The 72,089-nt window shown below is 37.7% G+C and overlaps 1 protein-coding gene across 4 annotated transcripts; it reads right to left on the bottom strand.

The window, feature by feature from the left end:
• Positions 1 to 33,096: 33,096 nt before the first annotated feature.
• On the bottom strand, positions 33,097 to 53,313 carry DCDC1 (doublecortin domain containing 1). 4 transcript variants are annotated; one of them, XM_068194993.1, is made up of 5 exons: positions 53,167 to 53,313; positions 49,253 to 49,454; positions 48,694 to 48,732; positions 33,444 to 33,607; positions 33,097 to 33,371 (listed from the first exon to the last, which is right to left on the bottom strand). In XM_068194993.1, exons 3-5 carry the CDS (start codon positions 48,710 to 48,712, stop codon positions 33,204 to 33,206), a joined length of 351 nt encoding a protein of 116 aa, XP_068051094.1. In that variant the 5' UTR covers positions 48,713 to 48,732; positions 49,253 to 49,454; positions 53,167 to 53,313; the 3' UTR covers positions 33,097 to 33,203. The 4 variants fall into 4 exon arrangements, 3 of the variants coding, with proteins under 3 accessions (XP_068051094.1, XP_068051095.1, XP_068051096.1); XM_068194994.1 differs by having other exon boundaries at positions 48,694 to 48,729; XM_068194995.1 differs by lacking the exon at positions 53,167 to 53,313 and having other exon boundaries at positions 49,253 to 49,474.
• Between the last annotated feature and the right edge of the window lie 18,776 nt (positions 53,314 to 72,089).

Below are 72,089 nucleotides of genomic sequence, written 5' to 3'. Positions count from 1 at the left end.
AACTGATCCAGTCAATGTCACATTGAAAGCTTTTTGCATCTTCAAATAAAGACTATTGGTGGCACAAGACAGTTCTGAAAACTTTTGTCAGTCCCTGCCTGACACGGTTATAGACACAGAATCTAACTTAGACATATTATAAAGGCTATCCTAATAAAATAATAATAATGAATACAGGGAAAATACTTACCAACTTCTGAATACTAATTTTTGGCATAAAGATTTGCTCAATTTCTGTAGCAAGAAAAGCCACGTAAGCTGCAGATATGATAATTTGCAATGATATAAAAAACTAAATCCTAGTTTTTACTTATAGTGCACATTCTTCTAGGCCATCTCTTTATATCCAGGGTTTCCAGATGTTCTCTTGCTCATGACTGGCTGTACTTCTTAACAATCTGTATTTCTTTCTCATGCAAAAGATCCATACCAGAACTTCAGGTCTCTCAAATCACTCATTGCAAGCATTATCCATCCCCAAGTAACACTGGGAGTGGGTGAGTGGGTTTTTTTTGCTTTATTGTTTTAATATGAACTAATTTCAAGATCTCTTTCACAACCTCATGAGCAGAGCACAGAGACTCAGGACCATTCTCTGCAGATTTAATTGACAACTTTGAAGCTAGAGAGTCCCAAGCAGTGTAAGGTAAGTGCCAGATTTATTGGCCAAACACACGGAATGCTCTACAAACAAGGGAAGGTTCCAGGCACAGATTGTGACATCTGAGTAACAGCTGATATAGCTAGGGAAGGAGTAAGGAAATAAAAGAAATTTGGTAGTAGGAAAAAAGAGAAGAGTGCAAAAGGATTAAGAAAGGTAGAATAAGCAAAGGAAACTGACAGAAACTACATTAGAGACAAAACTGGAATAGACAAGAACAAAAGAAAGAAGAGCAGAAACTGAGTGGCCCTAAACATTTAAGAAACAGGAGAGAGAAAGAAAAATAAGGCTCAGATGGTAACAGTGGCTGAAGAAGGCCAGGGGTTGGACACTTAATCAAACACTGGGATGGAGAAGTCGCAGTCACTTCAGAAAATCCAGAATATCTGAGCTATGGCTAATTAGTATCATGTCATCCTCAACAGAAACCATTCAGCTTCCCAGAAAAGCAGGGGAACTGGGAATCAACGAGTAGGGCTGGAATAAATAAATATTTGTCAGAGGCCCGTGACAGTACAGTCAGTACCTGAAGATTGTCTCATTTCACCTTCATGATTCTGAGAGCATTTAGCAATACATTTAATTACTGTGAAAAACTTAATTAATTAAGGCTCCCAATGATCATCTCTTTCTTATCTCAGCTATTGAATACGCCATTATTTTCTTTAGATTTGGCCACCTCTGCATTTTAGTGTAAAAAGTGGTTTTAGCACTGACTTATGGCTAAAAATAAACTAATATAAGATGTTCTTCACATGTGAAATTCTGCATGCTCTTAGAGCTCATAAAAGTAAAAGCCAGCTGTTCTCTCATGCATTGTGTCTGAACACTTCCCTCTTTAGAGCAGTTTCAGAAGTCAAAGCTCTTCATAACCAAATATTAGAGATCAATGCCTTTAAAGACATTTAAATCTGTTATTAGTACCAAAATTCATTCTCTGGTTCCATTTTTATCGGGGTGCTTCTGAAAAAGTAGAAATCAAACAAGTTTTTATGCCTTGGCTCCCCTCAGCACTCAATTTACATCAGAACTACCTTGAGTATTTGCTTTAAATCCACAAGTCACCTTAGTTACTCCAGGCTCTTTTGAGTCTTATCTGCTTTTAATTTTTATATAGCTCAAAGAGGGGGGGAAAAAAGACATTCTCAGAGAGAAAAAGCCTAATTTTGTCCTGGATGGTGACTACTTATGCTGAGGAAGGACTTTCAGTAGTACATATGCACACAAGTACAAATATGCAAATCAGAAAAGCTGCAATATGGAGCATCTCTAAAGAGGCATAAATCTCTTTAAACCTCTATAAGAAGACATGGAGAGATCTCTTTAAACTTTTAAAAGCCAGCCAAGAAGTTAAGAAAGAATTTAGGTAAAGAACACATTGATTTACCAACAAAATGGGCATCCAAAAAGCTGCTCTGTATTGCTCCTTGGAAGCTCTTTTGTGCTTCCTCATCACTAAATTAAAGGCATTTCTGCTTGTCCATGTTCAGAGCTCTGAGATAGTACAGAACTAACTACAAGTAAGTTAGTTACTCCTGAGATTCTGAAATTATTTTCAGAAGAAACACATTTCTTTTATGTGTTAAAATGAAAACAAAGCAAAGGAAATCTTAGGTTTTAAAACTTCATGGTTTTTCCATTTTTGAATGACACGAAACCAGACTGAAATAAAATGAAAACAAACCTCTGTCTGCACACACACGCACAGTTTGAAGACAATTCCTCTCTCAAAAAGATAAACTACACAGATTTCTACAGCAGTTGCTGTAGAATTTCTCTTACCTGGCAAAAGCAAAGAGTGATTGATCAAACCCTCTTCTTCAAGACGAGGAAATTCAGTGTAATGCACGTAGGTTTGGAAGACCTGGTCATTTATAACGCTTATTTCCAGCTTCTTGCAGACTTTGTTTTCTCTCTCAGACAGTGATTTTATTTTTCTAGTCAAATCACCCAGGAATATTTCTTGTTTGCTGCTTCTATTTCAGTATTAAAAGCTCTCAATGCTGGAACTGGGCATGGCTGTGTAAATACTCCTGAAAAGAGAGGAAACTGCAGATAAGTGAAAGCAGCCAAATGATAACAGCAGGGATAAAAGAAGAAAAAAACCATTAGTGAATTCATTAATTTTTATCTTTGGCATTTAGCGCTTCTGATTAAAGGCTTTCCTGTAGGCTACTATTTTCCTCCCAGATATTAGCATGCAAAATATGTGGCATATTAGAATAAAGTGTTATTACTACTTATGTGTGTCCAACATCCATGAGGTATCAGGGATAAAGCTGAAATGCAGACTAATAAAAATAGGGTTTTTTTGCATACACTGCCTGTTATGAAGAAGGCAGCTCCATAGCACCTCTAAAATTTAAATTTCGAGACGAGTAAAGGTGAGGGAAATTGAATTGGTCACCCCAGAGAAGAGGAGGCTCAGGGGCAGCTATGGAAGGCAGAACAGAAAGGGGTTGAGAGGAGAGTCAGGCCCTTTTCAGGGGTACCCAGGGACAGGAGCAGAGGCAATGGGCACAAAAGGAGACCCAGGAGGTGCCACCTGAACCTCACCAAGCACTTTGTTATTTGGAGGGTTGAGGTTGTGGAGCTCTGTCCTTGAGACATCCAAACATGGATGTTCCAATGGCAGTTTGGATGAAATATCTGAGACTGATGGCTCAGGTTTAGATTTTACATTTCTCATATTCTGTGCTGCTGTAGTGTGTGGGTCTGGGGTTCACACGAGGGGATGGTGAGCTCTCTGCACAGAGCAGGGAGACAAAACAATTCCTGCTCCAGCTGGGCACCAAGGACAAATGACCCAAATCTCAGCCCAGGAGCACCAACAGCGTGGGCTGGAGAGAGAAAAACAAGCAGGATGGGACTGCATGGGCTAAAGCTGGAATGGGACAATGAACTCCAGTGTGCCAGTGGAGCAGAGCTGATCCCAGTGAGAGCCCCCGGGAGCGCTCGTGCATTTTGGGACCATTTGGGTTCATCTTGGGTGCAGCCCTGGCTGGGCTCTGGTGCTGCCCAAGGTGGATCCATGGAGGAGATCCTTTTGATAAATCCCTGCTTTATTCTCTAGCTCTGTCCAGCCCCTGCTCTAGGGCAGCCTTCACCAGGCACCAGGACAAAGGGGAGTTTTTGTTTCTGTGCTGATGGGGTATAAACCATTCCCACAACACATTTGCTCCTCCCTTTTGTAGCTTGGCCAAGTTCTCAGTTCAAAGCTGCTGTTTTCCTTCACAGATAACTTAGGGAACACCAATCCCACTGCTTCTCTTCCAGCCACAACTCCTTGTCAAGCCCTTCCTCATATTTATCTGCTGTGTTTGTGCTCTCTACCTCCCGTTTTTATGGTTTTTTTTTTCCATATCTGATTTTTCTTATTGAAAAATTAAAAGGATATCTTCTTCTCCCATTATTTTGTTCTCCTTTGGCCAGTCACCACCTCCTTCATTTCTGAGGCTGAAATTTCTGAGCAGTTTTTGAACTAATCTCCCCAAACTGGAGTTACAGTTCTGTAACTTACAAGTCTGTCTATTTCCACTTCAACTTCTTTTCCCTGAAAACATTTTAGTTCTCCCATTATAAAGAACCTAAAACTGGCATAACTCATTCTCTCCTGGTATTCCTCACAGGCATGCTCTTTGCAATCATTATCTGAAATGCCAATTTCTTTTCATTTTAGACTCTGTCCTCTCCTTTCATGAGATACGGGGCACTGGAAAACATTGCTCCAGTCCACAATCACTATTGCTTGACTAATTGTCAGTCTTATTACTTAATATTCATTTTCCTCCCTCTGCTGCCTGATTTTAGTCATTAAATTCTTCTTCAAAATCTTGTATTCACACATTTTGAATTCCCCAGCCAAAACTACCAAGTCCTTTCAGACTGTCTGGAGGGTGAAATCTATTCTTACATTTCTAGACCACTGGTGAGGCTCCTTAAGCCACTCTGTTGCTCTCTCAAAGTGCATTTCTCTCTATCTTTTCTCTATTGCAAAAGCAAATATTAGGAGTCTTGGGGTATCTTACTTAATTTATCCATGTCCATTAAGACCAACTTGTTATATTTAGTACATTTTCTATATATTGAGTATATGTAATACATAATATTTTTATATATGATACCTGTGTACTATATTGTCTCAATTATATGAAGTTTTGATATTTATTAACACTTCCAACTGCTCCAAAGATCCTGTTTTCTCATTTTCAGGATTCTTTCCTTCTCCCCTTTCTCTCTTGCTCTTCTCCACTACACCAAAATGAAAAGTGAAGTTAGCATGCCTGACATCTTCTACTGTATCAATGAGCAAATAAAAGGAAGGTCAAGGAAGAAGATAAAGAATTGAGACAAAAATAACTTGTGATGTGTCTATAGCCAAGATGTATTCTTCACAATTCAAGAATTACAAATCCTGGCCCACAAACCTGAAATGGTTGCTTCAATTCAGAATGCCAAAACCATAAAGTGACAAAGGAGCAGAAAGGAGTGTGACCATTTCAGTGTCCTCTGGTCTCTAATGCACTGAAAGAGATAATTTAAAAAAAAAAAAAAAAGATATTATTATTCTGAAAGCAAAATATTCAGAGCTAAGATGGTTAAAAGCAACAACAACCTTATGAACCATGCAAAATGTTAACCACAAGAATACAAGTGGTTTTTTTTCTACCAGGCAAAGAGTGTAGGTAAATCTAGGCACCAGCAGCCTTTCCCTTGAAGATTAGTTAGTCATTAATCATATACATTAAAGGAATAACTTCACCTGATAGAGTCAGAAGAGAATTACAGATTTTTTACAGGAGGAGAATGAATATTAAGTAATAAGACTGACAATTAGTCAAGCAATAGTGATTGTGGACTGGAGCAACGTTTTCCAGTGCCCCGTATCTCATGAAAGGAGAGGACAGAGTCTAAAATGAAAAGAAATTGGCATTTCAGATAATGATTGCAAAAATGATTCCTGGTATTGTGAGGAATACCAGGAGAGAATGAATTATGCCAGTTTTAGGTTCTTTATAATGGGAGAACTAAAATGTTTTCAGGGAAAAGAAGTTGAAGTGGAAATAGACAGACTTGTAAGTTACAGAACTGTAACTCCAGATTGGGGAGATTAGTTCAAAAACTGCTCAGAAATTTCAGCCTCAGAAATGAAGGAGGTGGTGACTGGCCAAAGGAGAACAAAATAATGGGAGAAGAAGATATCCTTTTAATTTTTCAATAAGAAAAATCAGATATGGAAAAAAAAAAAAAAACAGAAAAACGGGAGGTAGAGAGCACAAACACAGCAGATAAATATGAGGAAGGGCTTTACAGGGAGTTGTGGCTGGAAGAGAAGCAGTGAGATTGGTGTTCCCTAAGTTATCTGTGAAGTGTAATCTGTAAAGTGCAAAATTATTTCAAGCTAAAGATAGGTTGATGGAATCCTACTTTTTTTTTCCTTGTTTTACCATTTAGGGTAAGACACCACGGAAAAGTTTGCAAAAAGGGAAGAAACAAGTCTAACAGCCCGCGTGCTTTTGTCTCCAACTTCAGCAAATAGTTTCTCTTTTCAGCATGGAAGTTCACAGAAATCTAGGCAGGGCATAGAGACTGTCACATGGCAGATCCTAATTGTTACGATTAAGGTCTAACAAGCAGGATTCCCTGCTGCTCCGAGAATGTCTCTGACTTTTGATCCTGACATCTGTGTCTTACAAGAATTTCAGTCGGCTCTGACATTCCTTCTGATGTTGATCCAGGAATTAATGGATTGTGAAAAAGCTGGCAGGATATCATTTAAAAAATAGAGTTCTTGGTGTAGGGCTGATGAAAAGGTATCAGAATTCACATACTTTGTGTCTGATACCAACACATCGTGCCCATCTGCATGAGTTTCATATGAAGCAGTGTCTCAAAACAAAGGGCAGAAAACAAGATTTAGGAGGAAGCAGGAGCTTCCTGTTATGCTCATTTACGGAATTGCTGTTCTACATCTTCAGCGTGTTACCAGATGGAAATTGTCAATGGTTTGGACAAATTCTTTGTCTTGGAGATTCCATTGTTTAAAACCCGTACCAGCAAAATTAATCGCAACATTATGATTAATTCTGATATCATTTAAAACTTCAATAAGATGCTTTTCAGCGGACAGCATTAAAGAAATGAGAATTAATTTTGAAATAAAGTTTCAGCTGAGGCAGCCATAAGCACGTTTAGAGAGTGACATGCATTGTGTGGCCACCATTTCACTTATTTCACCCACATTGAAGCTGGTTTGTGCTACAACACTTTCAACTTTAAAAGGCCTATAAGAAAAAAAAAAAAAAAAACAAAAAACAAAACAAAAAAACCCCCAAAAACTTTAAAAGATGTTACCAAAAGTCAAACTGACATTCTTGTCTAGGTGTGTTTAAGACTCAAGAAATACACAGAGAATTGAAATTTTACACGTCAGAGAATACTGCCTTGTGTTTCATGGTTCTGGATAATTACTAGATGCCAGTGGATAACTTAAACATAGCTTAGAGTCACTGACATGAACGTGTGACAGGCAGCTTTGCAGAGTGTATTTAGCAATCTTAAATGAGAAACTTGAATGATATTTTAAAAAACAAAACATAAAAATAAAATTCAGGATTATCAAAACAGGAAAGAAGCCGTGCCCTCCTTAAAGTAAATCAAAAAGTGTTTCTCAGTGTGCAATAAAGACATGAAAGGAGCTAGAAAAGAACTCAACAAGTTAAAAAGGAATTAAATTCGCTTGTCAATTATTGTCAATTATAGCTAGCTAAAATTAACACTTTATGGTTTAACCATCTCCTCAAACAAGTCAACCCAATTTCAAATCCAGCACTGATGTCATTGTTTATTAAGTTAAATTTCTGGCATTTGCATCTGTGTTTCAGTGGTTTGCAGGCTTTAACCAAATTTCTTGACACCCAAAGGCATAGGATGCTTTGACACAAGTCCAGACCAAATGCTATTAATAAACAAAGGTAATTAATACAATTAATAGTACAGACTGCCTAGAGATATTTAGCCACTCATGCCCCATATATAAACATTGGGAGCACTTGTTTCAAGGACCACGAAATGATCCGAAATAAGTAGGGTACAATCAATATTTGAGAAGCCAACTTACCTCAGATATTAGCAATCGATATGTGAAAAAAGTTAATGACTGGCAAATTGCACACCCTTTATCAGTGCTCACTCCAACTCTGCTGTTGTTCAGCTGCACAGAATTGACAAAATCCTAAGGAGAACACCAGAATTCTAACAAGATGCAAATAAACCTTGATGACATTAACCTTACACCTAGAGAATCCATTAAAGTTTTATTTAGACTATGTTATTAAAGACACCATGTGAGAAGTGTTTCAAGTGAAAGATCAGTGCCCTTAAGCACTAATGTTTTTATTATTTACATTTCATGTTATTTAAATTTACTGTTCAGTTTTTTCCTTAGAAATTCTTTAATTCATTTAACAGGTAAAAGAGCAGATAGCACACAGAGGAGGAAATTAAGAAACAAAAAGGCAAGAACCTAAAGTGAACAGTTAAAGAGAAAAGGCTGGATCACATTCATGATGGGGAAAAACAAAAGGCAAAGCTTGTAAAATCTGGAAAAGTAAGGTAGGGGTGTGAAAGTGTGATGTGTGACAGGTGGGGTAAAATGAGACAGTTGGGAGGAAAGAAATAAATTTGAAGAGCACAAATTAGACAAGACATTCATTTTAAGCCCTAACAGGCTGGATCTCATCGTTGTCATCAGACAGGAAATGTCAGAGCTGGCACATTTGGGTTTTTATGCTTTTTACTTGTTTAAAAAAAATAAAACAAACCAAAAAAACCTGTGTCTTATAATACATGAAAAGTCTATTTGCTTTAAAGAAAAACACATCTCTATTTGTTCCTATTTTTTCTCCAACTCAATCTTTAACCAACTTCAGCTCTATTATACTGGAAACTACAGTAATCATAAGGTTTAATAGTTCCACTATATTTTGAGTTATTTTATTTAATAGGAGTGGAATTCTTTAAAAATAACTCAACTTTGCACTGCTAAGTACAGGGGGATTTCTGGAGGAGGTGAACATTGCATTAAATAACATGCAGTGAAGGCTATCTCAGAAATACAAACAAATCCTCACTGAAAAGTTCAGAATTTTTGAATTTTTGAATGCTTTCCAAAATATATGACCAAAATAATTATGTCAAAACCCAGCATTTCAATCTGCCTTCCAGCTGACGGCAAGTTCTTTTAAATACACGTTTTAATAAATTTCTACAAAGGCTATTTGGGACCTGAAAATCATGACTATTTACAGAACAGCGTTGAATATGTTAGCTCTCTTTATGTGACCATTTAATTAGAGCGTGTTGTTCTGTCAAATAAAAATTTAAAAATCCCTGTGCACTGGAATATAATCTCAAGGTTAAATTCAAATGAAGTAGAATACTGCCAGCAGGAAAGTGCATAGAAGAACTCTAATTCTTAATAATTCATTATCTTTAGACTGCACTCCTTGCTTCATTTTTAACTGAAATTATTCTTTGAACTTTTCAGTTTAAAAAGTTTGCCCCAGAATGATATATGAGAACAAATCCCCATATTGAGGGAATGAACCCTACCTCCTGTACAGTGTAGATCTTTCTACTCTATATAAGGAAAATCTAAGCCCTTCTATCAATTTTATTAGTAAATAAAATTTTCATTCATAAATTGAGTTTTAATAAATAATGAATAAAATTAATTATTGACCAAAAGTCAATTTTATTAGTAAATAAAATTGTCCTTTCCTTTTTCTCCCAAAATTGTCCTAAACCAGACATTAACAAGCAAACAACGGGGTGTATTCAGAAAATATAGCAAAACTTTCAGCTGGAAAAAACGTTCATTTCTAACAATTTGTAATTCTCATTATCATATTTATGTGTTTCTGATGAAAGTCAAATGGCAGGAATGTGGAAGCAAAGATTTGGGATTTTACACGTGGAGGTCAGTGATGACAGAAGAGCAAGGCAGGGAAGGATCAGATGAGGGATTTGGAATTAAAAAGTCCAACTAAAAGTCAAACTAAAAGTCCACCCACACCTATTTCCAGCAGTGAAGGGACGTTTAGGGGAAAAAATGCCAAAACAAATCAGATTTCATGTGCAGAGTGATGCAATCCACTCTCTGACAGAGAGGGAATTCCAAATCTGGGGCAGAATTCAGACCATCAATTTGCACAGCCATCAGTTGAGCTGATTTAGCCACCACCAAGATTTTTCATTTCTAATCTCCCCTACCTGCAGCTTAAATAAATGCATTTCCTGGCACAGGTCTTTACTTTGGGCCATGTGCACATTCTGTGAGAAAAATCTAGCAAATGCAAGATCCCTTTATCAAATTTTGGCCTACTTCCATAAAAGAATTGATGCCTTTGTACTGCAAATCATTTTTTTTGTGTTCTTGTCTTGAAAGGTGTTAGGGTTTTGTATGAGACACATTTAGGAAAGTGCTGTAAAGCTTTTAACTATTAAAAAGTTAGACATGCTTCTGTGAAAAACACATGTTAAAGATGAAAGAAACTTTATTTTTATTCTTACTACTTTTTTTTGCTTTTGCTTATTATTAATAAAATTTTCTTCATACCCTTTTAAAATTTTAAGCCAACTTTACCTTCCTCCTAATCCTATCTCACAACAAGAAATAAATACATTAATAATTAACCAACACCAAGACCCACCACACTCTTTAATACATAAATCAAGAAATCTTAAAATTTAAAAAAATCTTCAATTAACAAACCAAAATCTCTACAAAAAGTTTTCAACTTCACCAGGAAGTTCAGTTGTTGAACTTATCTTGGAAACAGCTTGGGTTAATAATTTGTATTCACAAAATAAAGTAACCCAAATAAGCAAATCCATTATGCTTGGTACACAGATGATGAAAAATCCCCATATGTGTGTAAATACATCTCTGTTTTTCACATTGCATCCAAAAAAATTTATAGAATTAAAGGAAAAAATACAGAGCCCTCTGCAATTCTGGACCTTGCAGTTCTTCTACTATCTCATCTTGCTTTTCTCTCAAAACTAATTTAAACAGGCACTGTGCTACATTAGATTTCATATTCTTCAGATATTACACACCTGGTTCATCAAAATGTTCCCAATTTTACCTACCTCTCTTCAGACCAGAGAGGTACTGTTCTCATTTCACAGGAAGAGCACCGTGCTTTGCCCAAGGTCTAAAAGGAAGCTTTTGACATAAGAAACCGACTAATCCCCCTCAAATTTTCCAGATTATGAGGAGAAAGATTAATGTTGAAATGCATTCTGGGCTACCTCTGCTTACAATCATCTCCACAGTGAGATACTTTAACTTTGGAATATTCAGGTATTCCTGACTGAATTTGTTTTAATGGTGGACTAACATAAATTCTCCTGGCATTTTTAAATTAGAAACAAACAAAAGCCCATAAACAAACAGATGAAAGCAAAAAAAAAAAAAAAAAATTGAATTATTAACACTAAAAAAAAACCACCAAAAAAACCACAGGAGAGCAGGGCCTTAGAGCTGCTGAATCCACATAAAAAAATGGACTTTTAAGAGTTTCAACACCTCTACAAATCAGCCTATTTAAAAAATGAGGAGAGCTGACACCAGAAGGTGCTTTTGAGGCATCTGGAAATGCCATAGCCAAAAATACCGAGAGGCTGGAGCTACAAGTTTCTACTGGCAGGGACAACACTCAGGCCATGAGCCTCTCACGAACTGAAAACTGGGAAATTCTTCCAGCTGGGTCAGGCAGCAGAACAGTGGAAGGCTCAGCTCTGGTCGGAGTCATCAAAAGAATGTTTTTTGTTTCACATCCAGCTCTACCAAGCCTTTACACTTTGGTATATTACCTGGAGCTGCTGCATGGGATCCTTTCAGGTGGAAAGGTCAGGAATGGCTGGGGTGCCTGTGATCTGGTCCAAGCCCCTTGGGTAAAACCATGTGATGGAGCATTTTAGCTTCTCTGATGAAGCATTGGTTTCCTTTATCTGCTCTGTGAGAGGCTGCAGGAACCTGGCAACAGCTCCAGCATCAGTGTGTTATCAATGTTACTCCCAGTAAATCCAAGACATTGCACTGTACCTGCTGCTAAGAAACAAAATCCAGGAGAAAAGTGGAGTGGCAATCCAGAAAGCACATGGAGGGTGTGCTCCCAAAATGAGAGACTTGTGATCATCACTGGTGACTGAGCTGTTCACTGAGCATGGCATAGCCAAAAATGGAAACCTTTTCAAATATTTCTTCTTTCTGCTCTGGTATCTCCATTTTTATACCCACACAACCCAAAGAAAGATGATGTTCCTGCAACCCAGTGAGAGGCCCTGTAGGTTGGTCATTCCCTGCCCATTTGTCCTGGTTTAGGGCAAATGTGGGAGAGACACCAGCCTGGAGTGCTTTCAGTGGGGCGGGACAGAGAGCAGGGAGCTCTGCAGCCCAGGCTGCAATGCTCCCCAGGGAAGCACTGCCAGCTGGCAGAGGCTTCAGCAGGGCAGGGGCCTGGGGCTAGGTGGAAAATCAGAGCTGAAACCATCTCCCTGGCAGTGCAAAGCAGGCACACAGGAGAATCCAGGTCTTTGTGTGCAGCAGGGAGGTCAGGATTTGGATGATTTCCTGAGAGATGCTGTCTGTCAATGCATTGAACAAGGGGAAGGTGAAAACAGCACAGTGTATTATCTCTGAGATGATCTGATGGTTGGAAAAAAAATCTGCTTTTTTCTCAGCAAATTTGATGAGTCAGAATCGTGGATTGAAGGATTTCTAGCCAGGCACCCATTACTGATTTACTTTGCCTGGAGACAGAAGGGGGCAGAGCTTTTGAAACCTCAGCACCACTGACTGCATTCACAAAGAGTGCACTCGAAAATTAACACAGATTTGTCTGGGATTAACAAGATGAGGATTTGAACTTGCTGCAGCACCTTCTAAAACCAGTACACATAATAGATCTGAGAACTTGCAGAAGCTATGGAGAGCCTTTCTCTGGGCACTCCGAGTGGAAGCCAAGATAATGATAGTAAAACTCAGGCAGGACAGGAAACAGGACAGGAATTCACTGGGTACGATCACTCAGGGAAGGATCAGATCAGCTGCTGCCGTGCCACGTTCCTGGATAACAGGCTGCTTCCACCTTTCAGTGTTTCTGCTTGTCAGATTTTCCAGTAAAATACCTCATTCTCATCTCCTCACCTATAAAATGATTCCTCTGCCCCTCTCCATCACCCTGGAGCTGTGGGGTGGTGGCCATCCTTTCCTCCTCCATCCCTGCAGGGTCACCACAGCTGCCAAACAGGACACCCTGTCCAGAGCCACCTCTGGTCGCTCGGAATTTCACAAGCAGCACTTAAGTGCAACCAGAAGTTAACTTCTGGGAGCAAAATAGCTTGCATGTTAAGAATCCAAGTCAATATTTAGATTATTTTCAGAACAGGAGAAAAAGACTGAAGGATCTTTCCAAAAATTGCTGCCAACTGTAGTTAGAATTGCCTAAGAACAGGTACATACATGACTAAGACAATACAAACATTATAAAACCCCACTGGCATTCTTGTCAACATCAAAATACCATAATTTAGAATTAAATTTAACGCCGAAAATACTTTCATGAATAACACAATACGTACTAACAAGATTATGAGAGTGACCATGTCATGGAAGAGTTAATGGCTCCAGTTATGGTGGAAATTTAAATATCATGGGGAGGCACCTCCTGACCCAGCCATCACTGAGAATTATGCAGATTCAAATGGGAGCCACACAAGCTTTGATTTCCCCCAAGGATTGATGAACAAGTACAAAATAATAGAAAGTGACAGGAAGCAGATGACTGAGGTCTAATTTAATGTCATTCTAAGAGACAATATACCTTAAATTGGCCTTAGGAAAAATACGGGTTACAAACAAGAGAGGAGAAACAGGCACTTTTTTCATTTTAGTTCACTAATTTAAAAAGTAATCCTTTGAAGAAATGAACAGTGAAACGATAGCCATTTGGAAAGCAGGATTGCCAAAGTTAGTATTTTGTTTGCATAATTTGCAATTTAATGGAAAAGGCTGTAATCTTAAGAGCAAAACTCTATTAAACAAAATAATGAAATTATCTGAAGAATTTTATGCAAATATTAATTTGAGACTGCTATAAGACAAAGGATTAATAGTTCTTAAATAGCAGGATAGAATGCTGTGAGGATGTGCCTAGGAAAGGTTTGCATTTTAGTAAAGAATTAGCTACACCTTCACTTATCTAGAAATACAACACCTATTCTGTAAAGGTTTTGCTAAGACCAAGGCTAGAACATTTTGCTATTTTTAATTAGTAAGGTTCAGAAATGGCCCTCTGCAATCCAAAGCTAAGCATAAGCTATACTTCAACACAAATCTTCCAGATTTCAGTACATGTTGCATGAAATGTGAACTTCCATCACTTCGCATGATAGAAATTATAAATATCAGCATCTGCATAATTTGAAATTATCTATTTCACACCACAGATATTTGAGACATTTGTATAGAAACAGCACTTGATAGTTTTTGGGTTTTTTTTTCAAAAATTATGCTATTTATCCTGCTTTTTTTTCAGCTCTTTAACATCAATGGGTAGAGCTATCCACTTGTTCAGAAATGGCCTTGAAGTCCCCACTGATATTTTCTCAGCTAGTATTTAAATATGGGAAATTACTTTTGATCAACAAGCATTAAAACCAGATTTGTATGGCATCAAATTAAAAAATAAGAGATCTAGGGGGTTGGAAAGGCTCAAATTAAAAACAGATCTAGGGGGTTGGAAAGGCTCAAATTAAAAACAGAGATCTAGGGGGTTGGAAAGGCTCAAATTAAAAACTGAGAGATCTAGGGGGTTGGAAAGACTCAAATTAAAAACTGAGAGATCTAGGGGGTTGGAAAGGCTCAAATTAAAAACTGAGAGATCTAGGGGGTTGGAAAGGCTCAAATTAAAAACTGAGAGATCTAGGGGGTTGGAAAGGCTCAAATTAAAAACTGAGAGATCTAGGGGGTTGGAAAGGCTCAAATTAAAAACTGAGAGATCTAGGGGGTTGGAAAGGCTCAAATTAAAAACAGATCTAGGGGGTTGGAAAGGCTCAAATTAAAAACTGAGAGATCTAGGGGGTTGGAAAGGCTCAAATTAAAAACTAAGAGATCTAGGGGGTTGGAAAGGCTCAAATTAAAAACTGAGAGATCTGGGGGGTTGGAAAGGCTCAAATTAAAAACTGAGAGATCTGGGGGGTTGGAAAGGCTCACTGTAATACATTAGAGTGATGACAGAAAAGGTACAAAATATTTCTCTAAAAATTGGAGGTTTCTTAATTTTTAGTAGGGGGGAAATGGCTTTTTTTAAGCACATACAAATCCCCTCTCTCACAAAGAAGCAGGACATTATGAAAAACAGGAAAAAGGAGAGTGCATTGCTCCATCACATGGGGGACCTGGAGGCATCAGTGCTCACAGAAGTGCCTCAGGAGTCCACAGAGCAGCCAGATGCCAGCCCTGGGAGAGCAGGGAGTGGGGCAGGATATCTGCAATCCATGACTGGCATTCAGAGAGGGGCCACGAGTCCGGCCCGGTGTTCAGGGCTCAACAGAAACCTGATTTAAGGATAAATGAAACAACATTGAGAAAAAGCGTGGACCCCCAAAAGTTCTCCTTCCCCAGGCAGAAAATATATATACTGTAAAATTAAAGTATATTACATTCAGACCAAGCCAAATGTGAATTTGGTTCTTAAAACTGCAAGCTTTTAAGCAAATTTCATCCCTTAGAGGAATACTGCACATAGTGTTCAAACTAAGTACAGCAATGATATAGCTCTGTAAGATCAACAGAAGTAATTCTTTCCCAAAAATCTGTATTTTTATATAAGTTGTGAACATGCTTTTCAAAAGTAAATTAAGGCTGGGAACATCTTTATTTACACCTTTCCTTAAAAGATGGAAAGTTTCCTGCAAATAAAAACTCCCATCATTTAGAAATGATGTAAATGCTATTGCCACTGAAAAATAGTCCCTTGATTGTTATATTTCCTGACACCAGGTTGTTCTCCTGCATGTAATGTCCATTGTTCAGTGACATTTGCAGTAATCTTCAAAGCTAAATTTTCGTTTACATGACATAAGAAAAAATGTAAGCTTAATCTAAAGAAGCGACAGAGAAAGAAGGGGAGAGGAGACAAAACATGATACTAAATATAGTAAAAATGCTGGGCAAATGGTTTAGTAAATGTGAAAGAGTTAAAACTGCAACATTCAGATTTTACAGACCTCCTTCACTGGATGTTTTGAGGGCATGTAAGTTTCAGCAAATTGTCCAAGCCCTTCCCCTGGCTCGGGTGGTCACTGCAGTCCAGGAGAGCCAGCCTGCCCAAGGGAACCAAGCTGCAGAAGGCTCTTGGAGACCTGCATCACACAATAAAATTTCTCACACCAAAGTCAGATGAGAAAAGGGAGTTGGAAACTTTCAAGGAGCATCATCTTAAGCAGAGAATTAGGCCTGAGAATCTCCCTTACCGTTTATAGTGGAACATCATAGCTGGAATCAAGAATCAATACTTTTTACAGTGTTAACAAGTCAGCACCCTTTGAAGAAGGAAAATTGGTTAGTTCTTCCATCTCCATGTGAAAAAGAAAAGGGACAAAGGCTGGGAAAGCAGATATTTGTAACTACCATGATGCCTCAGGTTTTGGCTTTTCTATTTTTCAGATTCTGTGTGCACTTCTGAGCTTCACACGAGGGGGTGGTGAGCTCTCTGCACAGAGCAGGGAGACAAAACAATTCCTGCTCCAGCTGGGCACCAAGGACAAATGACCCAAATCTCAGCCCAGGAGCACCAACAACGTGGGCTGGAGAGAGAAAAACAAGCAGGATGGGACTGCATGGGCTGAAGCTGGAATGGGACAATGAACTCCAGTGTGCCAATGGAGCAGAGCTGATCACAGTGAGAGCCCCCGGGAGCGCTCGTGCATTTTGGGACCATTTGGGTTCATCTTGGGTGCAGCCCTGGCTGGGCTCTGGTGCTGCCCAAGGTGGATCCATGGAGGAGATCCTTTAATAAATCCCTGCTTTATTCTTCAGCTCTGCCCAGCCTCTGCTCCAGGGCAGGCTTCATCAGCATGGAGAGAGAAGCACTTTATGAAAACAACTCTGCCCCCAATAAGAAGCTATAAAAATTACTTTTGAATTTGCACTCTTCCACCTCATTTCCTATCAGCTGGAATTCCAGCAAAACAGAACACTGTCATTCCCTTCAGTATAACTGGAGTACCCTGTTGTACTATGATACATCCACGTTTGGAAGTTAAAGAGGATAAAACGTGCCACAAAGTAAAACAAAGCAATTTCAAATTCAGAAGATAATTTTTGTAAGCAAATTCAGGAGAGAACCTGTTTGGCTAAGTTGACAAGGAATCAAGAAATAAGGAATGAAGAACAATTAAGTACAATTTTATTTTGAGCTTTTGAAGTACCTAGACATTAAAGCTTGACTGTTTTATCAAATATATTTTTGCAAGTACTTCCACAATCATTAACATATTTAAGACATTTCATAAATATAACTTTATGGATAGTAGTTACTGCATTGAAAATAGCTTATCCAGAGCTTCAAAGGAGAGTCACATTATCTTCAGTCTTTCAGAACTCATTCATCCAAAAAATTCATATCCTTTACTATCTGCTCACATTTTAGAAGTTAAATGGCCACTAATAGGGCAATGAGAAAGGAGGTTTTCATTATTTTCACTTTTAATTTTAACAATCCAAGGAATAGATAGAATTATAGAAGATATTAATTGGAAAGGTTTAGTAGTTATTGTAAGAACTACTGAAACCTTCTGTGACTAAAAAAAAATTGGGTGCGATTGGTAAAAATCCCAGAGTGGATGACACCAATGGAAAAAACCTGACAAAAACCCCCTGATGTCTTAAGAAGAATGAAACCCTGTATCACTCAGGCAGCAAACACGCTGGAAGATTATGCCTGGAACACAAGTATTGAGAGGCAAGAATTTTTTTAGAACATACAGAATATCTATAGTAAGGTAACATTGTAAGGTAATGATGAAAAATAGCATGGTATGACCTAGAAAGTAAAACTCACTCACTTAATATACTGAGGGCAATAAAACATTCTTCATTTTCCATTTCGGTATAAAACTAACAAATATTTTTAACACATATTTTAATGGCAGAGAGGTCACTGTATGAATAGAAAATAGTGAATATACACTCTAAATAAAAAGTATTAAAAAATATCCATGGGACTAGAAAGCACCCTATCAAGCCATTAAATAGGTTGAAATAATGTGGACCTTTTTCTTATGTTCTAAAAAGAGCAAAAACAGCTGCACTGAGGAATATTACTGTGGTTAAGCAATGAAGAGCATCTCCAAGAGATGTGGTTTAGTCTGTGAATAAAAAAAGGCTGAAAAGAGATAGGACTTCTCTTTAAAAATATATGGAGAGCAAGTAAATAGTAAAGAGGATGCAGAGCTTTTTCAGGTAAATTCCATTAAAAAAGGAAGGAATTGATATTAAAGGGACATGCAAATTGTTAAAATGAAAATTAGAAGAAAGCTTCTAATCACTGGAGCAGTGAAGTTATCAGACAGCCTTATTGTAGCAAAACAGGGAGTAGAAACCCCAGTTATTTTCTAGGGGAAATTTGACCTAGTAAGTATAATTGTGGTATGATATGGCTCCTGGTTGTTGTACTTTTTTAAAGCCTTAATTCAATCTGGACTTTGCAAGAGGGCCCCTGGCAGATAAGTACAATAGCTACCCCAGCTTTAATTTCCTTGCAGTTTTCTGGAACACTTAAAGGCATTTTGTCAATTAGCAAAAATGACTGTTCTCAGTTATCTCAGCTACCATCAACACTGTCAACCTGTTTCTTTTTTTAGACTTTGGACTTGAATTTTCTGGACCTTGGGGGATAAGTGATTAACCACAAAGCATTCAACAGACACTTGGCTGTCTACACAAAACTTTTTTTCCAGAAAAGTCTGTGCTATTTTCATTCTTGGCAGGAAAAAGCCATTTTACTGCATTTAACGTAGTTTTCCGTGAATTGCCCAGATTCTTTGAGACTTTAGTGAGTTAATTGTCTCCTTTCACAGAACCTGAGAAATTAGTCCTTAGACCAAATTTTGTGCCTTTTAAAGAGCTCTATCAGGTCTTCAAGAGTATTTTTCCTTCCCTGTGTTATTGAGGAATGGGTGCAGCAGCTCATAAAGTACTTTCTTTTCTAACTGGGGAGCACTTTTGCCTCCTTCATGTACCATTTCTGTCTTCTGCATTTTTAAAGGTGTCAAGATCAGTGCTGACCATGGATTGCAGGTAAGCTTTACTGCAAAATCATGCAGCTACACACATTTTAGGACATCTCCCTAAACTATTGTTACCAGGCCAATCTGGGCAGCAGGGTAGGGCATGCCATTTCGCATGGTTTTTATTTTACCCAATACAGCCACATCGTTTCTTCCAGAGCATCTGTATTTTGGGTTACCTGGGCAAACAAGAGCTGACAGAATCCTGGTAAACGACAAAATTCCTCTTTTCTTCTGGCAGGCAACACCTGGGCTCTGCTAAAAGCGATCCTGGGGAGATGTAACAGGGAAAAGGCACACGCTCAACCATTCTGCCCGGAACAAGGCGAACATTTGGGTCTCCAAATTGGCAAAGCAAGCTGGAATTCAGCCCTTCTGAAGTGCTTTGGTGGTCACATCAGGCTGGGCTGACAGCAGAGGGCTTTGCAACCAAGTTTGCAACTTTGATTAACAGGCCAAGTCAGGCTTGCAGTTCATTCCTAAAGTTATGGATATTTAATGGCCATAAATTCTGGTGGTTAGCCCAAAGGAATTTCACTTTCACTTTGGACAGCTGCTGTCTTTAAGGCCACAGAATACAAACTGGGAAAGCATCCCTCTTAACTATAAATTATGAGAAATAGATTTTTGCAGACAAGATGCTGGAGCATGATAGGGTGGAGCTCAAGTGGCTCAGCTGGATGAAGCAGCCGAGATGATTCAGGGGAAAAAAAGCACAATAAATAATATTGACAACTGGTTTCTTTGCTGCAATGGTAGAACAAAAATTTTAAATCAGTGTGTGTGTCTGTAAAGAAGAGAATCTGCAGAGAAAGTTAAGCTAAAAAGAAATACAGGTTGGTGACTACACCCCAATAGTGACAGGACACAGATGTTTATCACTCTGGACAAAAGACTGTAGCTCATAATTCAGATATGAGCACAACTGGGATGGGGCAGCAGAAATCTCTCGTGTTCTGGACCCTTGTTTCTGTCAGCACAGCCTGGCAGTGCAGCACTTCACTATTTGCAGTTGCACTCAGTAAGGGGGCTGCTCTGTTCCTTTGCATAAGGGTAGTGAAAAAAAAATATTCAGCAAGAAAAGAGAAGGATGGATTTAATGTTGTTTGCTAGAGAAGGAAGATTAGAAGTAATTTATTTTAATGTCCTTGAATACTGCAAGACACCATAAACTGAGAAGACAGTTTTGATTTATATCCCTAATATATTCAAAATAAAACTGAATTAGTTTCATTTTTAAACAGCAATATTTATGTTGTTAATACTGAATATAAGTAAATAATCAAGCAAAATAATAAACACAGCAGAATTAAAGAAGAGTTCAAACAAGCTTAAAGGCTTTGGAAAATGGTCAAATTTTAAAACATGTAATAGTAGGCTTTTAAATTTCAATAAAATTACTCTATGAGGTACAGGATACTACCTTTGTGTGACATAAAATAAATCCAGTACATGCAGAACAAGCAGGCCTGGTCTTTTTGGATCTTTTAGGCAATCCTGGAATAAATATTTTAAGAAGTATATGGAAATAAAACCATAGCATGAAAAAAGCATCTCAGAGAAATGCTCAACACCACAATGTTTCATTTTTACAGACTTAAGGTCCTCCTGTTAAACCCCTTGGGTAAAGCTTATGCAATTTCAAGAACCCATGCTGAGTGTTTCAGGACTTGGTTGCTGAAAATAAGACAAACCAGCCTTTGCAAGTCTGAAACAAGTCAAACTAGAAAGAGAATAAAGCAAATAAAACTTTCATTTTCATCTTTTTGGGCATTTTTTTCCCTTACATTCAGCTTTTAAGCCAGTAAATAATTACCTTTGAGAGGGTCTAACAATTAAAGAATAACATTGATTAATTAGGAAAGAATGTGAGGAATACCAATCAATCCTAAAGACAGTTTTTCTTCTCCCACCTCAATCCTTTTGGTCTGCCAGGAACAATGAGTTTTCTATACTGTTTGGGTCCCTTGAAAAAACCCTGACCCTCTCGTCCATTGACACCAAAGCCTCTTGGTGAGCTTTGTTTTGGGAGGAGTGGGTGGCAGGCTGGGGGCAGGATGCTGGGAGAACAGACTGCATGGCAGGTGAAGATGGAATGCTGTGCCCTCTCCAACCAGCTGAAGGCTCTGCATGATTGTTTCCTTACAAATAATACCTGTGGGTGTTGAAACAGCTCAGGGAATCTATCAAACACACCCTTTCACTCTGCTGTTGTAACTCCATCAAATTTATTCTCCTTTCAAAAGAATCTTGGCAGTAATACCTGTAGGTGGTTGAGTAATTTAGAGGAAATCTGTCAAATCTACTTCCACTGACTTTAGCAATAGAATTCCCTAATTACTTTCAAAGTTGCTAAATGCAACAATTTATTTTCAGAATAGTCAGAAAGTTCTATACTGAGTTGTTATTTTAGCAACTTTTTAATAGGCTTAGTGGAAGAACTAAGCTCAAGGAGTAGATCTAATAATTGTGCAGCATTTCATTTACCTCTCAAGAAGGAAAAAAAAATAAAAAAATCAGTGCTGCATGTTGGTGGCAGCCAGGGCTCTACTGCAAGAGCAATCCCACTTCACATGGGTGGACATTTAGCTGTTTTCTTACTGAATTCAAGAGGAGACATCTGAAACTAATCTTGATTCAGTGCTGTGTAGTGCTATGGGGATTATTTACAGATCATTTATGAACAATATAAGTGAAGAGCTCTCTGCTCAACCAATATTTCTCAGTTGAGAATAACAAAATAATATTGAAAGCTCAGAAATTTATTATAAATCCATTTAGACCAGCAGAATCTCTTAGTTCCCCCCAAACACAGGCACACACACTCTATTTACCCTGTTTAACAACTTTGTCAGCTGAAGTGATTGAGGGTACATTTATTCACTCTCAAATCTGATGTAATTTGACCTCATGCAATCCCCAAAGAAGGATAGGTAGCCTGGGATTAATTGAAATAATCTCAGTGTGCCAATATCTATCTCAGAGAGATAAAACACAGGAATATAATCCTCTGACACATTGTTAGAGCCTGGTTCCAGCTGATCAGAATTATTTTTCATGCCATCAAAGACAGTTAGTCTGGACTAAGTGTTAAGAGTTCCCAGAGTGTGAATCCTAAATGCTAAAAAAAAAGTGAAATTCGTACTTCAGTGCAGAGACACATTACTTGCACAGGTGTTTTGTGGCAATCCAATGACAAAACTGACAATAAAATGGAAAGTAGCAAATTCCTTTTCCCTCCCTGTCATCACCCAAGAACCCACGTCCTATTTGGATTCACCTGATTGTCCAAGGGGCACCTTGGCACATAACATATTCAAAAGGTGGACAGGTTTGGGGCCAAAGAACCCACGTCCTATTTGGATTCACCTGATTGTCCAAGGGGCACCTTGGCACATAACATATTCAAAAGGTGGACAGGTTTGGGGCCAAAGAACCCACGTCCTATTTAGATTCACCTGATTGTCCAAGGGGCACCTTGGCACATAACATATTCAAAAGGTGGACAGGTTTGGGGCCAAAGAACCCACGTCCTATTTGGATTCACCTGATTGTCCAAGGGGCACCTTGGCACATAACATATTCAAAAGGTGGACAGGTTTGGGGTCAAAGAACCCACGTCCTATTTAGATTCACCTGATTGTCCAAGGGGCACCTTGGCACATAACATATTCAAAAGGTGGACAGGTTTGTGGCCAGTGAGGCTCAATCAAACCTTAGTGGTAAATACAGTGGACAAAGATGCTGGACCCCGCTATGATTAAAACTTCCTTAGTCCCAAAAGGTCACTTAATTTCTAACTTGCAGAAGAAATCATCGCCCATCTGTGGTCTTTTGACTAATATGGAGTTTTTTAACATGAACCCTATGTCTCTAGCAAACATTCACGTTCAAACAGGGAGAAAGAAAAAACGACGCAAGTTCATGGTGAAAAACAACCCAGAAATTACATTCTCAGAGTATTCATTTAACTGCTAAGCACAATTTCAGACAGATTTCCACCACTTACTGTCCTGTATTAATGATCCGCGCAGAAGAAATTAACAATTCAATGCTGATGGCAAAGCACAGGACAGAGTTGACTGCCTCGTCAGGAAATGACACGAGTGGCCACCATACTTACAAATAAGGCTCTGATACTCAGAAGACAAATTGTTTATAAATTAATTACAGACCAAATAGAAGGAAAACCATAGGCAGCATCATTCTTGCTGCTTATAGAAAGGAAAATATTTATTTTCCTCTTAACACTCCCTTAACAAACGTTTGTTTGCAGCTACTCACATTAGAATTGTCTATACAGAGATGTTTTTAATTACCCAGTCTTCAATAACCTCAACCACTTATTCTTTGTGCTGAAATAAAACACTCAGATTGCTGAACTACATGAGCCCACACTTCATGCTGCTAGATGCAACTGTTGGTTCTACATCTTTTAAAAATACTTTTCAGAAGAATTTAGGGTTCTAAATAATTTCCCTGTGAAGCAAAACCCTCTCTAGAGCTAAATAAAAGTTCTATTTATTCAAAATGCAATATGGCTCTTTATAGGTTCTATCAATCAGGTGCCATCCATATTAAAGGGGTAAAACCCTCTGTATTTAACATATCAAAACTTTCTCACAAGACAAATAGCTTAGAGACAATTCCCCTGCAATGTATGTTTGTGAAAAGTCAGCAGGAGCCATTTATGGTCTCATAATACATAAATCAACTGCAGGAACCCTTGGTCAGAACATGGAACATCACAGCATTAACTCTCTGTGGCTACAAAGCTTCCCTCATCCCCTTTTTCAGGTGTCAAATCACTGCAATGATTTTTGTTAGTAGCTGGCAACACCTTCATTAATTTAAGTGATAATTGTTCCTTAGATGCATCTAAAGCTTAGCTTGGGATGGGGGGGAATCCTGTCCTGACACAATGCTTAATGAAAAAGCATGAAAATAATTTAAATTGTTTTCCTTTCCTGCCCTACACAATTTTTTGGCAAGGCAAATGTACTATTCCAGATAGACACACATGCCACTAAGGGATGGAAACAAACAGGGCTTGGGAACATCAATGTTTATTTTTTCACCGGGGCTTTTGCTTTCAGAATAATTACCTATGCACAAACTCTAGATGGCAACATTGCACTTACTGTATTACTAAAACAAAATGTCACACAGAGTCCCTACATATCCTCTTTATCAACATTTTATGTGCCACAGATCTATAGCCTCTTATTATAAGTGTAATGAAGCAGAAGTTATTGAAGCATTTTATTGATTGCTCAGATCACAAGTTTACTGTCATACTGAATTGGCACCTTACTTGCTGAAGCAAACTGCTGACACCTTTTTAAAAAAGTGACAACTACATCTATTTCATGACCAGAAATCCATTTTCATCTCTATCAAGACAAGAATGCAATTTTCACTTCATTTAACTGATGTTAGGCCTGCTCAAGGCATGACACTTGGAAAAAGACACAAGTTTAAGGTTCTTAAAATACTTCTGGTAACTAGAATGCAGCTCAGCTGGGGGAAAAATTTCAAGCCTCACTCAAATCTATAAACAGCCCAACAGTCTAAGAATCACTTAGCTGAACTATCAAGAGGGCAGTTTTCTATTTCAATTTCAAAATTACAAAACTGCTATTTTGATATTATTTTAATAAGAAGCCAGGGTGAAATATTACAGTTTTCATGTGGAATCTTGCTCTACGCAAAGTTCACTTTAACATGGGTGAACTCATTTCATGAGTGGCCTCCACACAGGTCAAAGAGACCAAAAAATAATCTGTTTTTCTGGGACCTATAAAGAAGGAAATAAAGATACTTAACACCTCTTCAGCAGCGTGAGTCAATGTCGGATAAAATTAGAAAAAAAGAAGCTTCAAGGAAAAGGAAACCAATAATTTAAGTCTACAAAAAAGGAGGGGGGATGTTACTGGACAGAGGCTCTGATACTTGAGTTCTTTTAAGAATATATTCTTTCATAACCCATGAAAACACAAATTCACAACTGCGTTGAATCAGAAGTCATATTAAGAATTTTGATGAAGTTCTTGTTTCTTTCAAATAACATCAAATAATTATGCTGAGTTGACCACAATATAATCTGATTTTCTGAAAACAGCATTATAAACACGGTTCATTTGGTATAAATTTCTGATAACTCTATGAACAAGCACGAGAATAGAAATTATAGGAAAAACAGTTTAAAAATACTTGATACAAGTGTATCATTTTATCAGCTTCTGCCAGGCAAATCCCCTGGAAATTATTATACCTACAAGCTACTTTGTATTTTATTCATATGAGGGAAAAAGAAAACAAAGAAGTCATTGAAATTCTTACTGAACAATGTAATTACTGCAATCTGTGAAAACCAACTGAATAGAACTGATAAATATGTTTTTTATAAAGTACAAAAAAGAAAAGTTATGGAACAAAGCTTTTGTTTGTGCCTCACAGAGGTATTCAACCTCCAGAACTTGAGTCAGCAGTTTCAAAAGAGCAACACAAGAAAATGGAAGAAATATAGACTTTCTTTTTTCCTTTGTTCTGGAGTTGGCGGTACTTCAACATTTTGAAATCTGTAATACTTTTGTGGCTCTGCCTAGCAAAATGAGGAAAGCCTCCTGAATTATGATGCTTATTCACATGGCTTAGGAAAATTGTTGGATATTCAGCTTGAATCAGCCATTTAAGCTTGTTTTCCCGCAGCCAAAATGGCCAATAACAGAATCAGTCAATATTTTTATTCCCTTTTGTTTTCTTGCGGGTATTTTGCATACTAGCTCCGTTACTTGAACGTAATTTGCTGTGGTTCAAATGATTAATTACTGTTACTGCAAGTTCTGCTAGATCAAGCTAATGAACATTCAGCAGAGTTTCCTGTCACTTCTCATCCCGGCTCAGTCTCCTCTTCCCCATACATAACACCCCTCCAGTAAAAAAGAAAAAAGCGCACCGAGTAAAACCTCAGGACCAGCAGTGCTTGTTAACCACCACATCCAAATTTTGCTGAAGCCCTGTAAGTGCTCAAAGACATCCAAATACTGATAGAAACTTGGGATTCTCAAATACTTCTGCACCTACATTTCCCACTGCGGCAAGGAGATGTTCTTTCATTCACCTGCTCACGATTAACATTATTTCGCACGGGCCGGACCGGCAGCGCAGCCCTAAGTGAAGCAAACGTTTAAAAACCATTAACATCATTTTAAAAGCTATTTGAGCCCTCTGTTTGGCTGCGCCAGGCCGCTGAGTGACAGCCTCCCTGCTTGAAGCACAGCCTCCCTCATTCACTGGCAGCTCGGTGGCCTTTTCACACGTTCCCTCCGCAGCGGTGTTTGTCCCCAAACACTGGGAGCCGGCACAATGGCATTCCTGCCCCGCCAGCCCCGCCGACAGCAGCGCTGCAGCGGGGAATGCTGATGAGGGCACGGCCCGCGGCCGCGCCGCTCGCCCGGGCACGCCCGCAAGGGCTCGGGGGCTGCCGGCGTTGTGTCCCCGAAACTGCTCCGGGGAGAAGTTCCTTATGGAGGCTCGACGGCAACCAAAAAAATTTAAAAATAGCGCATGCTTTTCTCCAACTGCATATATCATATAGAAAATTGAATGCGTTATGCAAAAGAATTATATATTATATAGTGTTAACTGCTGTTATGGTAGAAAATTGAATAATTGCGTTATGTGAAATATTTATATAATATAAATACTTAACTGCTTCTATGGTATAAAATGGACTGATTGCATTATGTAAAATATTTATATAATATTAATACTTAACTGCTTCTATGGCATAAAATTGACTGTGTTATGTAAAATAACTATATAATATATATACTTAACTACTTCTATGGTATAAAATGGACTGATTGCATTATGTAAAATAATTATATAATATATATACTTAACTGCTTTTATGGTATAAAATTGACTGATTGCGTTATGTAAAATAACTATATACTATATATACTTAACTGCTTCAATGATAGAAAATGGACTGATTGCATTATGTAAAATAATTATATAATATATACAGTTAACTGCTGTTATGGTAGAAAATTGAATAATTGCGTTATGTAAAATATTTATATAATATAAATACCTAATTGCTTCTATGGTATAAAATAGACTGATTGCATTATGTAAAATAATTATATAATATACATGCCTAACTGCTTCTATGGTAGAAAATGGACTGATTGCGTTATGCAAAATAATTATATAATATATATACCTAACTGCTATTATGGTAGAAAATGGACTGATTGCGTTACGTAAAATACTTGTATAATATAAATACTTAACTGCTTCTATGGTATAAAATGGACTGATTGCATTATGTAAAGTAACTATATAATATATATACTTAACTGCTTCTAAGGCATAAAATTGACTGATTGTGTTATGTAAAATAACTATATAAAATATATACTTAACTACTTCTATGATAGAAAATTGACTGCATTATGTAAAATAATTATATAAAATATATACTTAACTGCTTTTATGGTATAAAATGGACTGATTGTGTTATGTAAAATAACTATATGATATGTATACTTAAATGCTTTTATGATATGAAATTGACTGCGTTATGTAAAATAATTATATAATATATACTTAACTGTTTCTAAGGTATAAAATTGAATGCTTGCATTATGTAAAATAATTATATAATATATATACTTAACTGCTTCTATGGTATAAAATAGACTGATTGTGTTATGTAAAATAATTATATAATATATATATACTTAACTGCTTTTAGGGAATAAAATTGAATAATTGCATTATGTAAAATATTTATATAATATATATACCTAACTGCTTCTATGACAGAAAATGGACTGATTGCATTATGCAAAATAATTATATAATATATATAGTTAACTGCTGTTATGGTAGAAAATTGAATAATTGCGTTATGTAAAATAATTATATAATATATATAGTTAACTGCTTCTATGGTAGAAAATTGAATAATTGCGTTATGTAAAATATTTATATAATATAAATACTTAACTGCTTCTATGGTATAAAATGGACTGATTGCATTATGTAAAATATTTATATAATATATATATACTTAACTGCTCCTATGATAGAAAATGGACTGATTGCATTATGTAAAATAATTATATTATATATATAGTTAACTGCTAATATGGTATAAAATTGACTGATTGCATTATGTAAAATAGCTATATAATATATATACTTAACTGCTTCTATGGTATAAAATGGACTGATTGCATGATGTAAAATAATTATATAATATGTATACTTAAATGCTTTTATGATATGAAATTGACTGCATTATGTAAAATAATTATATAATATATATACCTAACTGCTATTATGGTAGAAAATGGACTGATTGCATTATGTAAAATAATTATATTATATATAGTTAACTGCTTTTATGGTATAAGATGGACTGATTGTGTTATGTAAAATAACTATATGATATGTATACTCTAAATGCTTTTATGATACGAAATGGACTGATTGCGTTATGTAAAATAATTATATAATATAAATACTTATCTACTTCTATGGTATAAAATAGACTGATTGCATGATGTAAAATAATTATATAAAATATATGCCTAACTGCTTCTATGGTATAAAATGGACTGATTGTATTATGTAAAATAACTATATGATATGTATACTTAAATGCTTTTATGATATGAAATTGACTGCAATATGTAAAATAATTATATAATATATACTTAACTGTATCTAAGGTATAAAATTGAATGATTGCATTATGTAAAAAAATTATATAATATATATACTTAACTGCTTCTATGGTATAAAATTGATTGATTGTATTATGTAAAATAATTATTTAATATATATATACTTAACTGCTTTTATGGTATAAAATTGAATAATTGCGTTATGTAAAATATTTATATAATATATATACCTAACTGCTTCTATGATAGAAAATGGACTGATTGCATTATGCAAAATAATTATATAATATATATAGTTAACTGCTATTATGGTAGAAAATTGACTGATTGTGTTATGTAAAATAATTACATAATATATATACTTAACTGCTTCTATGATAGAAAATGGACTGATTGCGTTATGTAAAATAATTATATAATATATATAGTTAACTGCTTCTATGGTATAAAATTGAATGATTGCATTATGTAAAATATTTATATAATATATATACCTAACTGCTATTATGGTATAAAATGGACTGATTGTGTTATGTAAAATAATTATATAATATATATACTTAACTGCTTCTATGATAGAAAATGGACTGATTGCATTATGTAAAATAATTATATAATATATATAGTTAACTGCTATTATGGTAGAAAATTGAATAATTGTGTTATGTAAAATATTTATATAATATAAATACTTAACTGCTTCTATGGTATAGAATGGACTGATTGCATTATGTAAAATAATTATATAATATATATGCCTAACTGCTATTATGGTAGAAAATGGACTGATTGTGTTATGTAAAATAACTATATGATATGTATACTCTAAATGCTTTTATGATACGAAATTGACTGATTGTGTTATGTAAAATAATTATATAATATATATACTTAACTGCTTCTATGATAGAAAATGGACTGATTGCGTTATGTAAAATAATTATTTAATATATATACACTTAACTGCTTTTATGGTATAAAATTGACTGATTGTGTTATGTAAAATATCTATATAATATATATACTTAATTCCTTTTATGGTATTAAATGGACTGATTGTATTATGAAAAATAACTATATAATATATATACTTAACTGCTTCTATGGTATAAAATGGACTGATTGTGTTATATAAAATAATTATATAATATATATACTTAACTGCTTTTATGATAGAAAATTGATTGTGGATTGTGTTATGTAAAATAATTATATAATATATATGCTTAACTGCTTTTATGATATAAAATCATTATACATATAATACATAAAATTGACTGATTATATTGTGTAAAATAATTATATATAATATATATAAAATTAACTGTATATGATATAAAATAATATATAAAGTTAACTGCTTATATTATGTAAAATAATTATATAGTAATATATAATGTATATAAAATTAACTGCTTTTATGACATAAAATCATCATATAATATATAAATATTACTGATTATAGTATGTAAAATAAGTAAATAGTTATATAATAGATATCAAATTCACTGCTTTTATGATATAAATAATTTTATATAATATATATGTAATCTACTTTTATGATATAGTTATATATAATATATAAAATTAACTGCTTTTATGATATAAAAGAATCATATAATTACTTATATACCAAATTTACTGATTTTATATGCCAAATTTACTGATTTTAACCCCCAGATATATTTGGGGATCCCAGGAATTCCAACAGATGCCTAGACAGCATGTTTAAAACTGCAAGGCAAAAGGCTGCCCTCTGAATTATTAATAGTAGAATAATTCTAACAGAACTGGAGTTTAAATTCTTAATTTTTCTTTTCTTTTTGGTATTAGAAAGCTGCATTTTACCCTCCCACCATTCATGGCATTAAAATGTCAACATAGGATTTGCTGAGATTTAGGACAGCTTATAGCTCATCCTATGCATTAGGAAGGAAAAGACAGAGGATTTTTGCACTATAGTGTTTTTACCTTTTTTTTTTGTTTTACTTTCTCATTGATTTAAAGAGAAAAAATCAAACCAGTTCTCAAAGCTCAAGCATTGCCTGGGTTGCAGCTGGCTTACTCAGCCTGCATGAATTTCAGGGACCCCTCTGAAGAGCACTGCCTGTGCCCTGTGAAAGGCTGCAAACACTCCAGCCAAGGGGCAGGGGCTGCTCACCGCGCCCTTCCCTGGGGCAAGGAGCAGCCGTGACATAAAGAGAGCACTTTGTAAATTCAGTGCAGGCATTTTCCACTGAAGGCCAGGTGGATTGAGCAGAAGTACATCATTAAAGTATTACAGAATTATGTGTGTTAGCATGTTGTTAGTTGTATGTGCTACTTGCTTTCAGCAGCCAAAGTGCCCTAGCAGAGTAATACTGAATCAAAGACTATAACTTCTTTAAAATCTGCTTTCCCCCTTTGATTCACATGAACAGACAAAGTGAACACAAATAATCCAGGTGTCCAAAGAGCACAGAGAAAACCAGAAATGGAGTAAATCTATGTGATGCTGTCAGGCAGCGGCTGGATGTCATACTGGTGTGAATTCTGTGTGCAGCCACCACAGCACTGCCCTGGCAGGCCTCAGCACAACAGGACAAAGTCAGAGTATTTCCCCGAAATGTCCTGGTTTCTCATCAGTGTGCCTCTGACCTTGGATCCCTATCACAGCACAACGTGCTCCTTACAAAACAAACCTTATGCAGACATAAACAACACGGTGTAAGAGCACCGTGAGGAGAACTGTTACACCTGCAGCTGAAATAACCCTCAGCTGCTATAATGACTTCATTCATGCTCAGTACTAGCACAACTTCAGTCAGAAAATGGCTGGAAAAATTACCAGAGACACACTTTGCACTGAATTATACGCTGTATCTTATCTTTAGAGTAATATAACTCAACACAAGGTTTTGGCACGTTAACGGCACAAAACATTTAACATCCTTGTGCTGTAAAATTTTCATTTAAGCACTCAATTCAGTTTGAAATGTTTATTAAAATAGTTTAATTGTAAGTTTTTTTGTAGGCTGTCATAGCTGTACTGACATTTATCCTCATAACCTGGACTCCTAAAAGTTACAAATGTCCAAGCTGATTATTGAGCATAAATCTATATGCAAGGCTCTCATTATAAAGAATCATTTGTCTTGAGAAGAGATTTCAAATCTACCAAAATGGTTTTATTTTTCTTGCCATTTACAATTTCCTACTGAACACTGACAGATAACCACCAGAGGAATGATTAGCATGAGCTAATTTACTGGCATGTCTTTATATATTCTTTAAAGAAAAGAGTGAAAAGTAGTCAAAAAATGGCTTTCATGTGAATTTCTATTTAGAAACTCTATTGTCTGTTTTGTTCAACTAATTGCCATTCTACTTGCTAAATACTTGTAGGCATTATAGATACTTGTATTTATTTAAGAGAATATTATGTTTTAAGGCACTGGAAAGTAGTAGATTTCAATTTTGTGGCTTTTGTGACAGGCAACATTATCTTAAAAGGGTAGAATTGTCACAAAATATGTAAAGATTATTTCCCACTTTTAATATATCACTATACTGCCTGAGAAACATTCTTTATTTCCTTTTTCTTGGTTTTTTTTTTTTTTGTGGCTTTTGTGACAGGCAACTTTATCTTAAAAGGGTAGAATTGTCACAAAATATGTAAAGATTATTTCCCACTTTTAATATATCACTATACTGCCTGAGAAACATTCTTTATTTCCTTTTTCTTGGTTTTTTTTTTTTTTTTTTTTTTTTTTTTTTTTCCTTTCACACGCTCTCTCATTTTTGGCTTTTTGTTTGATTTCTTGTAGCTGACCACCGTTAGTTCTGGCGAGGAGCAGCGTCCCGCAGCTCCCATTTCTCTGTGTGGATGTGGCAGCAGGAGGTGCTGTATAAACAGAGGGAGTGACACTGTGCCTGCTCCTCTCCTCCCCCTTCCTTCCTCCCGGCCTGGGGCTGCTCATCCTCAATTCTGGGGCCAGCAGCACTTCGAAATCTCAGCTTCCTCACTGCCTGCTTCATTTCATTTTTGCCTTCAAAACCTTTATGTCTCCTATTTCCATTACGTACTCACCTAGTCCTTAAAAATGTGCACATTCCTAAACATATCAATAAAATTCTGTTGCTGTGCTCAGCAAGATCAGTGTTTTCTCACTTATGCTTCCTAAAATTCAAGTAATAAAAAATTGCTCCCAAACTGTCAGACAGGATAGTGAGCATCTCTTTGCCACTGCTTTTTCAAATTGATAACGCACGTCTGGTCCATTTGTTTGATGGCACACTTATAGAAATTAAAATAATGATGTTTTAAAATATGATACATTTATTTAATTTTTCATGACACTGTGCCAGCTGTACTTGCTTTTATTTATTTATTTATAACACGTTTCAACTGAATCATTATTGAAGTTAGTTCTGTGGGAAGACTTCTGAGACAGCTAAAAGCTGCCTGTGCAGAGCAGCAGTGAGAACTGATGGCTTTAGAGAATTTCCACACAAGCAGCATCCCGGCTCGGCAAAAATGCAACACATGACATCCCACACCCCCAGAGAGACACGATTAACTCCTCTACTGTGGGCTCTGCAATTCCAGGACAAGCATTTCCTTCTCCTAACAGGCACCGCAGCTTCTCCAGCATGTGCCACAGCTGGTTTCACACAACCAGAACATTTGAAAATAAAAACAGACAAGCAGACTTTTAAAGAGTGGGACAACTCACCTGTTTGCAACACTTTGCAGACTTTACTCGTTGGTGCAGGGCCAAGAGAACTCCTTGGACGCAAATCTCTGCTCCTGAGAGGCTGAAACCTTCTCTCTCAAAGACCCAAACAGGTCCGCACAGAGTTGTGATGACATTTTGCAGGCATCTGTCAAGCAGAGGAGCTATGTAAAGAAAAGAGGAAAAAAGGGAATAAAACCCCCACCAAACAACCAAAAGAAAATGCATTCTTTTGACCCAACTGAAATATCCAGCCTCTAACACAGCCTCAGCACCAGAACTAACTCTTAATATCTATTATTTATATCTGACCTGGGTTAAGTCTTGGAAAAGCAACTCCTGCACTTCTAGTGGCCACCATGAAGGATGTATTTATGTGGAGACACCCCCATGAAAGGCTGAGCACACCTGAGTAGCTCTGAAGTGTGCCTAACTAGCTGTCGTGGTGTGCACTGATTGCCTTATCTTCTCATTTATCACAGATGAGTTGGAACCAACCTTGCTGAAATCTCACTTGCTTTGTCCTGATAAAATTGCAAGATCCATGTTGTTTCTGTACACAGTTTGCTGCTGAGGGGCTGACATACACCCACAGTATTGTAAAATTCATAAAAGAGAATCAACGCTCTCAGAAGCTGTTTTAGTATAACCTCCTCTTTGCCACCACCTGAAAACCAACTTGTAGCAAAAAAAACTGCTCAGTGTGGCTGGTTAATAATGAGAAAGATCAAATGAAAAGAGAAATACAACTGATTCATGGCAATGCTCTCAACAAGATCTTTTCCTTGCTGTTAGATTTGAAATCACTGCAGAGGTTGAAAGGATTCTCTCAAAGGGACGTAATGGCAATCTGTGAGATAAATAAGGAATTATTATTTTGGCTTCAGGCATTACTAAGGTGCACGTGCTCTGCACACATTTCTCTGTAAAATACGCAGGCCTTTCTTACACAACAAAATAAAATAACATTAAGCAACATTTCAGGGGAAGGAGCCACCAAAATCTGGTTTTACAACCAATATGAAATAAAATTAAATACATTCGTATAAGGCACACCTGTGAACAATGCAAACAAAAATATATACATAATTCCCCCATCTCGTCAATCTGTGGTCATAAAGATTCACGTTAGCTAAGTCAGTATAAACGGTGGATTTCCTAGGTACATAAAGACTGACAAAGAACTGCAGATTTTGTCAGAGAAAGCACCAGAGGAGGTGAATTACACTTTCTATTTTTTATTAGAATAGGAGATGTGCTCCATTTAGGTAGGGCAAATATTGAGCCTCAATAGATGTTCACTCAGCTGTGAGAGCAGAGTCTGAACCAAGGCCCCAGTTGATGAACTTGCATATGCAAGTTGTTTAATAACTGGAGACATTCGGACTGACAAAGGAGCATCTCTTATGGCTAAATCTATCTTCAAGGATAAAGAAATAGGTAATCATGCAACAGACTGTCTTTTGTCTCTGCTAAAGTCAGTGTATTTTAGGAATTATTTAAGCACATGGTTAAACAAAATTGTGCCTATTTTTTGTGAAAGGCATTGCTTTTTTAAAAATCATGTTAAAGTCCAGGTCTTGTGACTTCCACGATTTTATGGTAAGATTTCATCATCTAGTCAGTAATTGTATGTATTCTCACATCAACATTCCTGAGAGCTTCCATATAGTACACTTGTCTTTTATCTAAAGGGAGACCAGACTTAACAAAATAAGGCTGAGGAGTGACTGAACAAGCTCATACGCATATTAACCTTCTCTAATGATTATCTTATTTAGTATTAAAGAGCAAAACTGCAAGACTTTTTGAAAACATGCCATCAAAGCAAAGACCCCAGACCAGAACACATACAACAGACCATTAAATATTTGCTTTTCAAAACCTGATTTCTCAGGATATGGCCATGCAATTGAACATGAGCAAAAATTATCTCAACTTGTCAATAAGTGAATTAATAGTTTTCCAGACTATTCTAATAATGCACTTCTTATCATGGGAGCCAGACATTAAATTAAGTAGATTAGGAGAGATAATGAATGAGATTTGACCAGGAACACTGGTAGGGGTGAATTTACTTCAGTGATCAGCACCAGAATCAAATCTATGTTTCATGTTATGTGGTATGTGATAAGGAGTGGCTATAGTCTTAGTTCAAACAAAATAAAAGGATGAAAATCTGATCCCAGTGATGTCTTTGGAAGGTTTACAAATAACTGAAGTGAATATGGTTTTTATTCAGTGCTTTTTAACTTAGCTACCATAGGATAAAACTTCACAGGAATTAAGATCAAGACAAGTAGTGCTGATTTCCTGAGTGTAGACTGAAACAGCTGTGGAAAAACGTTTGTATACTGGCATTGAAAGTGACATTTAAAACACCAATTATAATACATACAATAATTTAGCTTTACCACTAATAATTTTAACATTTTAAAAACTTTAATATTTTAACATCAGTACAATGCAGCAGTGTTGATCCGCTTCCTCTGAAGGTGGTGACCTTCGGGACCAGAGAGTTCCAAGATCTGCTGGGCTAGCTTGGAATTTAAAGATTCCAAGTGTTACCTCTTTCAGACACACCTAGCACCCAAACTACTCAGGAACACCAAGTATCAGACCCAATTAATTTTCTATAAGCAATAATCATTTCCATAGACATCAGCTGATTTTATCCATAGTGGTATTTACTTCACTCCACACTCCACCTTATTGTTCCCAGATTTATAGTCTCAATGTGCTTGTATTATTGCTTCTTTCCCCCCCCCATTCTTTTGACCCTCTTTTTAATAATCAAAATATCAATGGTGTTAACTTGTTAAACATTCACTAAAGTACAAAAATGTGTGCTTAGAAAGTTGAAGGAATAAAGGTAGAACACCAGAGCAATCGCTTCAGAAGGGTATACTTTCATTGAAATATCCCATAACTTTGTTTTGTGTGGTGATTCCAGAAGATACTCAAGACATAAACCCCTTGAAATAAAGAAAAAAATCACAGTTGTTCAAAAATTATCCCTAGTTTAGGAACACCTATGTTGCTCTTATTTGGAACCGATGTATGCAAGAATAATTTCCAATAAAGTTAGTTACTTCCAGACTTCCATACATTTTGGTGATTTACCTAAAGAGAAGGTATTAGTCTGAACTATCACCTTTTAAAAACTGAAAGAGTATCAGCAATGACTTCACAAAGTATCTCCCAACTCCACAGGAGAGCTTTGGTAATGTGGTTTAAAAAAAAAAAAAAAAAAAAAGGCAATCTACAAGGCAAGGTGAAAAGAACATACAGGCAAAATATCCCAAAGATTTGCAAATTTATTGTGAAGTGTTGCACAGTCCATTACAGCTGATCAAACATTGCAAACTGAGCTATGAGGCAGGACCAGGAAGGTCAACAACAGCACAAGAAGGTAAATTTAACCCTTGGAGGAAAGTGCATGGGCTGACTTTCAGGAACAACTCATCCTGATGCGTCTTTCAGGAGCTTAGAGAGCAAAGCAAGGGAGTTTGAAGTTATGGAAAACACTTCACATTATAAGCAAAATCCCTTTTCTTTAGAACTTCCATGCAGATTTTAAAATCCTGCATTAGAACCAAACAGATTGTTTTCCTCTTTTAATAAGTAATTTTCCCCATTGCAGCAGTCTCATCTGCTGGAGAGTCAGCAATGCCTAAAAGCAGAGTACCCAAGGAACTTTGCTCCTCAGCTGAGCAGGGCAAATACACCTTTATTTTTTTTTATTCTCCCTCTTATTGATTTTTTTTACTTCAAATCACATGAAAAACATCGAATTTTTAAAAATAATTATTTTATAGTGTAATTTTACACTCCTCTGAAGAAAAGAGATGTGAAATTTTCCCTAAACCAAAACCCAGGGATTTTAAATTGATGGAGAAGATAGCATGATGCCACTGTGGCAAATGGAAGAAAAAAAATCTGGACTTATTTTTTTCCACTTTGTCTTGTCTTTTAACTTGTTGAAAACTTTAAGAGTGTAATGTTGCTCGAATTGAGTGACAGAAAGGATGAAATCCAGCAGGGTATCCACAAAAAGTAAGCAGAATGTTTGTAAAGGAATGGGAAAATCGCCCTCTGGTAATTTGCCATCATCACCAGTGGACTGCAAAAGGCTAAAAAGCAAATTCCCCAAAATTCAGTTTGTTAACTTTCTCCTTACTTAAACCCATCACCTTACTGGAGCACGGACATAATTTTTTATGATATTATTTATTACATTATGCTGAGTTCCTTTCTCCATCAATTTCTCTTAGCAAACAAGGTACCAAATGGCAATTTTTTAATTTTTTTTTTTTTTTTTTTAGCAAATAACAATATATGAACAACCAGAAATAAATCATCTACGTTTATTGCCATTAGGGGAAACAAAGATCTTTCAACTTGACCAAAATATTAGAAATTCTTTTTATACTTTCTAGTGACAAGGCTTTTTTCCTGGAGGTACTTTGGTACTTTCAATATACCCTGTACAAAGTATGTGTGTGTATATATATATATATCACTAAAGGCATAAGATTGAGTTGGTGCTCACAGTGCTTCATGTTTCTAATTTTTAGCAACCATGATTTTGAACAATAGATAGCAACTTCTAATTCTTAGCAGTTCCTTGTCCAGGGCAACTGGCACACACTGCCCAAAACTGTAATTTGCATAGGGAAACAGAATGATGGAGAACATACATTTTCCTCTGTTGCTTAAATTACATCGGGGTGCTTTTACTCAAACAAAAACTAATCTAACAGCTGCTGTGTACTTTTGCTTATATGCTATATGTCAAATCCTATTGTCCCCAAGGTACTTACGAGAGATGCTTTAGCAGTCATTTTCTTAAATACTGATGCCTATCCGAATTTGGATTTTTCCACCATTGAGCAGAATGACAAGTACACGATTGCTGTACTTAAAGCAATCTTTCACAGCTGCTTTGCTTTCCCAGTGATCCCATTAAATTGACGGCATATGCCTGTGGGGTCTGCAGTGTTACAATTCTGCTGAACGAGATGTTGATTGTACACCACAAATTCCTACAACACAACTTGGCTTTTTTTTTGTAGGAACCACTACTCTGGTCATCCTTCTGTTTGTTGTTCTGTTTTTTTGTTTTGTTTTGTTTTTTTTTAACCTGAGCAAAATCGAATTTAAAGGCTTGTCCATGGCTGTGTCCTTTACTGCACACCTGGTTGTGTTAATTGGTTAGGAGTGCAAACTCTAACCCTGGGTGGTTAGTAGGCATGAAAACCTACCAAGTCTCCTCAGTTCCTAAAATGAGCATGAGTCATGTCTTTCCTGGACTGAATGAAGTAGCTGTGCATTAAACATGCTGGCACATCTTCTGCTTGAGCAAGTGGACCGAAATGGTGTGAATTGTTAATGCCTTGCTGCTTTGGTTCACGGCTTGTGATTGATCATTTGTAACTATATCTACTCCTTGTTCCATGAAATCAAGTATGGAGTAATGGGTTCATCAGATTTTTGGGTTAAATTGAGAGTGAAGAGGTACTGTGTGTGGAAATAAGAGTTGCCATGTTCGGGGCTGGCCTTGTAACAGCATGGAATCTAAAGGCGATATTCAAAACCACTTCACTCATCACACGCTTACTGATTCTGAATAGGGTCCATTTGCAGGGGACATTTGGGAGTTTTCCAATGCACTTTATGCCTCTTTCTTCACTTCTACCACCCTGCACATCTTTTTTTTTTTTTTTTTTTTTTAACTAGAACAGCTTATAACAGGTCAGAGTAGAAAATTAATAGATTTAAGTAACTTGCTATGTAAAAGTTAAAACAGGCTTGGACTGAAATGAGTGTCCTGCTAATTAATGATGCTACCTAAATATTGTCAGGCTAAGAGAACTTGGCAAAGTTTTACTCAGTAGGAAGAATTGCAATGTCATATTTTGTAGAAACTCCTTTTTCCAGGCAGAAAAAGAGAGCTACACAGCCTTAATTTTCAGTCCTCAATCCCTTTACGTTCAGGAACTAAACACACTTGCAGACATGACTTTGCAAGCAGCAGTGTGTGGGACCACAGCAAATCCAAGCCAGCAGCAACCAGAAGTGACAACTTGTGATGGCCTGCAGGAGAGTAATCACATGCAGTGTCTCCACAGAACAAGAAAGGTAATGAATGTCAAACTTGCTGCCACACTCACACTGCTCTGTTTGGGCAACAGAAACCTTCCCAGACTCACTGTGCTGCCTCAGCTCCTCTAGGAAAATTCCACCAGCTCAGAATGAAGCACAGCAACGCGTTTCCCCGTTTTAAAACAACCTATGGCAGTGATTTCATTCCATGTGAGTGGTCAGCTCGGAATGAATGAATCCCTCTGCTCACATGAAACTTACATCTAGGCTTTCCATCTGCTCTTGTGCTGAAGTTCAGAGACAAACTGAAATCTGGACTAGTTTAAGACCAAAAGAAAAACAGGGAGTAACAACAGGCTACTTTTGCTCCTCGTTAGGAGCAAAGAGATAAATGGAAGGGAATTAAATGAAAGTGCAGTGGAAAGGGGTGCACTGCATGTATATCTGTGTATATTTATGATGATTATAACTTCATTAAGACAGAGATACAGCAGCTCAGATTCATTTCATCCAACCTGGGCCACGCAGGAGTCTCCATCTCTCTTTGTTCAGTAATTATCTTAATGAATGTTAGCACAGCACAAGCCAACAGCAATCCTCTCCATGCACAAGTTTTGTCATTAAGAGTTTTGGGGAGGTTTCAACCCATGAAATGCTGGAAAAACAGAGGAAGCCATCACAAATGAAGAAGCTGCATCTTTAAACTAATTTTGAAAACATCCCATCTTTTTCTCTCTCTACTCCTTCTGCCTTTATGCAAGCACCTTGCTGAGGTCAAGTTTCTCTATCTCAGTATTAAAACAGGCTCTTTTTTTAACTATTTGGACTTAAAATTACTTTGTTGGCTCAATTATTATTGGGAAGCTTTCCCACGCTTAGCCTTAAGGAGCTGTGCCACAGCTGGAAGATGTTTATCACACCTATAAAGTCTTTTACAAAACAACAAATAGTTTTCCTGGGTATTTCCTTTTTAAAATGCCGACCAACCTCCAGATGCTCATCTCTGTTTTCAAACATTCAGTGCATTTACTGATGCAATTGCAGCAGCCAGTGAGAGGCCAAGACAATTTTCTCAGCCCCAATATGTTCAGAATTCTCAAAAAGAGGTCATCCTGACACCTTACTGCAGCTGACCTGGTGACTTCACAGGCTGACAGAATGGCTGAGCCTGGGAGGGATTCCCACAGGTTTTTCTAGCCCAAATCCCTGCTCCAAGAAGTGCCAAGGCAGAGCACGTTGGCCAGGGTTTTCTGCAGTGTATTTTGAATGTCCCTAAGTATGGGACTCCAAAACATCTTTGGGCAAACTCTTCAGTGTTTGAGCAACTCACAGAAAACATCTTTTTCCTCTTATGCTGAAGTAGACTTCTCCACACTTCAGTTTTTATCCACTGCTTCTTATCCCCTCATTGAATTCCAGTGGAAAAAACCAGAATGCATGTTCTTCACTCCCTGCCACCCCAGCCTGTACCTGTGGATTGGATTGTGGCTACCCAGCTGCAGGCCTTGGCATTTCCTTTCTTGGACTTTGTTTATGCATTCTTTCTACCTACTTATGCATTCTTTCTCCAGCATTTACTCTAATATGCAAAAGTTCCTTAAGACTTACAAGAACAACACACATAGCCTAGTTCAATATATGTTTAACCTAAGTAGAAGCTACTGGAGAAAAATAATCTTCATGACTCTGACCTCATGTATATGAATTTCATTCAGGCAAAAGAATTACTCCTAGTGAACTACAGTTAAAAAAAAAAAAACCAAACTACCTACAAAGGGATATTTTCAGCTTTCAAAACAAACTCCAGGTGCTAGTCTAAAAAATTACTAACAAACACAGGTGGCGTTTTCTGTTCAACCAGATACATGTACTGCCAGGCAGGAGAAAGAGGAAAGCTTGACGTCATGACATTTTTGGTATTTTAATTTACTAAGTCAAGGAAAGGTACACTATAATGGAACTTAGTGCAGTTTCAGTGCCCTGCTGGTTACAACCCATGGTGTCAGCAGCTACATACTTGCCAGATTAATTCAAGCTTTTTAAAATGTGTTTGTTTGTTTTTTTTTATTTTATTTTATTTTTTCCAGAATGTGCCTCTACAGTATAAGGTAATGACACACATTCAGTGTGTCAAACAAATTCAATAGATTCTGCTGTGCTTTCCAATGGAGAACTTTACAGGTGAGCAGGACTGAGTGTGGAGCACTTAGTTTCGTTTAAGCATCAAATTTTAATGAAAAATGTATAATCTTTCTATTATAAAATATAAGATATGTAATAAAGCAGCCTAACAGTAGACAATTACTATAATAATAGAAATATTCTGTATATAATATATAAATTGAAAATGGCATTGAAGAGAGAAACTTTCATCACATGGAGAAGCAAAGAACATAGCAGTAGGTTCTATTTACAACAATACTGACAGTCCAGCTTCTCTTCAGACAATTTGGGGGAATATTTAGCTGAGAATATCATGCTCTTACTAATGACTACTCCCTAAATTCCTTTTAATAACCAAGAACATATTCATTCAATATCTTTGATCTGAAAGTAGCTGCAAACTTTGAAATAGCCAGAAGATGCTCATAATTAAGGCAGCCATCTCTCTTCCTAAAATGTGGCCAGGCAATATTATGGAACTGAAATCTGCTTTGCCTCTCTGAAACTCATTAGGAGCAGAAGAGAAAAAAGCAGGCTGCTTACAAAGACATTCTTGAGGTGCAAAACCTAAAGAATATAAGACTCCTTTTATTGATTTACAAATGCTACATCTACCATATAAATTTCTTCCATGACAGGAGGATTATTTACAGACAACTCTAAAGTCTACAGACCATTAATTTATTTATTTAAAGTCCTGTACTAAAAAACTTTGGTGTCAAAAAGAGAGATATTCATGAATAAGGGAAAAACACTCATGGGGATCTATTTTTCAATGCCTAATTAAGCTCAGAGTACAAGGATACAGGTATTTGCTAAAATTAACCATTAAGAAAAGCTCAGAGAAATAATTTTTAGCCTTCTTCAACAGAGTTGGAATAACACCTTACTTATAGACATATAGAAGGGTGGAAGGTAAGAAAACGCTTTCCTACTAAAGCAGTACCTACAAAAGACACTGAAACCACTGAAAATTGACCAAAACCATACAAATATTAAAATGCTAGAATAACACAGAGCAATAGTTTTAATCACACGCTTAATTTCTGACTATGTGCCATTTTCAGTTCAAATTCAGGGTGCCAACACACACAAATTCTTAAGAAAATAGGATTTGCTTTTCAGTCTAATGTAGTAATGGAATGTAGCAATGTAGTAAATGGAATATCTGTCCTACAGACATTGCTTTACCACTTAGGATAGATTAGAAAAAAAAGCACCTGGATTCACTTTTCAGTCTAAGCCCTCCATGTAGTAAACAGAGCACCTGCTCTACAAGCACTGCTTTACCACTTATGATACTGCCAATTTTTTCTCCACATACCTTGCGTTGGTATCTCACTGGAGAAGCAAGATTCATCCTCAGGGTGCAATTGTCCCAGCGGGGACAGCCACCATACCCAGAGTGACACACACACAATTCCAGAAAGCTCCAGCCCACGCAGAGCAGCACCAGGGCACTTCAGGAGGCTGCAAGCTCTGCTCCTCTTGTCCTTCAGCCCACCCTTTTATCTCCTCCTGCTGATGCACGGCACCTGTGTGCCTCTGCTCCCCTGTGGATGCTCAGCACACCTGGGCACTCCATGGCTCCTCACCTTCAATTGCATTCACCTGTCCTGCACAGCTGCAGCCCATTAGGGATGAGGCTCAGCCCCACGCCCATCAGCACACACTGAGTGCCTACATGCAATCATCTGAAAACTTTAAAAAAAGAAAGATGTTACCAACAAATAAGTAAAACCTAGATCTTTAACAACCTTTAGAAACTAAAAAAAAAAAAAAATTAAAGCCATAGAATAAGCCCTAAACACCTAGAAAGAAAACATTTAGCACTAAGAGAACAAATGCCTTGGCAAAGCAATCTGTACTCTAGGTGAAATGCAGAACTTATAGCTGTCAATCATTAGATTTCCAGCAAGGACTCTAGTCATTTCAAATCTAGCATTCTATATAGGCAAATCTATTGGAAATGCAAGAAATTGCATTCAAGTCTACTCCAGCAATGACTCTAGTCATTTTCAAGTTCAGTACTCTATATGTGCAAATTTATTAGAAATTTAAGAAATTGCATATTCCAAGTCATCTTGGGAGGGAAGGGTGTGAAGGTAGTTGCAGGTCTAGCAAAACGTTTTGTGTCTTTTACCAAATGAAATAATATGATCTAAAAAAAAAATAATTAAAATTTAATTATTTTTTAAAAATTTAATTTTTAAAAAAATTTTAAAAAATTTTAAACCAAAAACTTAAATGCTTGTGCAAAATTAATCTAAATCTCAAATGCTATATACACACATACAGCAGAAAGATCTTCTTTAAAGACTTTATAAGTAAGACATAAAAATCTAATCAAATAAAATCTGATTGTTTAGCCACACAAAAAGTTGACTGTGTTGTGCAAAATTGTTTATGTGTAGTCATTGACCAGGAATAATCATGGAAGAAAACCAATATAATGGAACCATGTCTTAGAACTTTGTGACTTCAGCAAGAGGCTCCCTAGCAGTGGAAGTGTGTGGCCTACAATTGAATTAAACTGGGCTCTGCAGAGAGAGGGGGGCTTGGTTTTCCCTATTATTTTTTTTCTGGCAGTATATTTTGACTAGAGAATGCCTGCTTTGAATTAAATTTCCATGCTAAACTCTAAAAAGGTCACAATTGATTAATTTAACTTCTGATTCCAATTAAGCATCCAAATGATCCTCATTAGTTTATAAGTTTAATTCTAATAGGTTTTAATAAAATTTATTTTTAACTTTGAACTCTGCCAGCAAAGATAGAAACTCACCTTTAGAAAACTTTAGAACAACATCATAATGTTCTGGCCCATTGTACACCATCACAAGCCATTTCTTGTGGCCACAGTAAAATTCTAAGTTATGTTTACTGTTCCTAGTCATGCATTACAGCTAGTGTTCTAGAGAGAATCCTCCCACTGCTGAAATTTTATGCTGAACCAGGTTTTCAGCTTGAACAGCATAAAGTCATATAGCTCAGTCAATTTAAAACTTGCATTTCTTGATAGCATTCTTTTAAATACTATTTTCTTGCTACACTTACTTCAAAATAATTGATTATTGAATATTTGGCTTGCCTCCCTCCAGCTTGTACAGAAATCATAATACTTGAGCATAGATACAATAGCTGTTTTATATTGTGCAATACTATTCAGCCAATGCAAAATTATGAAGGAGATGAATCATCACTGTAGAAGTTGTGTGATTAAAGCAGAAGCTGTCACTGAAGTGATGCTGCTGAAATTACCTGTCATTCTTTGAAAGAAAGTCAAAGAAAGATAGTGTACAAGTTACTTTTTGATGACAGAAATGGCAATACTTTGACCAGGAGAAATTCATTGTTCACGGAGCTGTTGAAAAGAGGAGGCAAGAGGAAAATACTAATGACATTATTCAGCCATCATTCCTGTTCCAGGTCAGGCAGGGGAATATCCTGAGCTGTCTTTTTCAAGGTGCTCATAGACAACCCAGAGAAGAAAAATTCTACAAATCTTGTAAATTTTCAAAGGAATTCATCCCGTTTCAAAAAGCCCACGTTCAGCTGCAATAAAAGACGCTCAGTTGTGAAAAATTAATCTCCTGCCTCAGCAGAATGCACATCCCACAACTGGCACTGCACACCAAACTTAGCAGAGATGCTGCCTGTCCAAAGAGATCCAGTTTAAAATAAGACCAACAGAATACACCATCAATAACATTTTTGGAGTTATTTTCTTTTTTTTTCATTTTTTTTTCAATTTTAACTGTAGTTTCACTATCTTCAATGCTGCTCTAACACAATCATGGGACTCTTGAAGGTGCTGAACCTCACCCAAGCTAAAGTTCCACATATTCCTCTCCATTTGCCCATTTCTGCACATATTTGCCATATTTAAGCCCAAATGCTGTGTTTCTTACCCAGCTTTAACTCAGAATCCCCCTCTTAGCAAGAGAGAATAGAAGATAGGAAAGCATGCAAATATATTACAATTTCTTACAATGGGGTCAAGGTCCTCCAACAGTTGCCGTTTCCAATCCTTAACAACAAAAGGTTTCTTACTTTTCTATACAGTTGCCCATCTGAAAATGACTATCTAAAATAGATTTGGGAGAATCAGGTTCAAGTTTAAACTGAACATTATTTCAGACATTTTCTGGACTTTGGTGAGACAGAGAAAAAAATGTTTCATACACTTATTTTCAAATATAAATCTAATGAGAAAAAAATACATCTTGTCTATATATCCAACTATGTATCTTGTCCATATATGACTATATATCTTGTCTCTTCTTTCAAATTTTGTAAACATACTTAACATTCAGTTTTAATTGTATAAGGCTAGGCATTTTCAGCATGAAAATTCCTTCAGTTAATTCCGAATCTGACTCTTTGCTATAGATCTGATTGCTGTGTGGTGGGTGTGGAGTTGAAAAAGCAGAGATGGGAGGAAGGCTGTGGAGGTTGTACAGCCTGGTAAATCTGCTTTTTTGATAATTGAAACAGAAAAATTGTTCAGTGTGTCTTTTCCCCCATTCCTTCAGTGATACAGATCTGGAAGTGAAGTGAGAAAGTCATCCCTTTTTTCAGAGTTTCAGAACACAGAGAATCAAACATCCTTCAGTCTGAATAGAAATATTTACTGGCAGCAGAGAAACAAACACACTTTTCACACAGTAGCAACAATCTGCTGAGCATTTGCTTATTTAACATTGAAAACTCCTATGTTTTAATAGTTTCTTTTAAATCATGCTAAGTCGATGACACTGCCAAGGGAAGGAATAAAGTCTCAAAAAACAAATAATATTTGTATTTAAGGGGAAAGAAAATGCTCTGCCTCTGATACATTGGTGATTTGACTGCATCTTAAGTGGTGTTGTTCCAGATTAGGGCAGAGTGCTAGGAAATTATCAATATATGCACCATATGCACCATATGCTGCCCTTATTCTCCCACTTTTCATTAGACGTCTACTTCAAGACAGGATGTTGGACTATGTGAAAGTCCAGTCTGTTACAGTATTGTGATTTTTATGGTAATTTGGCTTTTCTTTTAATTTACCGGCAAGAAATAATTTTTCTTTCTAAATCACTTGACTGGATGAAATGCCGTTTTGAAGATTTAAAAAAAAATTCTTTTTTATACTTACTTTTGCATTAATGCCTGTGACACCAATTTGCAGTTTGTTTTAAATATGCTGACTTTTCGTTGTGGTTTAACCCCAGCCAACAACCCAGCCCCGGGCAGCTGCTCACTGGAACCCCAGCAGAGGAACAGGAGAGAAAATGGAAAGGGTTGAAACCAGAAGGTTCATGGGGTGAGATAAGGACAGCTTAACAGGGAAAGCAAAAGCCACACGCACAGAAGGAAAGGAAAAAATGGAATTAATTCCCTGCTTCCCAAGGGCAGGCAGGAGTTCAGCCTGCTCCAGGAGAGCAGGGCTCCATCACGGGTAACAGTGGCTTGGGAAGATGAGCACCATCACCCCAAATGTTCCCTTTTTCACCCTTCTTCCTTCTTGTCCTGACTTTATACACTGACCATGACATCACACGGTCTGGAATGTCCCTTTGCTCAGCTGGGGTCACCTGTCCTGGCTGTGTCCCCTCCCGCCCTCCCAGGCACCCCCAGCTCCCTCACCAGTGGGGTTCACAAAAAGCAGAGAAGGCCTTGGCTCTGAGCAGCCCTGCTCAGCCCCAAAAAAACATCTCTGTGTGATCAGCCCTGTGTTCAGCACGAATGCAAACACAGCCCCACGCCAGCCACTGCGCAGAAAATTAACTCTACCCCAGCCCAAAGCAGCACGCCATGATTTGCATATAACACACAGCTGTCCCTTTGCCCCCAGTTCTCCTTCCTCTCACAAAGCAGAACACACATGCCGCAATTCTCCCAGCAGCTTTTGTCTTGCAGACTCATTTGTTTCTTTCCACTCCCTTGCAGGCTCTTTTCTTGTGCTGCGTGCAGTAGATCAGTCTCCAGAAACTATTCCAGATTAAAATTGATGACTTCAGCTGGTTTATTTTTGATAGATCATCATCACTGAATGATGGAGCAGAATCCTTGCACTGGCCAGGGAGCTGCAGAAGTCCTACCATGCCAGGGCACAAGTGGTGGAGACTTATTTTAGCAACAGTGCCCTGATTTGGAACACACTCCAAACCGGTCTCAGTCACTGTTGGACATCCACAGCTCCCTGCCCAGCCACCCTTTACAGGCAGCCCACACATCTCTGAGGAGTCATGGGTATCACTTTCATAATGTTCTAGGTCAAGGCATCTCAGTGGAAAAAAAGAAAGAAAAAAGATTGACTAGTAGTTTTTTCTGGGATGCTCAGAAGTTACTGCTGAACTTTTCTTGCTCCAGTGTTTGGTCTGTGTGTTTGATTATCCTCATCATATTGAAGGAATTGTGAATGTTCTAGTTAGACAAGAGGTTGTAAGAACATTTCCTGCTGAAGAGCTATTATTCACATTTGAATGCAATAGCTTGACATTTATTAGCACCAGTATTGATTGCAATACAATCAATTTTATATTTCAAAATATGGGATGATCTCTATCAAAGGCAACATCAGAAAACTGACAGAGAAATGATTTTCCATTAACTGTGCCAAAGGTAGTTATATAGCTCTCCTGGGTATTATTTTAGTGGGTGAAAACTATAGTGAATAAATAGCACAGTTCAGATGGAAGGGATCTACAATGATTTTATTGTCCTACAATCTTAAAAAAAAAAAAACCCAAACCTGGATTACATAATTCAGGGGGACTGAACGCTAACATTCCAGGCATTCAAAATCCTTTATCTGTAGTGCAAATTGTTGCAAAGGATTCCATGTTGTTAACCACTCTAGGTTTGAAAAGCACTTAAAGCTTTTTTTTTAAAACTTGTCTCAAACATATCACAGAATAATAATAGACATGAGGTAGCATAAAGCATATGTGCCATACTTGTTTTGGGACAAATACAGAGGCCCTTCTAGACTTACCTGGAAACAAAGACACCATGTAAATTCTTCTAAAACCTACTGGAGTGCTTAGAAAGTGTTAAAATGATCTATATAGGAAATAAGATTCTTGTATATAGAACTCCAGAATATGGTTATAGTGTCGTGTCTTTTAAGACAAGCATTTTAACTACTGAATATTTATAATATCCAACCGAAGCAAAATTGACTATATTTGAATACACATATAACTCTCACCTCAGGTAATCTTAGAAATTATCTTCCTTGGCTATAAATGCTCAGATTATATGCTATTAATTAGCACACAGAGAAGTAGGAGAAGGAATAGGCAAAGAAAGGCAGGTTAAATAGCAAGGGGATTTCAGAAAAGAGGGAGCAGGGAAATGAAATTTCCCTTATATAACCTGAACATACACGTAATCCCTGCTTTATTGAATTCCAAGGCTTTATAATTTAAGGGATTTTTCTTCTTGCTTTTCTTAAATCATAACCTATAACTATACAAAAGCAATGCAAGTGCAGTAACAATGAATGTACTTTCGAGATCATTGATTCAAACATGCTAAAAAACAAAGGATACCCTTTCAATTTGATTTTATGAAGCAGTACTCTCACAGTTTCCATGCCCTGTACAGTTCTTAAACACTAAAATTCTAACAGAGGTGCTCTCAGTAATTTTCTACACGCGGATGACAATGACAGGTTTGGTTTTTCTTTTGCTTGACACCACTGTGAAGAATCATTCACTGTCCGAGATGCTTTCTTCACCAATGACAGATGGTCTGAAAGGGGGGAAAAAAAAAAAAGGCGAATATTTGGCTTCAAAACTGAAAACAGACACATCATGCTCCCCTTTCTCTACTACCTCAAAAATACCCACTGGCCTGTCTCCACTTAGATGCTGGTATTTTCTGAAATAGTACCACCAGCTTCCTCCTAACCGTGACATAAGCTGTAGCAAGCTGTCTGCAGTGATAGCCTGCATAAATCATCGCTCCTGAAGGGAACAGATGTTCAGGGTATGAAAGAGTAATACCACAATTTAGTCATAATTAAAATTCACCTTAGCACGCCTCTATCAGTGAGCAGAGAGGAACATTTCACTTCTCACCTACAAAAATGAAATGCCTCTCATTTCTTCTGCTTCAGAAAAATTAAGTCTGAACCTTTTGGACATTGTTTGGGTTCCATGTCTGACACCGCATCGTATAAATGACATTTTTATTTCACTTCAACTCTTAGTTTTCTTCCTTCCCCAAACACTAGGAAATGACCTCTAAATGGTGTACTCCCACTGCACAAAATGCACTTACAAGTAAACCTTCAAAGGAGATTGTTGCACAGTGCATGCAGAAATATAATCAGTATCCAGCTACAGAAGAAACCTGTGCCAATAAACACAATCATTGGACTGATAACAATACACTCTGAGTTGGATATATTTAAAAACTTAGGGGCTGAAGGCCTTTAAAAATTATTCTTTAACCTATGATCACTAAAATCAGTGGGAGTTAGAGGATTAATTCAGCAAAAATTTGATCCTTAGCCTTGTAACTGCCATTAATGTTAATGGAATGTGTCTACACACATAATTTTGAAATTGTAAGCCCCATACTGCTATTATTACAGTTGGATTACATTAGATGCATGACAGTTCTTTTGAAAAATTGGTTTCAATTCACAGGTTTTTATATCATGAGGCTACATTATTATAAAATATAAAGAATGTGTTGATTATGTTACTAAATGTTTCTAAATCCACTAAAGTAAAAATGGCTGAGGCTTTCGTAGCACTTCAAAATTCTAAGACAAAAAAATTAATCTTCTAATCAGCATTGGTACTGGCAACCAATTTGAAAAAATAAAAAAACAACCCTGTCATTAAACCATGGTTTAGTTTCCCAATTAAATCTTTAGTGACTGTTCATGGAGTAGATCCTTGGTGAATGTAAATTAGGTAATTTTACTGAAGTCAGTACAGCTGAATTTAACTTACCAGGACTGAGAATATGAATTGATAAATTATTAATCCAGTAAGGGTTTTGTAACAAAACTTATCGCTCAACAGGAAAGGGAATTTCAAATTTGCACTTGAACAGTTGTGGTTTGTTTTGTTCCGTGGGGATGTATCCACAGCAGGTCAAGCAAAAACTGCAATTTTTAGGTGAGGGACCCAAAGCTTCCACTTCATGTACTTTGATTCATATCAGAGAGCAGTTTCAAAGCATGCAAACTGATATCATTTGGATGAAATTAAAGCAATGGATGTGATCCAAAGCCCCTCCATGATTCCATAGTGCAGGCTGGAGATAGCTCAGGGTATTGTCTTTTAAAACGTGTAGAGTTTGGGCATTAAGATCCTCTGTACTAACAACCGCTTCCTTCCACACATCTGTTTTCCAGTTGTTTACAGCTTGGTAACATAGATGTTGATCCATTTTTCTGCTCTCTTCTCCAGAGCCCTTCCAGTTCCTTGTAGAACTTAGGAATTTTGCCTTATCTCTCCACTTTTTAAACAGCACAAATGTGCTCTTGCAGTTATCAGGAAGTTGTTCTATGGTTGCTGGGAAATTTGGCATGAGCATTTGGTATGGACTTGTTAAAATCTTCTGCTCAAATCCTAGACATTGCCATTGCCACCCATTCCAGCATCAAATGACTTTGCTGACACTGGCTGCGCTGGGGAGTCTCAAGCTCACACAGTACAGGTAAAACTGCCAGGTAGGACACAGACAGGTGATGATCATCCATTTACCTGCCACAGAACAATTCCAATTATTTTTGTTAGCCACAGCTACATGGAACAATGCTAGATCAGGAAATGCAGAAGTGACATTAACATTTCCATGTATTTGGAACAGTCCTTATTATTAAAGAATTGGGAAAAGTCTGTTATTATTGATTTATTGTTCATTGAGAAAGCATGCAAGTTTTAGTAAATAAATTTTAGAAGTGGGACTCCTGAAAAATTGTAGGGGTTTGAAATAATCTGCTCTCTACAAGGATATGGATGACAACATGGATAGGAACCACTTATTCATGCATTAAAGTTCCTTTTACTTCATGAACAACAAATTTTTGAGTACATTTTTCTTATGGCCATTGTTTCTGTGAATAACCCTTGTTTGTGTGGAAAGATAAACTTGTTTGACCGTGTAAGACACCCTGTCCACTCAGCTTATAGGATGGCTTGACTGACTCCTGGTCCTGCCATGAATGCAGGTTTCAAGCCACATGAGACTGCAGCAACGGGGCTGATGAATTTCAGAATTCATGATGTATTTCATCCATGATGTATTTCGTGATGTATTTCAGAATTCACATGAACAACAACACATCTTGACTCACACCTTCCTTTGACTTGTCTATGAATCCCACTTCTGACCATAAGAAAATAGTGGTCTTGCAATAATGAGGGGCTTGCAAGACCAGTTTACATAATGGTTGAAAAATACGCCTACTACCATTGGAAAATAGATCTCAAAATCTCAGCAGCAGTGAGTAAAAAGATGGACTGACTGTCATTTGTAAGTTTTTGAATCAGCATGTTTTCAGACAAGTTTCAGGAAGTGCCTAAGCCTGGGAAGAGGGGGCTCTGATTTGCATTCCCAAATCGAGTCTAAGTCTGTACCATGATCTAGTTTGGTGGGGTGTTCATGTATTTTGTTTTTGGGTTAATATTAAGTGTTTTTTGCCATGTAAGCAAGCATTACAAGTTTGTTTGTCACACAAGAGCAAAAGGATGCTCTCAGTTTAGGTGTGCCACACTAAGCAAGGGTGGATTGGTTTCCTCCTGAGCAGCGTGGTACTTGGAAAAGAAGTGGCAGCTGATTCAGATCATAATGAAAAATGACATAAGGTGAAAGAGATCGTTTGGCATTGAATGATAAGAGCCAGTAGATGTCTAAAGGCAAATTTAGGGAGATTACAGCTGCCTAAACCAAAGAATGTGCTAAAGAAAAATTTTGTCCATCCTTTAAGGTCACACTCACAGTATCCCTCAAGGCTGAGAATTGTTCTGAAGGTCAAGCTTGTTTGTATTCCATAGGATAAGCCTGCTAGCATGATTCAAGCACAACAGGAATAAATCCTCCAGGAATCTGCACGGCCAAAAATGTGAAGCATGACTTTTGTTCCCAGCCTTGAATGAACAAGATGTCCAAGAGTTTGATATGGGGAAGAAGTTTATTCATGGTAATGAATAAACTTCTGCCACTTCAGAGTGGCACAGAGATAAAATCAGGTACCTGAGTATCTTTGTCTTCCCTTATTTTCAAAAAGAAATTACTCTTGCCATCTGAAATTGTCTGTACATTGACACTTCAGTGCATCATGGTCCTGTCTGGTTTGATAATTCAGCAGCTGCCAGTTTTTTGGGGCTCACAAACCAGGAGCCTCCAAAGCAAAACTCCTTCAAGGATATACACCAAATGCAGAGACAAGCAGTGATAGCACTTGCCACAAAGGAAATCAGCATTTAAATTTAAAAATTACCTGAAGAGTCATGGCAAAGTCCCACTTATAGAGAGGCCAAGTGTTTCTATTTCCTGGGTAGAGGGGGGTCAGATTCTAGAACCTTGTCACTCTGACAGAGTCAGCTCCATCTTTCACAGTTCCTAGGACAGTGCACACAGTCACCAGCTCGCAGGGTGCTCTGATATCTCTCTCCTGTTGCTATTGTTCTGTACAGCAATGACAAATTATCAGGGGAAGAGAGAAAGAGAGAGAAAGGAAGGGAAAGGAAAGGAGAAAGAAAAAAAGAAAAAAGGGAGGGAGGGGAAAGGAAAAGGAAGAAAGGAAGAAAGGAAGAAAGGAAGGAAGGAAGGAAGGAAGGAAGGAAGGAAGGAAGGAAGGAAGGAAGGAAGGAAGGAAGGAAGGAAGGAAGGAAGGAAGGAAGGAAGGAAGGAAGGAAGGAAGGAAGGAAGGAAGGAAGGAAGGAAGGAAGGAAGGAAGGAAGGAAGGAAGGAAGGAAGGAAGGAAGGAAGGAAGGAAGGAAGGAAGGAAGGAAGGAAGGAAGGAAGGAAGGAAGGAAGGAAGGAAGGAAGGAAGGAAGGAAGGAAAGAAAGAAAGAAAGAAAGAAAGAAAGAAAGAAAGAAAGAAAGAAAGAAAGAAAGAAAGAAAGAAAGAAAGAAAGAAAGAAAGAAAGAAAGAAAGGAAAGAAAAGAAAGAAAGAGAGAGAAAGAAAGAAAGAAAGAAAGAAAGAATTGCATTTCCTGTTACATTGAATTGATTTCAAAATATGATCTTCCTTCTCTCTTGACACCTCTACCCTTTCCTTCACAATTCCTTTATGCTGTTGTTGCTTAAACAAGATTTAAAGACTTGCAAGAAACTTTCTTCAACAACAAAAAGCTACAAATGAATAGGCTTAAAGGGAATAGCAAAAGGCACAACAAATACATTCATATTGTGTACTATATATTACATTATGCCTATTTTATCAGACACATCTTGCTTTAACTTCTTTCCTCACCTTCACAGAAATAAATACCAACCACTGCCAGGAGCAAACTTCAAAACTTCATGAGTCCAAAACTTACTGCCTGGAAAAATACATTTTCATCTAGGAACAAGAGGACATTTTTCTCAGTTCCCACTTTTGAGAATTTTGAAAAATTGAGCAACACATTTCAAAGGGTACAGAACAGTAACAGAGACATGAATCTGAAATATAACTTATGTAGTAATAAAAGTGTTATAATAAATATTAAACTCCCTGATACATTTAGGAAATAGGAAGAACGGCACAAATTTCCTTAAATAAAGTTTAAACAAAATTAAAATGAAATAAAATTCAATTTAAAAATAAAATTTAAACTCTAGTGGGAAGGACAGATAATGTTCCATTCAATTATGCTCTCTGTTCAAATTCCAGATGCCTCTCTATTTGGGAAACATATTATGCCCAGGTCACATTCCTGTGTTTAACTAAGTTTACAGTCACTCCCTTTTCTTTAAATACTTGAGAGCTTTTTGTTTCTGCATGTTCTGAAGTGTCATCATTTATTGCCACGGGCACAATGGCTATATTTAACTAATAATGACAGCGGTTGTCATTAGGTTTTAAACTCACTAACACTAGGCTGACATATTATTTGAAGTATGCCTTTATACTAAATTTGATTAAAATTACAAACATCCCATCTTCTCTGCCAATCAACAAGCTTCATCCCCTCGCCCTGACCTTTTCTATGAACTCTTAAGGAAAATAGGTCATGGCAAACGAGTCCACTTAAAATAAAGAAGGTCCCCAGATTGTGAAAGTACTTCTGTATTGTGTTCACAAAACACAAATAAAAATATAGTTTCATCGATGAATGATCAATGTTTTTCATTATTTTTTGTGTGATAGAAATCTGAAATGTAGAATTTACAAAAACCATGCTATAATTCCTTCCCAAAAAATGAAGTTACTTTGGGAAATAATTGAAAATATGCAAATGACTACCAATTAAAACTGCTAATATGGCTAATCAATACCAAAAACTATTGGAATTCCAGAAGCAAAGAAAATTGTTTGAAGAAATAAAATATTTAGTATTGGAAGAGTTAAAAAGAAGTAATTAATATTTGTTCATGCAATTTCATATGAATCTTTACCTTATTTGCACTCAAGTAAACATAAAATTATCCAGGGATTAAACAGGTGTAAATGCCAAACAGAAAAAACAAGACAAGCCCTGAAGACACTGCAGCAAAAATGCAGAATGATAGAAAGCTAGAGACTGGGTGAAATGCTAAAACTGCCAGGCTTTTTGGCTGCCAGCCCCAAGCTCAGTTGATGGGTTGATGGTTTACAATGCAAGCAATTTTCTCTCACTTGGCAGAGAGAATTAGCAGAATACCTCTCAGTTACCCCTTCTCTCCATTTATCTGCACCATTCCTCTCCATTTTCCCCTTGAACTTATGAGCTCTGGATCTAGACTGATAATGCCTGGAAGACTCTTTGTCTTGCTCAGGATTTGAATGAATTTCTCCATTTGGCATGGCTGGTAATAATTTTGGGTGGAGGGTGTTTTTATATCAGGCATCAGAGATGTAATAGTTATTTTATTTTTAATATTATTAAAATATTTGTTATTAATTATTAAACTGTTTATTATTTTAAACAGATTCTTACTGCAATCTCCAGATTAGTGGGGTCTCAGTGCTTTACATTTCTTGAATTAAATTTCATTTAAACACTCTGGCTGAGTGCAAACAAAGGGATTAGACAAAGGCTCTCAGGCCAAGATCTTCATCTGTTTCCATGTGAAAGGTGCGGAAAAACATTCCTATAACTACTGGTTCTTTGTATTCATAAGGTTGTATCAAAAATTTGTCTTCTGGGATACTGCTGGGGAGGTGTTAGCACAAGTCCAAGCCCTAGGTAAATAGAGCTGTACTTTTAACATTTAATTTAAATTGGTTTGGCTGTGCCTTATTGTTTCCATGTTCTTTTATTCAACATACAATTTTAAGCCATATTTGAAAAGTATATTTCCAGTCTAGAAAATAGCATTATTCTTCTTCTTTTTATTATTAATACAGAATTTTATTACAGACCTCTTTATCATGACTATATTCCTACAGATGTGGATATCATGAAAAGGTCACCATGAAAAGACACCCTGTCAAATCCAGACATCTTACATCCTGAGCCTAGTGTAGAAATTTGTGAAGGAATTTAAGTTCTCTCCCTTTAAATTCAGGTGGATTATGGGAAGGGCATCAGAGCCTGCATTCCCTCAAAACTTTCCCAAAAAAGTACTGACACCTAACTAATGAAGGCATCTTACTCTTTGCTGCTCCAAACCAAAGTACAATATAAACCAGTGCTTTTTAAGAGGGTAAAAGGGTAAGAAATAAGGCATTTGTTTATCTATAGATGTATATATATGGAATGTAGTAGACACTATCATTTTATACAATCAGTTGAAAAAGTGGAAGCTCCATATAAAGGGTTTAGTCATTTCTGTTTAGCAGCACATTGGAATGGGTGTTGGCTGGTTATCTGAATAATTCCATTTGTATAATTAATCTTACACTCATGTAATTTTTAAATCACAGCTTTTCAATCACAAAAAAGTTCTCAAGGTATTATTGAAAAAAAATACTTCATCTGGTGATGTTTATTACCCTGACCAACTTGCCTTATATGCTTGTGTGTGCAAATTCATTATCACTTTTGGCTATCAATTTACATCTAGTTAAGTTTTCATGTTTCCTTCTTTAAGGCTAATTCTTGCTCCCAGAAATCAAACCATCATGGTAGAAAATGTCCTTACCCCATTAACAGCACTGAGCTAAAGCACATCACAAAGGTCTCTCCTATTTCATTAACGAACTGCCAATGCTAATGGACAGGACAGTAAAGCCAAAGACCAGGAAGGAAAGTTAAAATCTGAAAATACACGTTTGTGGTGGTCATTGCGCCATCAACAAGGCCTCATACATTTCATCTGGAAGAAAAATGTATCAAAATCTGCTGTGGGAGCTCTTGAGGGAGCACTGCTGAGCCTGCCAGAGTTCAAGAGTTTGACAATGCTCCCAGACACAGGGTGGGACACTTGGGTGTCCTGTGCAGGGCCAGGAGCTGGACTCCACCCTCCTGATGGGTGCCCTCCAACTCAGCATATTCTGAGCGAGATTTGGTAATTCTGTGATTCTGTGTGATTGTGTGTGATTCTGTGTGATCACACAGTCTGTGACTTGGTAATTCTGTGATTCTGTGTGATTCTGTATGGTCACACAGTCTGTGACTTGGTAATTCTGTGATTCTGTGTGATTCTGTATGGTCACACAGTCTGTGACTTGGTAATTCTGTGATTCTGTGTGATTCTGTGTAATTCTGTGATTCTATGTGATTCTGTGATTCTCTATGATTCTCTGTGATTGTGTGTGATTGTATGATCACACACTGTGACTGTGGGATTTGGTGTGATTCTGTGATTCTCTATGATTCTCTGTGATTGTGTGTGATTGTGTGATCACACCCTGTGACTGTGGGATTTGGTGTGATTCTGTGATTCTATGTGATTGTGTGTGATTCTGTGATTCTGTGTGATCACACAGTCTGTGACTTGGTAATTCTGTGATTCTGTGTGATTCTGTATGGTCACACAGTCTGTGACTTGGTAATTCTGTGATTCTGTGTGATTGTGTGTAATTCTGTGATTCCATGTGATTCTGTGATTCTCTATGATTCTCTGTGATTGTGTGTGATTGTGTGATCACACCCTGTGACTGTGGGATTTGGTGTGATTCTGTGATTCTGTGTGATTTTGTGTGATCACACCCTGTGATTTGGTAATTCTGTGATTCTGTGTGATTGTGTGATCACACAGTCTGTGATTTGGTAATTCTGTAATTCTGTGTGATTCTGTATGGTCACACAGTCTGTGACTTGGTAATTCTGTGATTCTGTGTGATCACACAGTCTCTGACTTGGTAATTCTGTGATTCTGTGTGATTGTGTGTGATTGTGTGATCACACCCTGTGACTGTGGGATTTGGTGTGATTCTGTGATTCTGTGTGATTGTGTGTAATTCTGTGATTCTATGTGATTCTGTGATTCTCTATGATTCTCTGTGATTGTGTGTGACTGTGACTGTGGGATTTGGTGTGATTCTGTGTGATTCTGTGTGATTCTGTGTGATCACACAGTCTGTGATTTGGTAATTCTGTGATTCTGTGTGATTCTGTGATTCTTTGTGATGGTGTGATTGTGTGATCACACCCTGTGACTGTGGGATTTGCTGTGATTCTGTCGTTCTGTGACTTGGTAATTCTGTGATTCTGCAATTCTGTGATTCACCGACACATGTGCCTTTGATTCTTATGCCGAAGGAAGGAGTAGAGTTTGCCAAGGGAAAAGTCTAAAGAAGAAAAGACAGAGCATGTTAGAGTGGCATATCTATTGCCACTAGATTCCTGCATTAAAAAAAAAAAAACAAAAAACCCTAAAGAACTCAATGCCACTGAGCAGCTAAAAGGGAGACTTCAGTATTGAGATAGCTCATAAATTGGCATCTTCCAAAAATTCAAAAGACTTCAAAAAAGGTCCTCACAACAGAAAAAGGCTGTAAGAGTCTGTAATAATAATTTGAATGCGAATTTTCCACAATAAAAGAGTAAAATTTGTTTTCTGAGAGAAGCCCTTAAAATGTACTCTAGATGCTGCTGGCATCCTTCTTAAAGAGCAGGGTTGGGTTATTCTATCTTTCAGGATAGGATCAAGCTGTTGTGGAAATCATCAATTCTATTTTGTTATGAAATATCAAAAAAAAATCTCTTGATGCAAGAGCAAACGTCAGTATCTTACAACACTTCTCTGGTTTAGGGTTTGAGATCTCCAACCTAAAACAAGAATAAGCTCATAATATATGATGATTTACACATTGCTGCATATTTTATGGGTATTTTTCATGCAAAATTCCAGTTTAAATGCACTGAAGTAATAACATACAATACAGTCATTACAGAAAAAAAATGTAATAAAATGTATTAATTTCAAGTTCAAAGAGAAGATTCTTTTTTTTTCTGAAAAATAAAATATGACAACTTTAATTTTTATGTGCTGGTGAGAAAAAGCCCCTAGAGTACTTAGAATGCTGCTTGGAATTTAAACATTTCCAAACTGGTCAATGGTTAACATCCATCTTTTCACTGACACTCCTTGCAGAAAAGATGCCCTGATTTAAATGTAAACACCCTTTAAATGTGGCAAACACAGCAACTGAAATATTGCTGAATGCAACATGAAGTATTCAAGAAGCCATTTTTTCCACAATAGCATGACTGATATGCACAATTTTTTTATGAAGGAGTGATAGCTAATTGATTATTTTACTCAGCAAGTTTCCTAAGGGGTTGTGTCCTAAATTAAATCCAGTAGAAATAAGATAGTACCGGTTGAAGATAAGATATTTACCAGTTTACATAAGATATTTACCAGTTTACATAAGATATTTACCAGTTGAAGAAACTGGTAAATAATGAAGAAAGCATGAGCAGTACACTGAAACACCTGAAATTCAAAGGTAATGAGGTGTGGAGGTACAATAAAAGCTGGCAGGAGAGGCACAAAGTAATAAAAGAATAAAGAAAATACCCACTATATTTTGAAATTCAGCAACTGCTAAATATATTTGTCTACAAGCAAACACTCAAGTATGTGTGCTCCCATAAATTTCCACTAGTTACATTTAAAATTTCCAAATAAATTTCCAATAGTTAATTAAATACAACCACTGAGCATCACCAAATGACATGCAGGAACTACACACTACAGAAAATCAGCTGTCTGGCACAGTTGTGATCCACCATAGTGCCCCCCAAAATGGTATTTAAATGCTTGAAATGTGACACATTTTTGTTTGCTAAACTCCTGTTGGAATGGCACCATGTCACTGATATGTCACATGTATTTATTATAAATACTGAATTAAATTAGAAGCAGCAATGGCTTTCAATTTTTATCTCAGATCATGCAATTTGTCAGCTTATGTTTGAATCCTTCTTCACTTAATCAAACCCTCAGGTTAAATGTTAGTATTTTGGAAAGATTAGAAGATTAATAAATCCCAATAAACCAAGACATCAGCATCACTAGGGCTTAGACTTCATCCAGGTATTGATGACACTTGAAGCAATGAAATTATATGCAAAATGACACAGTTCTGACAAACTTTGTGATTTCTACTTGAAATACAAATTTCTACAAAGGTGTTGACCTTGCAAATACTCATGTTTAACTACACCTGTAAAAGGTCAGTCAGATTTCCATGGCATCACTTGCCCATATTTGCAGGGCTTTGCACTACATCACTGATCTTCCATTCCCATGTGAAAAATATTTGCTGCTGACATTTGACCCGATTACCTGTGTGTTGAGGACTGAAATGTATAAAGACACTGAAATCAGTGTGCTATACTGATTTATACTGACCAGCCACACCACTCTGTGCTCTCTGCCCAGCCTTGGGCTAGAGAAAGAAAATGCAAAATGGGTACTGCCTGTCCCTATACACCTCTAAAACCTATTTTCAATATACTGTAGCTTTTTAAAAATCTGCACTTTACCATTCATTATACGTATCAATATTTTTTAAAATAAAAAAAAAGATACTGTGGAATGTTTTACAGAGAATTTGTGAATGTTTTTATCGTGGCTTCTGATTTTTGAGCACGTGGAATCCTACGCCAGGAACCGTCATTTTCCAGTTCTATTAAACTTGTAAACAGGGGTGTTAAAAGGCCTCTTTTCTGGTATTGGTGGCTTTTCCACGTACAGCAGTGACTTTTTGCTGTTATACTTACCCTTTTAATGGACACACAATATGTCACTCTGTGCCCAAGCTCACCTACTCTTTCTTTTCTCAAAAGACAAGGCACATCTGCCACCTGCTCTAGTCTGTGTCCCAGCAACAACTGTCGAGCAGCAAAAAGATTGATTATCAGTCAAAAACCATTCAACACCACCAGATTTTGGTAGGTTAAGCTTGCTGATCCAGCAAGAGATGGTGTGAAATTTTCAGTAATGCGTGCCAACATTTTGGTGCTAAAAGAACAGCAGTGCATGTCACAATGAAACACAGCCAAAGATATGCAGACAAAGCACAGAAGTTTTTGTTTTGAACTTGGCTTGCAAGAGGAAAATGAGAGAAAGAAAAAAAAGATTCACTTAATGACTTTGAAAATCTAGCAAAACATTCAAGTCATACATATGGAGAAACTAGAATACATGTACCAGTGAAGACTTTGTGACAAACAGCAAAATCCTACAAAAATCCTGCAGTAATAGGATTGTGTCAATGATTCATACAGCACAAACAGCAGATTTATCACACACTTCTGCAAGAATAAAAACAGTGATCGGTGCCTTTCCCTGAATATACAGACCATTAATTACAGCCCTTCTGGTGATTCCATCACCTGAACCGTACTCAGAATAATTTTTGTTATAAAAAGGAGATTATAATGTATTAAATTGATTATGTCAGGCACAGGCTTACTAACATAAGTTTCCTTTGTAAATCCTTCCATGAATATGTAAACAAGCCTTTAATTACTGGACTCATGTCATAATTAGTATTAAATGTTTCTGTTTAGAGAAAGAGCTATATAATAGTGATTTATTTGTGAATAGCCAGTAATGAGTATGATATGGACATTGTCTTAAAAGGTATTTGTAGAATTATCAGTCTTTAAAAGAATTAGTGAAAGATCATGTGAATATTTTGAAATTTTGAGTCAAGGATTTAATACTAAAATATGTCCCCTAATACTTCTCAAGATAAGAAATGCTATTGAAAAGCTATGCAGAAAAACTAAACCAAAGACCTTTTTCTAAAGAATGTACATAAGAAAAGACAACTGCCCCAAAATGCAAAGAAATCTGTATAAAAGATACATAAAATATATATACAAAATATGCAAACTATGTGATTTTCTCTTGTTTTTCTTTGTAATCTCTAACTTTCTAAACAAACAATTTGCTACATCCAGATTATAAAAAATCAAATATTTCATGTTATGTTAAACAATTGATCTTATTTACATTTCTCTTTGGAATTCTACACTGCAACTGTAGATTCCTACCTACATATACACCATCTTAATAAGAATTTTGCTTTTTACAATATTTAAGGTTGTATTAATTAAATGTTCTTTATCACAAATGTTGGCTGAATCAATAGTTTGATAAAATTCACAAGTAGTATCTTCAGTTTGATACTAAACCCTACTTAAGCTGCAGTTTCAAAATGCTGCCACGAATTTGCAGCAGCAATCTCACAAGGTACTTCATGATCCTAAAATGACAGTGCAAACATTTAAATGAATACCTCAGCTGTGGAGGATTCAGAAATATTTTTCACCTCTCTTAAAAATTGAAACATAATTAACATTTTGGTAAAAGAATTTGAAGGAGCAAAGAAAAATTTTAATAATGGTCTCACCAAACAATGTAAAATTTAGAAAGTGTAAGAAAGAAGATATTCCATATTGCTGTATTAAACTTCCAAGAAATGTTAAATGATGGCAGTAATGGATCCAGTTTTACATTCTGGATTATTTTTGCTAGTGGAATAAACCTAATTAATTATGTCTGTTTGATGTCACTGAAACCAAAGAGTAAATTCAATAATCTCTTTACATTTTCACCATTTAACCTCCTGCAGGCTCCCTAATGTCTATTCAGATCTATATTAAATTAAGTACCAATGCTAATGAAGGGCAATAAATGTGGCTGTCAGTAGATTTTTCTTTCATTAAGCACATTATCCTCTTACTGAGCTGTAAATGAGCAAACATTAGTTTTGCTAAACCATGCAAAAAGACAGGATGAAAATAATTTTTAATCGCACCCCTTAAACCATTTGCTGGGGGTTCTCAGTTCTGGGGTTGGTTGGGGTTTTACCTTCTGGGTTTTTTTGAACGGCCACAGAAGTGTTTCTCCAGTTGCAGCGTGGGGTCTGTGCTTGGTTCTGGTGCCTCGGTGCCGCCTGCCAAGAACTCTCATTGTGCAGCCGTGTTCAGAGTCAGCTCCTCAGAGCACTCCTCCAGCAGCTAACTGGATGCAAGGGGGCAGGGATGCTGACTGCAAACAGAATTATTTTGTCACTAATATCAGATCGGGACAAATAGGACTGGAAATGGAAAAATCCGCTCTCAGTTAATTTGATAAAATAAATTTTTAAATAAAGCTTTAAAATGCTGCCATGAATTTGCAGCAGCAATGTCACAAGGTACTTCATGTTCTTAAAATGACAGTGCAAACATTTTCATGAATACTTCAACTGCAGAGGATTCAGAAATATTTTTCACCCCTCTAAAAAACTGAAACATCATTACCATACCAATCGTATGAACTGCACTACGGGTAATTCACAATTTGATTGATTATTGTTAGAAATCAGAGCATGAGAAACACACACGACCTTAAAAACTTGGCTTTAAAGTACTGTGCCCTTTCCTTTTAATGTCAAATAATGTACTTAATTCTGTAACTTAGTTCACTTAGCATTTATAGGTATTTTTAACAAGTTGTGCATTTCAGAAACAGTGTACAAAGGATGAAACGTTTCATACAAGCTTAATTTAAAGCAAAAAAGGATTCACATCAGGGTTTGAAAACAAAGCTATAGAGAAACTTTATGCATGCAAGAAAATTGGTATTAGAGGTTACTGGCTTAATTAAGGACACAGAAACTTTAGCAAAGAAATCTTTCTTGTGCCAATTTTCTAAGCTGTGACTTTGATGACATTTGGCTGCTGTTTAATAACTTTGGATACTTCAAATGCCCTGTGGATATGACATGAGTTTTGAAACAGAGAGCACAGTTCATTCTGTTAAAAAAGAAAATCCACTTTAGGATATGAAAGAAACAATCCAATATTATTTTCTTTTTTTAAAGAAAACTTTTTAAAGTATTTTAAAAACTTTTTTTTTGGAACTTTTATAGTAGTTGTATAGAAAGAAAATCTGAGCATACAGTCATTAAAATTCTTCACAATGTAAGAAGTATTTCACAGCACCTTAAATCATAAATATAGAAAATACAGAAAAGTTGAACTCTTCTAAATAAAATGCACTTAACTTGTCCCAAACAGTGTTTATTCAGAAGTTCTGAAATACTGGAAACTAGTTGCTGTGAAGTCTTTTTATGAAATGTCTTAAGAACACCACAAGAAAATAGATCACCTAATATATTTTTTTAAATTTATCAGCTCAAATAAATATAGGAAAAATTAGATTCTTAGAAGGCTCCTAATTAAAGAGAGCTTTCAGTGCATAATATGTAGGTTATTGCTTCAAGTTTAAAAAGTAAGAACTGGTGACAGTCTTTTCTCAGGCAAAATTTCAATCAAATTGACAGCAATTATGCCTGTACAGTGACTGCATAGTGGGGCTTATTGTTAATTGTTTCTGTTTCCCAGATAGCAAAACATATTCAATACAGCTGCCAGAATAAAATTAAATAAACTAATAATCAGTTTAAGAACATCACAATGCTACTTTAAAATGCTTATATCATGTCTTTGGAATAATAACAATAAAATAGTGAATATTTTATTGAATATAAACATATATTCATGTATAGTGAACACGGAAATAGTATGACCATATTTAAAAATTTTTAAAAAAAGGAGAGGAAAGCAGATTTATAACAAAAAGTGATACTTCAGCAAGAACACTTGTGACACATGGTCTCCCTCCTGGTCTTCAACATGAGGTTCCCATGCACAGCTCAAAACTTCTTTGAGGCCTAAGATGTGAATTCCTCTCCCTTAAAAAGTTTTGGAAGTGTTCCCATTCATTTAAATTAGCACTGATCTGATACTTCATTTAAACCATAGTAGCACATGCGTAATCAAGTTTCCACTTCTCTTGAATGGCAAAGTGACTACATAAGAATCCCAATTTTTCTTTTTGGTCTTCTTTTTAGAATTTCCAAAGGAAGTCATGCTATTAAATCAATGTAGCTACTTTAGTGCTGAGAACTAAATCATATAATAAGAAAGCCAGAATGTGGCCCTTTGAAGAGTAACTATAAATGACTTTCATACACCAGGGGACCATTATATTAATATCCATGTCTTATTAAAGAAAATCAGCAATCACAAAGACTTGAAGGTTTTGGGAAAAGTCCTTTCAGAAAATAGCTACCAAATAAAAAGTTAGAGCCCTTTGAATTCTATTTGAGGTCACAAATCAAGGGATTCCATAACTTTAATCTCAAACTTTGTCTCAGTTTACCACAGTTTCCTCCCTCAAAACAGAAGGCACCAACAACAAAAAGCTTTTGATGAGGACATCTAAGTTAAGCACGTTCTAGCACACTTTTGTCTTCTTTCATCACCTTTATGGTACATTGCAAAATCTAATTGCTCTCTTGGATTTCTCCCACAGGCAGAATCAATTCATTTTAGATTAATTATGGAGAATCACATTCTTCTTTACAGAGGGGTCAACTTGTTGGCTATTACCCATCTATTGTTAAGTCTTAAAAATTTGTAAAGTGGGCTGGCATGCCTGGTTCGCTAAAATTTTGTCTTCCAGGAAGGTTTGATTGGAATCAATAAGGTTTTAAAAGCTACTATACTCTGACAAATTTCTAGGTCAATAAATCTTAATAAAAATTAGAATATCAACTGAATCATCATTACAAGGTGACTGAACTGCAGCAGCCTTGATTAAAAGCAACAGAGGAGAGCTTTGATTACCTTGGCTGACCTGTGGGAACACTTTCAGCTCTGTTTCTCTCAGCTATAAGAGATATAAGAGAGAAATTGCCTGTACTGCTTGATTTGTAGCTGTCTGTACATCTGACGCTCCATCACAGCCCTGAACAGATTTTGTTTGATGTGGAGAACAGTGTTGAAATCTTGACCTTCTTGATACCATTGCTGATTGCAGGCGAATGTTGTGGGCAAATTGAAGTTGTTTAGAGCTTTGCTTCCCTTCAGTATTTTAAAAGGTTCTCTCACAAAGGGTGGGGAACATTCTGCAAAGCAAAAATATGATAAATGTAGTTCAAATTTTATCTTTTTGCTCTGGTTCAACTACTGTAAATTAGTATTAATTGACTGTACAGAGTTCAGAAAAGCCTACAACATCGTAATTAAAGCTGCAAAATGCCTTATGAAACTGTGTTAATACTTTCATCCTGATTCTTATTTCTGCAAGCATTATTTCAGATTTCAGCTCAATTAATCTTTGCACAAACTGGGATCAGAAGGGCAATGCACAAAGTGCTGTAGGACAGGATTATGGTGAAGTACAGCAGGTATTTCAGCTATGCTGCACTAAGCCTTCCTCATACAAAATGAACACTGAGTTATCTCATAATCTTGAAATAAAGGCTTTATTTGCATAAAAACATGAAAAATAATGAGAGCAAAAGCCTCCAACTTTCAATTTGGGGCTACTATTAATGACACAAAATTACGTCATACCATAGGCCAAAAGTCTAGATGTAATATTCACCCGTATGAAGATCAAGCAATCCAATTTTAGCCAGTCTTTGGAAGATCCAAATCAGCACAAGTGTAACTGTGCCAAGAGAAGTATTAAAGATCAAGATGAAGCAAGAACTCCTAAGTATCAGAATAGTAAAAGCAATTAAACTTTGGTTTATTCATGGCCAAAACACTGAGGTGTTTTTGTAATTATTACAGAAGGAACTTCTACTTTCAGTTAGTTCTACATTGTGAAACTCAAAATTTCTATTCCACTCCTCTTGTGCAATTTCTCATTATCCATCATTGTCTGTCTAAAGCAGGTCTCCATGTTTATTTTAAACAGAGAGCAACAGTATACCCAAGATAAATAAATAGTCCATACAGTTTTCTAAGGCATAAATCTGCACCTGACTAATATTGTTCTTTGCTAAGTTAAAAATACAGTCAATTTAACAGACGGTGGCTCAGTAACAGCAACAGAGGTCAAAGTTATCCCACAGTTTGGGATGTGAATCCAACAGCAGGATAATGACAGTTGCCAAGGATTCGTGCTTGCTGTCGCTTACTACCACTGTTGCCTGTCAAATTGTCTCTTTTTCTCATACAGAAGCCATGAAATTTTTCATGGATTATAGAAATTTTATTTTTTAAATCATATTAAAATATTAATTATATAATATTATATATAATAGCATTACTAATTATTATTTATTATTATATTATATTATTATATTGTATATTATATCATTATAATATAATATTATTAAAATAATATTTAGTGTTCGTTATTAAATATTAATATACTAATTTTGCCTAATAATATTGTTTATATAATATTGCCATATTATAACAATTGTATTTTTATATCACAGTTGTTTATGACATACAATGAAGTTACATCAGATGTAAAAACTACCCTTTGGCCCTTCATTATTTGGTCATCACTTTGTTATTTCTAGTCATCCATTTTCACCAAAATTATTTATCTATGCTGCATATTTGACAAGCATGTATTCGTTGTTTTATTTCAGTACTTGTTCATGAGATACAGTGATTTATTTCAATGTTCTCTTATTTCAATCTACCTTTTTATTATTCTTGCAAGAACTGCCTGAACAGCAAAGTCATTTTGTTTATCTTCAAAGGTAATAAAAATTAAAATAATGGCAATATCAGGTCTTAACTACGATGGAGGGATTAGGCAAATCTTACATTTATCCATAACTGTATTTTTTCTCCAGCCATCTACTGCATTTGCATTTACAATATTGTTGCACTACATGCATGTGTGTTCCAGATAAGCATATTAATGGTGATCATTATTAATAATAATGGTTATAATATTAATGGTTATAATATCTTCATATTGATAGCTGAGCACAGGATGTTTCATGTATTATGGTCCTGAAACATTTTCTGCTACAGGCCTGCATTAACATCATCATAAGGCTTGTGAAAATTCTGAATTTCATTTTATTATACAAGAAACCTAGAAAATACACTATTGACATGATTAAAACACAAAAGCTCATCATGTATCAAATTTCATGTTTGGCAATCTGCCCTCATAATAACTCACCCAACAAAGGACAGCTTTACACATAATCTGCATCACTTTGAGAAGGACCTTCTTCAACAAACTACACTGATCTCAACTCCCACAGCAGCAGGAAAGAAGAGATGATTATTTTCCTTTTATTTAAAAATAAAATCACCAGATCTTCCACTTTTCCCCTAATACTCTTCCAATTACAGGCTATCAGGAAACTCCAATCCATCCTAAATGAGTGCACGCTGAGTAATAACCTAATAAGTACAGGCTGTCTGTGAAACTCATGTCCCACTACATTTCTTGGGAATTTTGCCAAAGGCTTGAATGAAAATTTTCTCCTGCATCCCTGAGCTGATGAATAGAAAGAAACTGTTCCTTCTTTCTCTGTCACTTCTTCACTGAAGAAGTGAAGATGTCTGACAGATGTCTGGCTAAGAAAGTTTTTCTCCAGCACAGGAAGAAGAGAAAAGAGAAGAGAAAAGAGAGGAGAAAAGAGAGGAGAAAAGAGAGGAGAAAAGAGAAGAGAAAAGAGAAGAGAAAGAGAGAAGAGAAAAGAGAAGAGAAAAGAGAAGAGAAAAGAGAGAGAAAGAGAAAGAGAGAGAAAAGAGAAGAGGAAAAGAGAAAAGAAGAAAGAGAAAAGAAGAAAAGAGGGAAAAGAAGAAAAAGAGAAAAGAAGAAAAGAGAAAAGAAGAAAAGAGAAAGAGAAGAAGAAGAGAAAAGAAGAAAAGAGAAAGAGAAAAGAAGAAAAGAGAAAGAAGAAAAGAGAAAAGAAGAAAAGAGAAAAGAAAAAAGAAGAAGGGAAAGGGAAAGGGAAAGGGAAAGGGAAAGGGAAAGGGAAAGGGAAAGGGAAAGGGAAAGGGAAAGGGAAAGGGAAAGGGAAAGGGAAAGGGAAAGGAAAGGCTGTTAAGGGAGAGGAGTGGTGCTCAGTGCAGAAGAAAAATGTTTGAACAGCTCTTGGTTATTTAAATTATCTGAGATCATTTGCTGTCTCTTCTGAATTAACCAAGAAACTACACAGCACCCAGTGAATCTCTTCTGTGTCCTCCCAGGCTCCAGAGGAATGGAGGAATGGAACTTCTTTCACTGCCTGGAATTGGCAAAAACTCCTCTTTGCCTGAGGAACAAAGCTCTGCCACACCATTAGGGAAAAACAAAAACAAACAAACAAAACCCACCCATCCTTGACCAAAATACTTCTCAGTAGAAACCAACAACTAAGGTATCAGCACAGTTTCACTGGCTGGGTAGGCAAGAAGGCTAAAAACAAGCTGTACAAGACTGAAGCAGCACTCACACTTGCACAGTTGAAGTGCAAGGCTGCCATCTGCTCCCAGACTCCGCTGTGAGGCAGGGAAAGAACAGCCCCAGGGATTTGGGGTGGATGGAAGGGCTCCAGCTCATCCCGATCCGGGACTCGGCTGCCGGGCTCGGGGCCAGCTCTAGTCTGCATGAGATTCCCCATCCCGGCTCTGCAGGATCTGCCCTGGCAGAGCTCCATCCCTGCTCCTGTACCTGCAGGATCTGCCCTGGCACAGCTCCATCCCTGCTCCTGCACCCCGGGATCTGCCCTGGCACAGCCCCATCCCTGCACCTGCAGGATCTGCCCTGGCAGAGCTCCATCCCTCCTCTGCACCCCGGGATCTGCCCTGGCACAGCCCCATCCCTGCTCCTGCACCCCGGGATCTGCCCTGGCACAGCCCCATCCCTGCTCCTGCACCCCGGGATCTGCCCTGGCACAGCCCCATCCCTGCTCCTGCACCCCGGGATCTGCCCTGGCACAGCCCCATCCCTGCTCCTGCAGGATCTGCCCTGGCACAGCCCCATCCCTGCTCCTGCAGGATCTGCCCTGGCACAGCCCCATCCCTGCTCCTGCAGGATCTGCCCTGGCACAGCCCCATCCCTGCTCCTGCAGGATCTGCCCTGGCACAGCCCCATCCCTGCTCCTGCAGGATCTGCCCTGGCACAGCCCCATCCCTGCTCCTGCAGGATCTGCCCTGGCACAGCCCCATCCCTGCTCCTGCACCCCGGGATCTGCCCTGGCACAGCCCCATCCCTGCTCCTGCAGGATCTGCCCTGGCACAGCCCCATCCCTGCTCTGCACCCCGGGATCTGCCCTGGCACAGCCCCATCCCTGCTCCTGCAGGATCTGCCCTGGCACAGCCCCATCCCTGCTCCTGCACCCCGGGATCTGCCCTGGCACAGCTCCATCCCTGCTCCTGCACCCCGGGATCTGCCCTGGCACAGCCCCATCCCTGCTCCTGTACCCCGGGATCTGCCCTGGCACAGCCCCATCCCTGCTCCTGCAGGATCTGCCCTGGCACAGCCCCATCCCTGCTCCTGCAGGATCTGCCCTGGCACAGCTCCATCCCTGCTCCTGCACCCCGGGATCTGCCCTGGCACAGCCCCATCCCTGCTCCTGCACCCCGGGATCTGCCCTGGCACAGCCCCATCCCTGCTCCTGCAGGATCTGCCCTGGCACAGCCCCATCCCTGCTCCTGCAGGATCTGCCCTGGCACAGCCCCATCCCTGCTCCTGCACCCCGGGATCTGCCCTGGCACAGCCCCATCCCTGCTCCTGCAGGATCTGCCCTGGCACAGCCCCATCCCTGCTCCTGCAGGATCTGCCCTGGCACAGCCCCATCCCTGCTCCTGCAGGATCTGCCCTGGCACAGCCCCATCCCTGCTCTGCACCCCGGGATCTGCCCTGGCACAGCCCCATCCCTGCTCCTGCAGGATCTGCCCTGGCACAGCCCCATCCCTGCTCCTGCACCCCGGGATCTGCCCTGGCACAGCTCCATCCCTGCTCCTGCACCCCGGGATCTGCCCTGGCACAGCCCCATCCCTGCTCCTGTACCCCGGGATCTGCCCTGGCACAGCCCCATCCCTGCTCCTGCAGGATCTGCCCTGGCACAGCTCCATCCCTGCTCCTGCAGGATCTGCCCTGGCACAGCCCCATCCCTGCTCCTGCAGGATCTGCCCTGGCACAGCTCCATCCCTGCTCCTGCACCCCGGGATCTGCCCTGGCACAGCCCCATCCCTGCTCCTGCAGGATCTGCCCTGGCACAGCCCCATCCCTGCACCTGCAGGATCTGCCCTGGCACAGCCCCATCCCTGCTCCTGCACCCCGGGATCTGCCCTGGCACAGCCCCATCCCTGCTCCTGCAGGATCTGCCCTGGCACAGCCCCATCCCTGCACCTGCAGGATCTGCCCTGGCACAGCTCCATCCCTGCTCCTGCAGGATCTGCCCTGGCACAGCCCCATCCCTGCTCCTGCAGGATCTGCCCTGGCACAGCCCCATCCCTGCACCTGCAGGATCTGCCCTGGCACAGCCCCATCCCTGCTCCTGCAGGATCTGCCCTGGCACAGCCCCATCCCTGCTCCTGCAGGATCTGCCCTGGCACAGCCCCATCCCTGCTCCTGCAGGATCTGCCCTGGCACAGCCCCATCCCTGCTCCTGCAGGATCTGCCCTGGCACAGCCCCATCCCTGCTCTGCACCCCGGGATCTGCCCTGGCACAGCCCCATCCCTGCTCCTGTAGGATCTGCCCTGGCACAGCCCCATCCCTGCTCCTGCAGGATCTGCCCTGGCACAGCCCCATCCCTGCTCCTGCACCCCGGGATCTGCCCTGGCACAGCCCCATCCCTGCTCCTGCAGGATCTGCCCTGGCACAGCCCCATCCCTGCTCCTGCAGGATCTGCCCTGGCACAGCCCCATCCCTGCTCCTGCAGGATCTGCCCTGGCACAGCCCCATCCCTGCTCTGCACCCCGGGATCTGCCCTGGCACAGCCCCATCCCTGCTCTGCACCCCGGGATCTGCCCTGGCACAGCCCCATCCCTGCTCTGCACCCCGGGATCTGCCCTGGCACAGCCCCATCCCTGCTCTGCACCCCGGGATCTGCCCTGGCACAGCCCCATCC

Source organism: Anomalospiza imberbis, chromosome 6 (genome assembly GCF_031753505.1).
Source record: "Anomalospiza imberbis isolate Cuckoo-Finch-1a 21T00152 chromosome 6, ASM3175350v1, whole genome shotgun sequence".
Classification (NCBI taxonomy): Eukaryota; Metazoa; Chordata; class Aves; order Passeriformes; family Viduidae; genus Anomalospiza; species Anomalospiza imberbis.
The sequence above is the reverse complement of the archived record's forward strand: the minus strand, read 5'-3'. Positions and strand labels throughout refer to the sequence as shown.

Coding starts and splice junctions, on each gene's coding strand:
- DCDC1 (XM_068194993.1), bottom strand. Junction 33,372..33,443: donor CTGCAAAGTGTTGCAAACAG/GTGAGTTGTCCC, acceptor GTGTGAAACCAG/CTGTGGCACATGCTGGAGAA.